This window comes from Mustela putorius, unplaced genomic scaffold (assembly GCF_011764305.1).
Source record: "Mustela putorius furo isolate JIRA1106 unplaced genomic scaffold, ASM1176430v1.1 tig00003937_pilon_pilon_pilon, whole genome shotgun sequence".
Classification (NCBI taxonomy): domain Eukaryota; kingdom Metazoa; phylum Chordata; class Mammalia; order Carnivora; family Mustelidae; genus Mustela; species Mustela putorius.
The window spans coordinates 2,646,261-2,706,019 of record NW_025422082.1 but is presented as its reverse complement, the minus strand read 5'-3'; the positions used below and the strand labels follow the sequence as shown (position 1 = coordinate 2,706,019).

Sequence of the window (59,759 nt, the reverse complement as noted above, 5' to 3'; positions counted from 1 at the left end):
AAAAGTGCCAAGGTAATTCAATAGGGATAGTCTTTTCTAAAAATGGTGCTATAGGAACTGGATAGATCTCTCTGGAACCTTGACTGGAGCTTCTACTGTGCAGGAATCAGCTCCCACCTGCCCCCAACACTTTTAACACATCAACTTTATTGAGAAATAATTTATGTACATGAATGCACTCGTTTAAAGTGTATAATTTGGAGTGCCTGGCTGGCTCAGTCAGTGGAGAAAGTGATTCTTGATCTCGGGGTTGTAGTTTCAAGTCCCACATTGGGTGTAGAGATTACTTATATTTATATAATAGAGATTACTTATATTTATAAAAGTAACATCTTTAAAAAGTGCATAATTAAAATTTGGCAAATGTATATAGCTGGGTAGCCACCACCACAGTCCAGTTATAATTTCCATCACTCTCCCAAATTTTCTTGTTTCTCTTTGCAGCCAATATCCTCACCCTAACGTCTAACTGGCATTAGGCAAACACCTATTCTGACACTGTGGATCAATACTGACTGTTCTAGAATTTCAGGTAAGTAGAATCCTACAGGGTCTTTTTGTCTGCCCTTTTTTGTTGAACAAAATGTGTCTGAGACTTATTTATCCATACCATTACTTCTATCAGTAGTCTGTCTCCGTTTATTGTTGAATAGTATTCCATAATTTGAGAAACAGACTTTTTTTTTTTTAAAGGTTTTATTCATTTATATGAGAGAGAGAGAGAGAGCACACGCGCTGTCAGAGGGAGAAGCAGACTCCCAGTGGAGCTGGGAGCCCGATGTGGAACTCTATCCTGAGACTCTGGGATCATGACCTGAGCCCAAGGCAATTGCCTAACCAACTGAGCCACCTAGGCGCCCGTATACCCCCAATTTATATACCCAGTCACCTGCTGGTCAGTTTTATGCATCAACTTGACTAAACTATCATACCCTCTTATTCAAACACTAATGAAGATGTGGCTGTGAAGGCATCTTGTAGAGTGATTAAAACCAATAATCAGTTGCCTTTATATAAAGATTACTCTCAGCTATGTGGGTGGGCTTGATCCCATCACTTGAAAGGCCTTAGGAGCAGAACCGGGGTTTCCCTGAAAACGTTCTGCCTATGGACCGCAGCTTCAGCTCCTGCCAGAGACCTTCCTATTTGCTTTTCTTGATGACCTGCTTTGTGGGTTTCAGACTTGGGGTTAGCCCCCATTACTACATGAGCCAATTCCTTGTGATATGTCCCTGATACACCCTTTGATGGATATTTGGGTAGTTTTCAGTTTTATATGTATGTTATGAATAAAAATGTCATGAACATTAGAGAGGAAGTCTTTGCATGGACATATATTTTAGTTTTCCTTTTCCTTTAAAAAAATTATTTATTTACCTGACAGAGAGAGTCACAGCAAAACAGGGAACACAAGCCTGGGGAATGCGAGAGGGAGAAGCAGGCTTTGCGCTTAGCGGGGAACCCGATGTGGGGCTTGATCTCAGGAACCCAGGATCATAATCTGAAGTCTGATGCTTAATGACTGAGCCACCGAGGCATCCCTGTTTCAGTTTTTCTTTGACAAATACTTAGTAGTAGAATTGCTGGATCATTTTGTAAGCCTATATTAAACTTCATGTGAAACTGTAAAATTATTTTCCAAATTCCTATGCCATTTTGCATTTCTATCAGCAATGTATGAAAATTCCAATTGCCATACATCTTCATCAGCACTTGGCATTATAAGTCTTCTTAATTTTGGCCATGCTGTGGATGTGAGTGTGTGTTTACACACACATACATATATAATATATATATATATATATATATATATATATATATATATATCAAGAGATGTCACACCATATGGTGTGACATCTCGTGTTTATTTTTATTTAACAACAAGTGATGTTGAGCATCTTTTGAAGTTTATTAGTCATTTGTGTATCCTCTTTTGCAAAATACCTTTTTAAATACTTGGTCCATTTTAAAATTGGGCTATTTTCGATTATTCTTTCTGAATTGTAGGGATTCTTTATACACTTTGAGTACCTATGTTGTGTTATGTATATGCATTACAGATCTTTTAATCCTGCCCATGGCTTATCTTTTCATTTTTTAAAATGGCATCTTTTGAAGAGCATTTTAAAATTTGATGCAGTCCAATAAACTTTTTTCCTTTTATGGTGCATGGGTTTGGTATTTGAAGAAATCCTTGTTTAACCCAAGGCCGTGAAAGTTTTCTCCTAAGTTGTCTCCTAGAAGTCTTATAGTTTGAACTTTTACATCTTTGATCCACTTAAAGTTTAGGTAAGTGTTGAGGTTCATTTCTTTTTTCTCTCAGGTGGATCCTCAGTTCTTCCAACGCCATTTTTGGAAAAGACTACCCTTTCTCTATTGAAATGCCTTGGCTCTCTTGTTGAGACTCAGTTAAGCATGTACATGTTAGTCTATTTCTGGACTTTTTTTCTGTCCCATAGACCTGTCTGACCTAGTGCCAACACTACAGTATGGATTCCTGTAGCATTATGGTATATCTTGAAATCAGATAGGTGAGCTCTCCAACTCTGCTCTTCTATTTCAAAAACGCTATCCTGGATTTTTTGCATTTTCAAATAAATTTTAGAATCCGCTTGCCAGTTTTGACAAAAAAAACTTTCTGGGATTTTTACTGGGATGTTGTTGAATGCATCGTTCAATTTAGGGAGAAATGACATCACAATTTTGAGTCCTCTAAACCATGAACATGTTATGATATTTGTTTGTTTAGATTTAAAGATTGTGCTTTGCAATGTTTTATAGATTTTAGTGTGCACATTTGATACATATCATGTTAAATTTATTCCTACATATTTCATGTTTTTTGGATGCTAGAACAAGTATTATATATTTTGAAATTTCATCTTCGAATAGCTCATTTTTAGCATATAGAAATAGGTGTTTTTTTTTATACTGACCTTGTATTTTGTGATTTGGTAAATTCAACTTATTAGTTCTAGTAGCTTTCTGAAATTGAGATATCTTTGAACAGTTTCACTTCTTTCTTTTTGATGGGTGCACCATTAATTAATTGCCTATGTGCTCTGATTAGGACCTCAAGTATAATGTTAAATTGAGGTAAAGGAGGTACCCTTTCTTTGTTCTTGACTTTAGGGGTAATATTCAGTCTTTACCATTAAATTCTGTTGGTGGCAGGCTTTTTGTAGATGCCTTTTAATAGGTAAAGAATGTTTCCTTCTATTCCTAATTTGCTGAGAATTTTCAGGTGTATTGAATCTTGTCATGTGCTTTTTCTTTATCTACTGAGATGATCAGCATTTTCTCTTTTTTTAAAAAAGATTTATTTATTTATTTGACAGACAGAGATCACAACTAGGCAGAGAGGCATACAGAGAGAGAGGAGGAAGCAGGCTCCCTGCTGAGCAGAGCGCCCAATGTGGGGCTCGATCCCAGGACCCGGGGATCATGAGCTGAGTCGAAAGCAGAGGCTTTAACCCACTGAGCCACCCAGGTGCCCCGTCTCTTTGATTTTGTTTATTCTGCTAATTACATTTATCCCTTGTATTCCTTGATCATGATGTATTACCCTTTTCATATATCCCTGGATTTAATTTGTTTGTATTTTAAGATGTTTTGCGTTTATGAGGTATATTAGTCTAAAGGCTTTTTTTTTTTTTTTCGTTTAATGTCTTTGTCTGGTTTTGCTCTCAGCGAGATGTCTGTTCTATAAAATGGAAAGTGTTCCCCCTTGTTTTCTGATGTTTTGTCCAAGAGCAGGTAAGTCTCCTTGGATCAGAGTTCCATTTAAGCTCACCGAGGACTCTGCACTCATCCCCATACTGTTTCATGCTTCCTCCGTCTTGACTCAGCCGCTGCCCCATTCTAGAACCTGGGAATCCTATCAGAATCCTCCAGCCTTTCCTCTTCACAGGCAACAAAGTCTGTTGATTCCAAGCTCCGCCCCCTAACTCCCCAATGTTTCTCAACTCTCAGCCAACAGTCCTTGTCTTGATTCAAATCCTTATTACCCACTAGCTGGCAGGTTCAACCGAGACTGGTCACTAGTCTGCTCTGCGATGTAGCCTCCGAAACTTGAGGCTTTCAGGATCAAACCCCAAACTCTTGTGCCCCACCCCTCAACCTGACGCGTACAGAGCTACACTTTTCCCTCCGGCCGTGCTATTTTTGCAGCTTCTAGAAAGGTCCAAGGTTTCGTGCTTCGCCTTTTGGCACTACCTGAGTGCTCCTCCCTGCCTTCTTCCGAAGGGCTAGACGTGGAGGACGGGGCGAGACCCTCCTTCCGCATTCCAAGAGTACACGGAGTCGCCAACGATCTTCTTTTCAGCCCGTTTGCCCACTCCACTGAGTCCTTCCCAGCCAAGGGCCAAGTCCTTGAACAGTGCCTGTGATTACGACCGCGGATACTGGCTGAGGCCACGGTACGCGTGAGTTCGATCCCCCACCAGGCACACAGCTGGGTGGGAATCCAGGGACCTCTTCAAGAACGATCCCTCCCGGGGCGCCTGGGTGGCTCGGTGGGTTAAAGCCTCTGCCTTCGGCTGGGGTCGTGATCCCAGGGTCCTGGGATCGAGCCCCACATCAGGCTCTCTGCTCCGTGGGGAGCCTGCTTCCTCCTGCCTACTTGTGATCTCTGTCTGTCAAATAAATAAATTAAATAATTAAAAAAAAAAAAAATCCCTCCCTCCCGGAAGCCAAGGGCTAGAGAACGCCGTTAGGACACGACTGCGCTTGCGCAGGGCGGCGGAGGCGGGACGAACGACGGCACTGAGGCGACGCGCCGGGCGAGAGAGCCTTTGTGCGCAGACGCAACGGGGATGGAAGGAACGCGCGGATCCCCTTCCGGGGTGCGGCGGTTTGTTGGGGCAGAAATGCGCGTGGGCGGGAACGCTTCACCTTTTCCGTTGCGAGGTCAGGGAGGTGTTGTCAGCAACTTCTGCTCTTTTCCTTTCAGTAGGGGCTTGTGCAAACAATTGAGTTTAGCTCCCTCACACCAGGCAGCCGGGGGCCCTGTCTGCTGGGGCTTCACCCAGATTAGTCCAACCTCTTAAGCCCCACGGTTTCCTTACCAGCTGGTCCCCGCACGCGAGGAGCACATTTTGGTTGCTGAGGCGGGGAGAGTGAGGATTAGGAATATTTCAAATAAACCTGAGCAGGCTAGAAGACTTGGGACAGGGACAATAGGGAGCGAATGGGGTTCTACTTCGGGTCATGGAAAGGGTAGGTGGGCAAAGGGCATGGAAATTCAGCCTGAGGTGACGGTTGTGCAGACGGGAAAAGGCACGAAGTAGGATGTGGAGGCAGAGATGGTAGTGGCAGTTTGTCTAGTTGCGCGGTAGGGCTCTGTTGCAGCGTTTGTAGCCTGGTTGGCAAAGCTGGTAACTTGATTTGGTTTGTGGCACCTGTCTCAGACTGCCTGGTGTTAAAAGGGTGGGGCATGGGCTTCCTGATAAATAGAAACGATAATGGTCTGCTATATTCGTCAAAAGCATTCTCATTGATTTTCCAGTTGAATTAGTTCAGCTTCTAGAGTTTGCTTAACTTTCATAGCACAGTATAATCGGTCTTTAAGAGGTGAAAGCTTGGATTTTCTGACTTCGAGAATATTGCTCTTAAATTCGCCCACCCTTTCCTATATCAGACTCTGTATAGTGGCCCCTATGAATATCACATAAGGACAATTAGTTTTCCCCCCTGAGTTTGGTTGTCCTCCAAACCTTGAATCCAGACATGCATGGACTTAATCCATTACCCAGTAGCAGAGGTAAGGAAATTGCCCTCTTGTCACTCTTCATTCCTTTGCAACTGGTAATAGGGTGGTTTGGCTCATTGGGTGATGCTGTATGTGTAAATCTATAATAGTCTGTCTTCATCATTATCAAACAGTTAAAAATATAATTGTGTACGGTGCTTCTGTAAATATGTTACCAGGTACTGTTCACTGTGTTTTGGAGTCAGTTTCTACTGTTGAGGGATCTTATGCCAAAGAGTGCTTTTGAGTTTCCTTCTCTGTTGCTGACCATCAAAAAAGTATTTGTCCTGAAGTAGATTCTAAGTATTTGCTGAATGGACAGACAACAGCAGTCAGGAGGCTGCCCTGAGAGCCATAAGGGTTTTCTGGGGAAGGAGGATAATGTTCTAAGTTTGATTCCATCCTCCATTTTGCTCATCTGATGTCCCACTGTCTGGCAGCTAATTTATTTAGTTGACCCACTGTTCTGAAATACACCAAAGTGGCTGACCAGTGAATGCCAGTGTATCTAAAAAACGCAAGACAGATGTAATGGACCCTGGAGACAAGTTAGAGAGGCAAGAATTCTAAGATATCACCTAGCACTTACTTGGCAGTTGTACTGACTATGGTTGGTATGTACATTTTTATTCTTTCAAGTTTATTTTTTGAAATATCTAAAGTAGGACTTTAAAAGTTATAACCATTTACATTTTTCAAGGCCTTTCTGTCAGATATATGGCTTTTGCAGGTTCCCTGTAATCATCTTTGCTTTCCTTTTTTTGCTCTGGCACTTTGGCAGCATTAGAAACAACTTAGGTGTGTTTGTAGATCTAGCTAAAAATCGTGGGTGAGGGAAGTGCTGGCTGGTGGCAAACAGGATACAGAGAGGTACTTTGGCTCTCTACACTCAATTCCTGTTACCTCATGACCATGAGTATTTTTGGAAAGTGGTCTGTGTCTGCAAGTGGTTGAAATTTCATAAGACGCTAGAACATTTTTCTGCTTGGAAGGAAAAAATCCCCACAAATTCTTAAGAATAAGTTCATGTTTGAAGAATATAAAACTCTTATTTCTTAGTAGGTTGTGACTAGTCATTAGAAAATTAACAACTGGGTGAAAGTCATTATGTCTTAAATCTAAAAATGTAAAAAATTGACTCAGGACCAAATTTTTGTTCCTCTGTCTGATTTATACTTTAGTGGGGATGAACCCTTATTTGGGCAGTCAACAAGAACAAAAAACCAGAACCAAAACAAAAACCAAAAACCAAAACCCAACCCCCAAAAGAACCCTGTACATGCATAATACAACTTAGTAATCTGCCACAAAGACTTTAGGTGTCTTGTCTACATAAGACAGTCTGTGTCAGGGAACACTGTCTAAAGACAACTTGATTTGATTAGCACAGTACCCAGGACAGCCTAGAAACTAATTGACTCTTGTTTTAACTGAATAAAACCTCCACATGACTTCTTGGGGGAAACGAATGTTTAAAGATAACTAGCTTTTTAAAGGATGGATCATGTTAAATTGCTGATAAATTGACCAGAAAATGTTTTCCTACTTGGCTGTTTTTTGGGTGCCCCCTCTTCTGTCAAAAAAAAAGAACAGCTACATTGTTTAAAAAGTCTGATGTAGTTATGATAGATTTTAACTATTGCGGTTTGTCATGACGGGACTGCACACACGGCTGCTCCAAGGAGGCCACCATCTATGGTGAATTTGTTGCCTCTGAAATTGCTTTTGTGGAAGGGAAAGGAGTGGTCTGGGGTTTTGCTGATCAAGCAGCATCTCACTTTAGTTGGGGGACAGGGGGGTTCTTCAAGTACCTGTGAGAAAGTTTTTTTTTTTTAAATCTTATTTACTACAGAATTACAATTTCAGGTCACTGGGGCATGTGACCGGAGTGCTTTGCATATTAATGAAGACTGACACTTTGTATTTTTCTTAGGCTCAGAGGCCGTTTTAGCCAAGATGACTCAATTCTATATGCCTTCTGGCCATGAGAAGACAAATTTTTGCCTTCAAAATAACTTAGGACCAAGACAGTCCCCACAATGAAACAGTGAACAAAGGTAGTAGGATATCTAGATAAGGTGAGCAAGACTGGCACCTAAGGGCTCCTTGGTAGCTCAGTCAGTTGAGTATTAATTCTTGGTTTTGGCTCAGGTTGTGATCTCATGTGCGTGCAAACAGGGAGTCAGCTGGAAGGTTCTCTCCCTCTGCCCCTCCCTCTACTTGCACACACACTCTAAGGTGAATAAATCTTTTTTTTTTTTTTTTTTTTTTTTTTTTAAGTAGCACTCTAGAGCCTGTGATTCATTGGATATAAATCCACATCAAGGTACAGTTACAATGTTCCTGGCAATTAAGTTCTCTTCTAACTAGATACTACACAGTATGGGGATGAGAAATAGTCTTCATTAGCTAGTTTTCTTCATTTGATAATTCTGGCCCATGAGGCCTGCAAAGTAGTATATGGAAAAAACTTATCCTTGAACTTGTCAGGGTCTAGTGAATGAGGCCAAGCCCACATAAGAGGAGCGGAGGTCAGAAAATTAACAAAGGGGTCCCTGGGTGACTCAGTCAGTTGAGCATCAGACTTGACTCTGGCTCATTTCATTATCTCTCGGTCCTGGGATCGAGCCCTATATTTACTCTCTACTGCTTCTCTCCCTGTCCTTCTGCGCCTCCCTCTGCTCGCCTGTGCACTCTCTTAAACAAATAAATCTTAAAAAAAAAAAAAAAATTAACACAAAACTGGGCTTTCTGCAATTATTACTTCTCTGCTGGCTGCCATGTTATTACCTAGAAGAGGTAGTGTGGCTTCACCTTTATAGCTGTGGACAGTAGCATTATACCTCTATCTGTCTCAATTAGAACAATCGTATTTTTAAAAGAAATGAAGTCAGACTTAATTGAATGAGAAGCTAATTTTGCAAGGGTGAGAGGCACCTGTCATCCACTGGCTCTTACAAATGCATGTTTCAAACATCTCTGTGTGTTTAGAGTGAGACATGTCCCTACAGACACACTAGACTTGATCGCTGAAGCCAGGTCAGTAGAAACCATTGAAGTTTATTGGCGGTCACAATGCTTACACTGTATGCAGCAAACACCCTTACAAGTCTATCCGCAACCTGATCACGCAAGAAAGGATTCACCACACAGTCGCCAGAGGAGAAGGAAAAAAAAATTAACAGGCTTGTTTTGGGGGGCAGAGGAGAGAAATAAAGATAAAACCTAATTGATGAGTGTCCCATGGGCAAGAGCTGAACTAGAGATGCGTACAACTAGCAGCAGCAATTGTGGAAAAAGTACAAGGCAAATAGCTTTCTCCATTAATTTTCTTCTGTAGGTTAATTTTTTTTTAATATTCAAAACATTTATTATGGTTTTCATTTTATAAAAATGTATATTTTTAAGGGGGTGGGAGATTGTTAAATACTTCATGCTAGGCAGACCTTGTTATTAAGAACCCCTCCACTGCAGGAACTCCCTCCAGTTCATACATTCACGAGTGCAGGGTATGTATATAAATATCCACACGCACACATCCACACACACTGCCTCAAGGGCTGGGGAAGACTCAAAGTTATCGGCCACGCAGCTAGGCCTCTGGTGGACTCCTCCAAATCGCTCACCAGGAGAGCAAAGGGCTCAATTCCTTCTCTCTGGTCTCTACCTTTACAGAGACTGAGAACCCTAAATCACAGAGTTACATCCGACTTGTAAAAGCAAGAGGCATCTGTCTGAGGATGAGAATAAGCAAAGTGGGAGAAAAGATGAAGCTAAGAACACCAAACACTTTTAGCTGTCACTGCAAGAGGCCATGGGACCTAGGGCAGCATCTATGGTTGAAGGGGAAGGATGGTGCTCCACATGGCTTAGAGTTCCTAATAACAAGGGTAATACAGTAACAGGAAGTGATAATTTGGGGGGCAAGGAAAGGGCAATAAGAAAAAATATACATTTGGAATTTTTACTTTTTTTTTTTTTTTGCCTCTCTACACTGTGTCACTAAATATATCTCTGCACGTTCACACATCCTCGTCCAGTAAAGCTTCAGGCCACCAGAATACACATTTTTTCCTCACTCGCATACACAACCCCTCACATCAGCATTGGTGCACTAGACTCTGTAAAAATTTTTCAGTCACACTTTTTGTTTTTAAACTTGAGTCAATATAAACCTTGTTCAAAATGTTATGAAAAAATGTACATGTTTATACAAGGCAGGTTGTGGCAGGACACTGGGGGATCCCCCCCCCACCCCCTGGGGTGGCCCCAGGAGGAGGGGCTGGAGTCTCACACATTTGTGTCTCTATCTCCTCCCACCACCCTTCCCACCCAACCCCCCAGGAACCAGCAGTGCCCTGCCCCCTAGTGAGTGCATTCACACCCCTATTCCCTGGGAAGTAGCCAGGTGACTTTGCCATTTTCCCCACACCCCTGGAGGAGGGAGCCAGGGTCAGCCAGGCCCTCTCCCTTGTAATTGTTTTGCCCCTCTGGGCCAGACCAAAGGGGCGCTGCTCTGTACAGGTAGAGTCCAAGAAGGTGTCAGCTCATCATATCATTGCTATTCACGCCATAAGTGGAATTCTTCATCGAGTCGTTGACTTCTCGACGGAATGCCGACAGGTTCTGGGTGAACCTGCAGAGGGGATGTATGTAGGTTGGGGGAGGAGTGTGGAGGGGAAAGGTCTTGGCCTAAAACATTTCTGGCAGAGAAGCAGCTACTGAGAGGCAGAATGTATGAATCTGTTTCTAAGGTCAGTTAACCTCAGTCTTCAGACCTTAAGGAAAGCTGGACTAGTTCTCCAACCCTTTCAACGTGATGACCCTGTGGCAGACCTTGAGATCTGGTCAAATCTGGGGCTTTGAGGGCCACCATGGGCTCATGGCAAAACAAAAGGCATCTGACAGAGGTGGGAAGTAACCCTTCCAAATTGAGGGCACGAAGAGAATGAGGCTGACTTAATGCTTTACGCCGGAGACCTGTGGTATAGTGCTGTGCTGTCTAATATGGTAGCCACTCGACCCACAGGGTCACTGAGCCCTTGAAATGTGCTCAGTGCAACCAAGGAACTGATGCATATTAGCTGTAAGTTCAAATTCAGTTCCCTGATGTACCTTAATTAATTTTAAATTAAAATGCCATTTTTCTAATTAATTAAAATTAAATAAGACTTAAACATTGATTCAAAAAAGCCTGATATTCAGTTGACAACCAGACAACTTCTAAGTATGTCTGGTATACCTGAATATAGGAATCTACTTTGTCAACTGTACATTTTATGAATTCTTAATACAAATCAAGTGTTTCAAATGAATATTTAGCATCTGAGCATCTGACTTGAGATGCCTTGTTAAGTATACAATACACAGGAACTTGCAGACTTAGTACAATAAAAAGAATGTTAAAATTCTCAATTTTAAAATATGGATTACATATTATCTGCATATGTTAAATACAGTATATTAAAATGAATTTTGTCCATTTTTTTTTTACCCTTTTTAATGTGGCTACTAAAAGGTTCAAAGGTAAGTACACGGCCTGCTTTTCTACTGACAGCACTGCTTTGAGATGGTCTCTAGATGAGTCTCAAGGAGTCTCCCCTGTTCGATGACTTGAGAAATTGCTTAGGACTTCTCGGAAGGGCCTCTACACTCACCTGTCTCTGTTTTTCGTAAGAAGATTTCGCTCGATCCCTTCCATCAGGTTTTCAAAACACAGATGCATAGCCTGCTGCTTCTCTGGTGGTTGGCTGTTCACGATACTATTCCTTAGGTCAGAAAAATACTATGGGGCAAAGAGTGAGAAAGGGTAAGGAGAGGAGACAGGGATTAGACCTCCCTCATCTGCAGGACTGAAGGGATGTTCTCCAAGACATGGAATTACCTACCCAAATGGGGTACCTTGGTTGTAACTACTTCCAAAACCATGTATGTTCATCTTACTTAAAAATCAGAGTTTTAAATTTGTAAACACTCTAAGGGTCATCTGATCCAGGGTCTATTTTTTTTTCTTTTAAAGGATTTTTAGTAATTTTACACCCAAAGTGCGGCTTGAATCCACAACCCTGAGATCAAGAGTCACATGCTCTATCAGCTGAGTCAGCCAGGTGCCACTGATCCAGGTTCTTCTACAGGAATCTCTAGACTTCCTTATGTTTGTGGTGGAGCAGGAACTAGAATTTAGGTCATTGGTGGTCTGCTCTCCAGGTATACTCTCTCCTGGTAACACTTCCTCATCCTTTGTCTGAATTGCTACACATGCTGACTTCTAACAGTTCAGTGATTATGTGCCATTCAAGGCATGAACAGTACATGCTCAGAAAATGGGCTGTTTTCTCCTCTGTTTCACCATCGTGGGGCGTTTATACCTATAATGTTTCTCACAGTGCCCTGGAAAATGATAGCCAAACATGTGTTTACCCATGCTTCTGGCTCTGGGCACCACGGAGCTGGCTCTCTTACCTTTTCATTAAGTAGTATCAAGCCAAGTAGGGGCCGTGACATTGACCACTGGTTCCTACAGTCTTCAAAGATGATGATGTTCAGCACCGTGGACAGCATCTGGAAATGCAGAATCTGAGGCAGTGATCTAGTGTGTAGCTACAGGAGACAGACTTATAGATTCTAAACAGAAGAGTTCATTGGGTTGAAGGCCTCTTCTGTCTAGGGTAAACCAGGCAAATAGTTTATGAAGTTTTATTTTAATAATCTATTACAACTTAAATTTTCTAAGGTATTTCCTGTCCTGTTCTTTAAATGGTTTGACAATTCCTTTAAAAACGGATCTTCCATGTTCACCCTGATTTTTGTGGAGAATGGGATGGGTTAAACAGTGATCAGAGTAGGCAAAATCCCTTTACACTACAGCTCCCAGGTACTTGTCTCAGAGGAGACAGCTTTGTAATATTCTGGGAATATGATGATCCCATTTCCTTATCTATTTTTATCTAGTATATTTTTGCAAATCTTACTTCTAGAAAGATGCCTCACACAAATAAAGCTATGGCAAATATATGGTTTGATCTCTGTGTGGTCAGTTATTTCCTTTTATCCTGTATTCTTGTTCCCATTCTGCAAATGGGAGTACAAGCTTTACAACTGGAAACTGCTAACTCACGTTCCATTTACAGCAACGGGTGAGCCTGGCCATTGTTGTAGAAGGAGGTCATGTCCAAGGCTCAAGGGTTGGTGTGACACTTGGAAAAGCAATTCAGAACTTGTTTTTTTCCAGATCTTTAAAACATCTGATGATTACAGCAAACTCAAAATCCACTGCAATTTTAAGGCATGAATAATTTTTCGGCATTGCAGTTTTTCGGCAGCATGAGGCTGGTGAGATAGGACTCCCCGTTTTGCTTGCCCTTTCCTCTCTCAGAGAGGTTCTTGCACTGCAGGACCCCCACACGGCCGCCTGATGCTCACGTTTCTTACCTGCTGGATCATCTCTGGATGCTGCTGCATGATATGCAGAAAGCGGTCACTCTCCTGGTTCAAGGGTGTCGTCCTCTTTTTGGTGCTCCGTGACAGTTGCTTAAAGAGGTATGTCACGATGTGGTCTAGACAAGAGCAGCAGCCTGTGCATACCATGGTGTCTGGAATAAATAGCGCAGAGGTGAATTCAGCAGGGGTATGGAGCTGCTGATGGTGATGTGGGCAGCTAAGGGACTGCAGTTAGCTGAGCTCCAGTAGAGGCACAGGTAGAAGAGGTAGAAGTACCCCGGCAGTCAGGGAACTGTCCCCAGCTCAGACAAGGCCTGTGCTTGGGTGCTTTCTGTTAACTTCTCACCCTCATCATATAACAAGGTCCAATTCTAAGTTTGAAAGTGAGCATGTGGTAATAGACAACATGCATTAATAATATTGACATTACTGACTCAATGTGGTGGAGATGTCTATCTTCTGCTTCATAAAAAATAGTGAATAATTTACATACAGCAAGTACTTCTATTGTGCCAGATACTATGCTAAGGATTTTATAGATATTATCTCTAATTTATCCTCTTGAGAACTCTGGGAGGTAGTTGTTCCATTTTAACAAATAAACGAAAGTTTAGAGAGGTTATATGACTTGCCTCCAGATCACACTGCTCAAAACTGGACAAGGTGTGATAAGAATCCAAAAGTCTGAGTTACTGGGGGAGGCCATTAAAGCCAGCTTCATACAGCCTCCTGAAATTTCGAGTTTGTTAGAGGTACCCTATCCTTTATCTATGAAGCATTCTGCAGGGAGCATGGCGGGCCTGGCGGGGGTGGGGGAGCTGCAGACTCATCTACACATTTTACAAAGGGGACACCGCAGCACAGCTTGCAGACAGAGCTCTGACGAGGTGAGGCACAAATGAGGCACAAGCCAGAGGACAAAGGGATGAGCCCTTAAAAGAGTCAACCCTTCTGTTTCTGTTTACACAGAGGTCCCTCAGTTTTCAAGAAGCTATAAAACAGAGCAGGGTTGGAGCCCTTGGCTGTACTGTCCCAGGTATGGGTCTGCACCGTGCTGGACGTCAATGCCAGTCAAAGCAGGGGCACGGAGGTGTAACTCACCACAGCAGTTAATCCAAAAGTCATTCTGTGTGCACTTGCAATATATTGTGATTTTTTACAGTTGACTTAATCTTCCTATTTGTTTTGCTCAGCTTAATATAAAAACATGTATTTTGTTCTCTGAATACGTGCATACCTACTGAGACTGGTCGAAGGTAGCCTAGGACAAAAGGGTTGGCAGGAGCCAGGTGGAGGAGGAAAAACCCATGCAGCTGCCTGTGGGAGTGCCTTCCACAGCCTCCCTCCACAGTATAAGGCCCCTGCCTGGTCTTCGGCTTTGTTCCGCCCACCTCCCTTGGGCTCCCCTGTAGCAGTGGGTCCTCTGTACCGGTGTATCAGTTATCTGGCCTTCCGGACTCTCTCTTGCCTGCAGGTGCTAGTACTTGCTGTTCCTCCTGCTAGGAAGCCTCCCCACTAACCTGCTAATGCCTGTGCAGCTTTCTGGCCCATGGTTTTTCATCAGTGCTTTTGGCTAGCCTTGTTTTACCCCACTTGCTCAAAACCAGGAACGTAGGTGTTCTTCCTCACAGCACTCCCTCCTCAGCCCCACTGTGGTGCAGAAGTAGATAAGTGCAGTAAACAGGCACTTATCGACCTGTTTAATCTACGAAATAAAAAGTTCCTAAAGGACAAGGGCTGTGGTTATTAATAATTACTGTATCCTTAGTGCCCAGCACAGTGCTTGGTCCTCAGGATAGGGTCAGTAAGTATTTCTGGATGAGAATATATCCATGAGTCATACAAACATATACTTTTGGATACAAGAGCAAAATCTTCTCTTTCTGTTAAGAGGTAAAAAGCAACCAATCCAGGTGCTCACCAAGTGCAGTAAGTCCTTCAGAAATGGAAGAGAGAATATACATGATGACGTGAGGTTCCAGGCTTGCAATAAAGTTCATGTGGTCCTGGGTCAGGACTTCCAGTAGTGAATAGTAAGACTGGCTGAGCTTGGGATAGTCCTGTAGGAGAAGAGGACAAAAATCTGCTTAGGCACTGTGCACCTCAATATGCAGGGAGCAAGACTTTCTTTTTCTTTTTTTTTAAGATTTATTTATTTGAGAGAGAAAGCACGAGAGGGATTTAGTACTTCTAAGAAATGGAAATAAGAGTGGGAGACAGAATCTCAAGCAGACTCCCCGGTGAGCGCAGAGCCTGCTATGGGGCTTGATCTCATGACCCTGAGATCAGGGCCTGAGCTGAAAACAAAGGTTGGATGCTCAACTGACTCTGCCATCTGGGCACCCCAAAAGGGAGCAAGATCTTAAATAAAACAGCTCAGTTCCCTTCAGATGGGAAGACAAAAGAGCTAGTTCGAGTTAGTTTATAGTTCTCCAGAGAAACATTCAACCACAGTGTCAGGCAAAACAACCAAAAAGCCAAACCCCAAAACAAAAACACCTGAATACGATGAGGGGCTCAGATCTTGTCAGCAAAGCTTAGTGCTTACCAAGAGGTCACTGTGGGGAATGGAGAGGAGCAGCTTGATGAAGGTCTGGAGGGCGTTGTCCAGGGCATCATCTCCATAGAGACGGAAGACTCCAAAATTGACATAGCTCCCACTAAGGGCTGCCTTCAGCATGGAGAAGCAGATGGAGATGCCCTTGAGCTTCAGTGCATAGACCTGATCCTTTGGGACCTCTCCTAGTGTCAGGATGCGATTGCCTGAGTAGACAGACATGTGACATATACATGTATAAAACCACATTATTACTGATAGTTTAGGTCATCAGCTCAACCCTCCTACTGGTAGGCCCTCAGTGCCAGCTGGCCTTATAATATCATCCTGGCTGGTGCCAGGGCTTGCCTACACTGCATATAGTGTGGTGACTGAGCTGGAATTCCCTCCCGGGGTTATCCTCCTCTAAAGCACGTACCATACATTGTTATCATCTTGCTGGTTTCTCTGAAGAGTAAGATGCCATTGGGGGAAGAGACATCAAATTGTAGTCGCTGGGATCTGAGCAGAGAACGCAGAGGCAGAGAAAGTCAGAGGTATGCTGCTGGAAAACTGTAGTACTCAGGCTCTCATCTGAGTACCCTGGGTGATTCTTTTTGCACTAAGATGTGCAGATTACCTATCCTAATGCAGAATAACCAAGTCAAAGGTATTAGTTAGTGACAGAGCTTCTATCTTGAAGACTGACATGCTAGACTCAAGTTCTGCTTCTCAAACTGAAAACATTTAGAAGAAATGGAAGTGAGGCAGAAGATGAAACTACTCTCTTAAAATTCTCCACTTTGGTTAAAATATGGCTTCTGCAATAGTCATTTCTTAGAAGTACTCAATCAGCCCTTTAGACATTAATCTGCCTTTACCTTTATAGCTTCAGTGGCAACCAAGGGAGGGTACAAGCACTGTTACCCCTTGATAAAAAGGAAAGAGGTGAAGGGACTGGTGCTGCTACTAGAGAAAATGGGTGAGACAAGTGTTTTAAACAACTTGGGCTCTGGGTTCCTGACTGTCCACTGAACCAGAGCCCCTCTTTGCTTTGTGCCACCTTTTAATGAGCTGCTAGTTGGGACTTTTACTGACTGTAGTTGGTTAAAGCCTCAAACTCAGGAATCCTCCTTGACCCTTCTTTCCTTTCCTCCCCACGTTGGATCCATCAAGGTCTAGCACTACATAACATGCCCCGAATCTATCCAATTCCTCTATGTTCTTCTGCTTCCACTACTGCCCCTCTAGAGTTTCCTTCCTCACGTGATAGAGGGGTATCTTTCAGTACTGTCAACAAGATCCCTGTGATCCCGTGCCTCAGACTCTTTGGCAGCTTCCCGCTGGCACAAGAACATGTGTGCCTTCCTCACTGCTGCTGTACTAAGTCACCACAGGGCTGGGCTTCCACCTGCCTTTGACTCCTCCCCTCCTATGGCCTCCCACATCCACTGTGCTCCAACCAGTGCATTTTCCTGTCTCCAGTCCCAGGGAGCTCATCCCGTCTAAGGGCTTTTGTAGCTGTTTTCAGCTGTAGGCTCTGCTAGAATGGACGGTGGTCTTTTGTAGTTATTTTCACAGTTTAGAATGCTCTTTCTCCTTATTTTTGCAGGGCTATCAGAGTCTCTTTTGTCGTTCAGATCCCAGCTTAAATATCACCTTCTCTGACAGGTTGCTTCTCTGACCCTCCTCACCTTCAATTCCTCTATTTTATTAACTTTTTTCTTCACAGCACTTATCACTATTTGAAATGATTTTCCATGCTTGTTTTACTATTTGTTCTCCCAGAACGTAACATCTAAGAGGGGAGGGGGTTTTGTCTGGCACAACAGCTAGGAAAGTGGCTGGCAGAGAGTAGAGGCTCTAGGCTCTTTGAGTATTACCTACTCCCTCACTAAAGTAGTTTTAAAAATTAATCCTCTCAGGGTGCCTGGGTGGCTCAGTGGGTTAAAGCCTCTGCCTTCAGCTCAGGTCATGATCTCAGGGTTACTAGGATCAAGCCCTGCATCAGGCTCTCTGCTCAACAGGGAACCTGCTTCCCTTCCTCTCTCTGCCTACTTGTGATCTCTATCAAATTAAAAAAAAAAAAAAATTCTCTCGGGGCGCCTGGGTGGCTCAGTGAGTTAAAGCCTCTGCCTTCAGATCAGGTCATGATCCCAGGGTCCTGGGATCAAGCCCCACATCGAGCCCCACATCGGGCTCTCTGCTCCACGGGGAGCCTGCTTCCTCCTCTCTCTGCCTGCCTCTCTGCCTACCTGTGATTTCTGTCTGTCAAACAAATAAATAAAATCTTAAAAAAAAAAATTTTTTTTTTTTTCCTCTCAGGAGTGCCATGAAGGGCAGATACACGGTCCCGCAATTCTAGTGAAGTCAAGGGGGTGGATTTTTCTCTTCTTCCATCCCTAAATTCTTGAGCAAATTTAAGATTTGGTATTTTGGAAGTCTGCCTTACTTTCTTCTTAAGTAAATCATTACCCATCCAGCTGCACTTTGCCAAACAGACACCTTTCTTAAAAATGGATTATTCATATACGTCTGGCCTCACTCTCAATTGTCTTTTTTGAAATTACTAAATGTCAACTTTTATATATGGGCGGGGAAATTGGAGTATAGGTTGCCAGATTCACCTCTCGTAAAAATGGGTTATCTTAACTCTTTCCAAAGTGACTTACTTCCTGAAGCAGCTATGACTTTGTGCGGCTGGAACAGCCTTCTTCCAAACAAACAAAAACATATACACATTAACTTTTAGAGACGTTTTTCAAATTCTGAAAGCAGTGAATCTTACTATCTTCTACAGTCTGCCCAAACACGAGATTGTTCCAGAATCTTCTCAAATCAAAGGGCAGTTGTATTTTTTGAAAATCTCCATCCAGCTTACCTGTTATGAACTAATTCAGCCATCAGCTTGAGAACAGGAGTGGTACAGGCTGGATCATGGTACCATAACTCAATTGCCCGCTGGAGAATTGGCATGTAGGATGGGTATCTGTAAGTGAAAAGCTAAGGAAGAATTCTAAATCCAGAAAGGTATCGAACTGAGAGTAATCTCTCTGCGCTGGTTAAGCACAAACTGTCCAATGAAAGTCTCCACCTGCCTGTCTCCTGCTTGCTAATCTTGTAGTCTTTTTCACCCAAAGGTGCTACAGTGACTGTATGCTCCTGAAATTGTAACAAGCATTTAATAATGCACTGCCATTTACATAATGACTTGGTCCCAAAGAGCATAATGTGTCTCACATTGTTAATTTATCTTCTTTTCCCTTCTGTGACATGATAGGAAATAAGCTATTTCTGTTATATAACTATTGGAGAAACAGAGGCACTCAGCTTTGAAAGGATTTGTTCAAGGTTATGAATTCAAGGTCAGACTTTCTCATTCCTAGGAAAGCTATCTTTTTTTGGCAGATTGAAATGTCTCTTTCTCCTGACTGTAGCAAACTTCATGTGCAGCAGTTCCACAGGCATTTATACCTGGGACCCAGAACAGAACGTGGGAAACAACCTCATTCGTTTGCCTGTCTGTCTGACTCAAGCAGGCAGCCCTCTGCCATTAAGCCACTGTGAAATAGCAGCTAACAAGACACAGGGCAGGTCTTTGGGGAAACCCTTCGCCTTCGTTGCCTCCTTCATCCTCCCCCTCCCTCTCCCTTTCCTGATGACTCCACCGCCCATCCGCACTCCAGTTAGGGCTTTCAGTGGCAGGCCTTCCTGGTCTGTATTAGGATACATCCACTCAAACAGCATCATGAAGCTGGTCTTGGCATTGAAGGCGAAAGCTATCCCTCTCAGGTCTCTTACGAGGCCAACCAGAGTTCGCTGTAGTAGAAGGCAAAAATATATTAAAATAGAAGAAAAACCAAACCTATAACCACTTGGTGGGGATTTCACCAATGTGTAATCAAATTCTTCCACCACTCAACAAATACTCCTTCCCAGATATTCTGAACTGATCTCTTCCACACTACGATGCAATCTTTTTCACTTGGAAAATTAGTTTTGGAAGCTTGTTATGTACAAAAAAAGCAGTGATTCCTGGTCCATCACAGCAAAAACAGGTTGATAAAGTTTTAAGACACTAATGTGATCATTCATTATGTAAAAAATGGAAAAGCAAAAAAGCTCGATTCAAGAAGAGTTAGAAAAAAAGAAGAAATGGCCAAAACGTTTACACAAGAAGGGGGAGAAGGAATATATATCCTAAAGGTTGGTCCCACAACTAATTACAAAGGCCCTAGTGCCACAGGAAATCAACTGCAGACCCTGCTGGGAGGAGGACAAAGAAGCCTACAGGTTACCCGCCCCTCTGGCTGGGGTGCCTGGAAATAAGACTGTCAACCCTGGAGCTGTAAAGGACACTTTTACAGAAGAGACTGCAGCCTAAGAGGTCAGATATCATGCCCAGCATTACGAGGCTAGGTGGCAAGAGGGCCAGGGTTAAGATTCATACCATCAAGACTCCAAATCCAATGCTTTTTCTCAGTAGAACTTTTACTTGTCTTATGGGCCCTGAACAGCAATTAAACTGCCTTGAAAAACTAAGTCATCACTAGGCTCAAGGACATGGCACATATGGATGCCCTGATTCATTGGTCAAAAATGACTGCACTTCTGCTAACATAACAGCCTGTTTTAAGCGAAGTTCTATTCCTAAACTAATACATAAACTATTTTCAAGTCTAAGACATGGTCACTCTAGAGACTTATTGCATGAAGTGTAACAAAGACATGGATCATGCTTATAGCTCATGGTCAAAATAGTTCTTTTCATAAATTTTACTTGCTTTGTATGGAACTAAAGTGATGAGGGAAAGGGTGGCTATTCACTGATCCCCCTCAGTTATCCCTGGAACCCGCTGGTACTCAAGCTCAAGTTACCGCTGCGCTCCACACTAACAGCTTTGAATGGCGCCTATCTCAAGACACTGGTATAAAGAGGAGAGAGAGCTGGACAAAGTAGTGTTGCTCTCTGACTTCCCTGATGATTTGGAGACAGAAAACTGAGAGCCTTTCTAAAGATGAAAACAGAATTTTAGAATATTAGGTATAGCCTGGCATTTTTGGGACCATAGTCCTGGCTATTAGGTGACTGTAATTCAGCCTCAGTGTCATTATGAACACTGCGAGAAAAGTCCTACAAATACTAATAGCCTAGTGTCTTCTGGTTTTGGTGCAGAGACCTACATAGATAAGAACAGGTGTGTGTGAAGATGGGGAGAACAAAATCAAGAAATAATCATTCTGAAAGCCAAAATCAACAACTAAAGATAACTTTAAAATTCCACATACATGGAAATTCACAAAGCCTTCTAAATGACTCCTCTCATTTAAGAAGAGATCTGAATGGAAATTAAATAATACAAAGAACTGAATGATAATGAAAATGTTACATATAAAAACCGGAGGCTTAGAGCATAACAACATTAACATACTTAATACTATTCAACCGTATAACTAAAAATGGTTAAGCTAGTAAATTTTACGTTACATGTTTTTTTTAACAATTAAAAAAAACCAACATCCAAAACCAACATGTGGAATGATATACCTAGAGGCCTAGAGAGACAGTTACAGTTTTAAACACTTACATTAGGAAAGGAGGACTGAAAAGAACAACAAAGGAGAAACCCCAAGAAAAAAATGAAATAGAAAATACAGATACAAGAGGTTAAACAAAGCAAAAAAAAAAAAAAAAAACAACAAACAAAAAAACCCCCCAAAAAACCCAACTATTATTTTTGCAAAGACTAATAAATACATCTCTGGCAGGACTGATCTAGAACAAAAGAAAGCACTAATAAGCAGTATTAAAAATGAAAGGGGAACACAATACGGAAGATACAACAGAGATTAAAAAGGTAATAGGAAAACATAAAATAACTTTACGTTAGAAATAACCACGTTATTACATTTGAAAATGTAGACCAAAAAATCCTAAGTGCGGCTTAGAGAACACATTTACAAATTTTAGCATAAAAATAAAAGACTTTAGATTTTCATCTACTGGTTCTTCCATCTCAAAACCCCAGGAGTCCAAGAGATTATATACAAAGTGAAATCCGTGGAAAATGTATGGATGAACATTATTTTCTTCAGTGCTAGCTAATCCAGTCTCTGTCAGGGGTTGCCGGAAAGCAGAAGCTGGTCAACCAGTGGGTGAAGGACTCACCTTTGCCTCTTGCTCGTTGAAACTGTTAGTGCTAAACATCTGGGCCACAGCCTCAAATGCTCCCGTGAGTGGGAGCATGAACTGCTCGTACTGATCTTCATCCTCTCCTGCCAGGGAAACAACTAGTCTGTGACTCCAGTATAAAAAATACAAAGCTGTGTATGCAAGGAAGATAAGATAGTATGACAGGCGAACAGACCCAAGGATAACTCAAGTAGGCCCCTTTACCACATACCCCATGGGTATTATTAGTAATTTCAAAATGAAATGTAAATAGATCATTTTTAATCTAGAAGAAGGCAGAAATCATCCATTGCATGGACGTCCACACTGTTTTTCGACACCAAGCCACAAACCCAGAGATTTAGATGTGTATAAGATACTACATTTTTATCTACTTCTCCTTAAGTGAGAGCTAACAGTCAGCTAAGAAAGGACTGAGTCTGGTGTATGAGAACCTGATGAGACTCATACTTGAATCGGGTGCTTGTGGAGGCTCTCTTCATGCTTCTCTTTTCACCCATCTTCCATAAAGCAAGAAGGTTTTGTAATGTTATGTGGTAGGATGAAACTTAAATAGCTCAAAATGAGGATGGCAGCACTAAGTCTCAGTCATTAGTTGACCCAAAACTGCTAGTATCACAGCAGAGCTAGCAAGTTTCTTCAGCCCTGTGGGTTCACAAGTGCTAGTGAAAGGAAGATTCTGTTGATGGTCTTAGGTGGATTGTGCCTTCATTTGGGGTGGAGGGTTTACCTGGCCAACAAGGTGCATTTAGGACTCTAAATTCTCCTAACTTTCAGAGAAGAAATATGAATAGGTTTTAAACCCACTGCACATCAGAGGAAACTTCTGGCACATACTGTTCTTCTCTTCCAGTTACAGGGACCATGATAGCATGATGTGTTCTTGGTGAAACCAGACTTATTTCAGAGAGTTCTGTTACTGTTGAAACAACAGGAAAGACCTCCCCCACATCTAGTTTTCTGTGCTCAAGTAAGAATTGACACCGCGCCAGACTGCTGCCGAGCCTCTAGGGTTTACTGCAGTACCTAAATCCACCATGAGGAGGCGCCCAAGTGCTGTGTAGAACGTAGTCCGACACCGCATGTCTGTCAGATTGGACTGATTGTTAATGCCCAGAAACGAAAAGTGCTCGCTCTATTCAAAGAAAAGAAGACAAGTTAAAAAGGTAAAGCATGGGCACAGGCAAGCCAGGAATTTCAGAGTTACTGAGCCTTTTCAAGCTAATGGCTATATGGCTATCTTGTCATTCTTTTTTTTTTTTTTTAATTTTATCTTTTTAATTTTTTATAAACATATAATGTATTTTTATCCCCAGGGGTACAGGTCTATGAATCGCCAGGTTTACACACTTCACTATCTTGTCATTCTTAAGAGTATGAGTTGTTGTCTACAACTAATTTATCTTTGCATGAATAGTTGTAGGCAGTGTCATCGTAACCCCGATCACCCCGCTCTCAGGGAGCCACTCAGATGTCCGTGGAGTGTGATCTGGCGGTGTGAAGGGAGTCAGGGAGCAGTCTCTGGCTGGGGAGGCACTGTGGGCCTCAACTGAGAACATCTCCTGTGTATGGCTGTGGAGGAAGCACGTGTGGCTGGCAGGAGAGGAGAGCTGGGAGGAGCGAAGCACTCACCGTGTGATTGTTCAGCATGAACTGTACCGCACTAAGCTTCACCAGTTTCCTTACACTGCTGTACGTGAAGACAAAGAGAGAAGGTCAAGGAAAGTGTGTGCAAATAAGGCATCTCTAATGCAGAATGCAGCTTTCTAGGATAAAGTAAGCAGTTTCTTTCCTGCCTTTGACTTCCATACCCAGATTTTCTTATTTTCCTTAAACACTTGAATATGACACCTGCCAAAAAAGATGTGTTCTCTTCTAAGTGGTATTTAACTGATCAATGACAGAATACCCATTCCAAACTCCCATCTGTAAGAAAAGAGATAAAACCCAGCAGTTTCCCCCAAGAATCATGAATATTCTAGGGTAGCTTCTCTCACTAGTGCTTCTAACAGGGAATTAAGCCTCAAATCCCTGCCTCAGGCACCCACTGTGTGTGGTGAATAAAGTTTTGTCCTCTGCATTTTAGAATGGTACTAGCTATGTACAATCTTTGGGATGACTGAGAAAAGAGTAACTCATTTTTTTTCTTTCTTTTTTTTTTTAAGCAGAGAGGCAGGCAGAGAGAGAGAGAGAGAGGGAAGCAGGCTCCTCACTGAGTAGAGAGCCCAATGCAGGGCTCGAACCCAGGACCCTGAGATCATGACCTGAGCCGAAGGCACTGAGCCACCCAGGCACCCCAAAGTAACTCATTTTTATAGGGTTTAGTCTCTTGCAGACCCCTGCTGGTGGAAGTCTGTCTCAGCAATTCAAACTTTATGGCAGACTTAGTCCAAGTCAAGAAGGAGTGCAGCCACTACTTTTACTGCAGAGCTTGTAATCAGGTGGCTTCTACCAAAAGGCTGACAAATAATCAAGATGGACTCTGCATCTGGGAGGATGCAAAAATATTGGCTATGGAGTGTATACTGATCTGCTGGATCTTAGAGATAACCAGGGAGAAATCTGTAGAAACTGTCATGGGGTGGCTCACATTTGGCATCTGGAATTATCCCTCGATTCTGTATGGGTGCTGCCTTTGGCTCCCAGGAGAATGCAGGATACCTGAGCACACATAAAAACTAAATGAAAGTGGAAAGAGCAGGAGGCCATGATTTCTAAGAATGTGGCAAGCCACAGTTCCTGCTGTGCAGAGAAGCCAGCTTGGAAAAAGGATATCCAATGGAGAGGTCATTGAGAAGCTGTAGTGTCTTAGAAGTGATCGGTTCACAGCGGCCCCAGTACTTCAGGTTGGTGATGCTGGAGGACAAAAAGAAGAAAAAAAGCAGGAGATACTTTTGATTTGCCTGGTTTCCTTGAGGGCTGGGAGAAGAAGAAAATCATCCATCAAGAGTCACCACACATCTGCATCACCAATTCACAGACATCACAACCACAAAAAATGGGTATAAAATCTCCGTACTTACATTTGGTTGACTAGAAAAATTATCCTTCAGATAATCTTCACTACTTGGTTCCAAAGCTACACTGGCCCATACCCAGGCCCTTGGAATTCTGGGGCACTCCAGGGCTGATTTCTGCAGCAAGGGTAAGAGATTTCTGCGGCAGTGATAACATGCAGACGTATGCAATTCTGCACCTGCACCATCCACTGTCAGCTGCAGAATTCTAGTAGCCCTTGCTTCCGGGTTCTTGGCTGGCAGAGTCCTTTAGACCCCCTTTGTTTTGTGCATCTTAAATTATTAACCAGCTCATGGATATGAGTGTTTAGGATTGGAATGGCTGGAAGGGGGCAAAATGTCACTTTGCACACAGCCCTGGGTAAAATATTTGGCTCCTAGTGTGTGCTTTGAGATACTGAGCTCCTAAAAAGGGGAAAATGTGAACAAAGGGGTATAACTTAAAAAAACAAAAACGAAAACAAAACAAACACAAAAGGGCCAATTAGGAGTTCCAACTTTGAAGACAATTCAAATAGCACTCCATTTTGCAGATTCAGGGCTCTCAAAGGGTGTGATGCTTAGTGATAGGAAAAGCCTGTTTTAAAAGTGAGGCTCTCCTCCTTGGGAGGGGGGCATCTAGTGGAAATCAGCACCAGAAAGTGAATGCCCACTCTGGGCATCCTTGGGTGATTGGGTGAGAGGCTGAGCACCAATCATGGGCGGGAGGGAGGTCCATTTTGCTAATGCCATGAAAGGGTTTCACCGGTGATTCCAGAAGCTAGAGATGAGATTCCACATGAACAAAATTAAATCCTTGCCTGTACAAGCCTGGAATGCTCTGGGGCCGGGCCATATCTCTAAGCACAGCTTGTCACACACTCAAATGCACAATTTTCTGACGCAAACGATCAATGCTAGAATACCAAGGCACTGGCAGCATAATGCCAAGATCACATTTTACAGTTGCAACAGGATTGCAAGGGACTCTTGCTGATGGCAAGCCAAACACTTACATTTTTCCTATGAAGACGCTCAGGACCATGGTCTCATCATTCAAGCACAGAACTTCTGAGAGTCGGCGGTACAGCTGGTGTTGTGTTAAGGGAAGAGAAAGTAATCAGAAAATATGGATTAGAAAAGTCACATTCCAACATTGTTTTTGTCCTTATTCAGGGGTAAGATGTGGGAAGAAAATGGACAAAAGTGTAGAGGAAGTCTCTGTTGAAGGGGTAAACTAGTTTCTAAGTATTACTTGATACTAGAGAGATGCTGAGCTATCTTACCAGTACCCTTCACCCCAAGATGACAAATACTGTCAAAACCTTCTGCTGTTCTGAACATCAATTCATGTACAGAGACTGAGAAATGCCAACACTGAGACCACCAGATGTTTTGACCAGCCATCTGTTAAGCACTTGGAACACTAGAGAAATGGACCCAATTCTTGGATGAACCTCTCAAAATTCTACAGATTAAGAAGAGATATCTGGACCATCCTGACACTATAATCTGTGTCTGAACTGCTATCACATGTTTCTCAGCAATTCTGCAAGCATAAGTGAGAACCAAGTGGAGCCAACTGAGTGCCTGTTACCTTAGAGGATTTTTGCACCTGGTCCCCAATGTAGATCTTACGAAACTGTTCAAAAAAGCTCAGCATGGCCAATTCTAGCTTCTCATTACCCGCTTGAGCCAGGCGAGAATCTGTTAGGTTCATCAGCTGGAGCACCCTAGAGGAAGAAGAGCAATGATTCTCTCAACAGCAGGATATCCTGATCACTCTAGAAAATCCAACCTATCCTCAAATAGGCCTCTGTGTCTCCTCTCCTTACCCATCCTATCTGAAAGGCATTCTCTGCAGGCTCAGTGCTCTGCTGAGAGAACAGAATTCCCCATTTCTGCCCCACAGGAACCACAGCAGAAGAATGAATATGAGCGACCTGTTGGCTGTTTAAAAGTTCCAGTCCACCAAGACTAAAGACTGAGGTGGAACTAATAGTTGGCTTAAACATAGTGGGAAAACAAAACAAAACACTGGCACTGGGGTTATGACCTTCCTTGAAACTTTGTGAGACCGTAAGTAAAGCAATTTATTTCTGAGTCCCAGTTCCTCATCTGTAAAATGACGGAGATTGGACTAAGCTCGTGGTTCTCAATCTTTTTTTCCCACAGAGCCATGAAGGGAATGGGCACATGAAGGGCAATGTCCACAGGCCGGTAAAAGTTCCAGAGACCAAGAGCAGATATGCTACCCGTGACGTCATCCCTTTACCCCCTCCCACACCTTTCCCCCCAAAAGAAAGAATACTGGAATGCAAGTGTGTGAATACTGCATGAATAAGAATGTTACTACAAGTTAAGTCACTTATCATTCTAATGATGTGAGAACAGGTAAACTATTCTTGACATATAATGAGTGAATAAGACTCAGGCATGATGCTATAACACTCAGTATGAGAACCAGTATACAAGACACTCTCTAAACTCAACTTATATTATGACACACATGCAGTATCACACCAGGCTGACGAATCAGATAGCTTATTAGCTTTTATCCTTATCAAATCTTTGCTGAACTCTTCAAAAAATGCCATCTGTGACATGCCATGGAGAATTTGTCAGGATTAAGGCACCTAAGGGCAGATGGGCATCATCTGATAAGAGAAAAATGGGGATTTTTTCAGAATAAGAATTATGGACTGAAATGTCTAGGAACCAATCTATTCTAAACCATCATGTTAAAATATGTTTATCTCTAAGGAGAGCATTGGACAATTCAGAACCCTTCAGGGTGGCAGTTCCTCAGGGCTGCAGTCTGTTCGCACACAATTCTGAAACACCATCTATCCTTCTACCTGCATTCTGACAGGAGGATGCAGCGTGCTGTCCAGGGGCTACTGGCCGTGTGACACCATGACAGACTGGATGCAGATACAGATAAGAGAATCCAGCTGACTTCTGAGCCGGACATTAAAACAAAGCCACTTTCCTCATTAATTTTTTTGAAAAAAAAAAAAAAAAAAAAAAAAAAAATTTTTTTTTTAAAAGATTTTATTTATTTGACAGAGAGAGAGAAATCACAAGTAGGCAGAGAGGCAGGCAGAAAGAGAGAGAGAGAGAGGAGGAAGCAGGCTCCCCGCAGAGCAGAGAGCCTGATGCGGGGCTCGATCCCAGAACCCTGGGATCATGACTTGAGCTGAAGGCAGAGGCTTTAACCCACTGAGCCACCCAGGCGCCCCTTGAAAAATATTTTAAAAAACATTACTTATGCTGACATGTAATGGAGATTATTTTTAAGGGAATAAATTTAAATTTTCTCCGTTTTACTTTTCATTTTTTTTTTTTTACAAAAAGATTTAAATCATCTCTCCACCCAACGTGGGGCTCAAACTCAACCCTGAGATCAAGAGTCGCATGATCCAGCCAGGTGCCCCAGTTTTACTTTTTAATACAAAAACTATCAATAGCTATATTTTATAAACAGAAACTCTGAGATTCTCAATACATTTTTAAAAAGTAATTTTTAAAATACTTTTAAATACCTTTTTAAGAAGGTGAATAGTCCTGATGAAAAGGTTAGAGAACCTCTGTGGCAGAGTATTAAAAAATTCTGCCTTTTTATTCTTTTAAAGATTCTATTTATTTGAGAGAAAGAGAGCACAAATTGGGGGGAAGGGCAGAGGGAAAGGGATAAGCCGACTCCCTACTGAGCAGGGAGCCCAACCCAGGGCTTGATCCCAGAACCCCAAGATTATGACTGAGCTGAAGGCATATGATACCCAACCAAGTGAACACCCAGGCACCCCCAAATCCTGCCTTTTTATTTCTATGTTAGGTGAATCCTTAGAAATCATTAAATGTTCATTTATAGGTTTTTAGGAAGATGGATGAGAATTACATAGACACAAAATAACTTGAAAACTTCTGGGTGGAACAGTGTATGTCAAGAGATTTGAAAGGCTGTAGAAACTCTATAATACCGTATTTGGGAATATCTGAACCATATTTTCCTCTTAGTCTTACCCTGCTATGGAAAAAGCAGTCCACATTTCATTAACTCTAAGATATTGTCCTTAAAACTAAAAGCTACTCCCTATTCTGGTTTTCCTAATTCTGTACCCATCATTTCCTTGCTGAATTACTGTAAATTCAGCTGTAGGTAGAATTTTTGCTGTATTTATAAAATGTCTGAAGCTGGGGCTATAACAGTCCTTCATTTTCTGGACACCAGCTTCCTGAGATTATATTCTATCAATATAGAAGGAGGAAAGCATTAATAGAAGCATGTCAAGTTCCTGTGATGTTAGGACCCAAAAGGAGGGGTCTCGGTCAAAGCTGTGAAATGGAGAGACTCTGTGAGAGCACCTACCGACAGACAAGCTCGCCATCCATAGCATCTTGCTCGTCAGTGCTGGCAAAGGAAACCCGGCCACCGATCACTGCGCCAATGATGTAAACCAGCCACGTCAGCCGTCCTGCAACAGGAAGAAGATCTGTTAGTGTCTAGACTCCAGCGGTCATTTCATTGACGAAATCTCCTCATAGTGAGGTGTGTTTCTTACTAGGAGCTTCTGTAATCTTAAGAACAGTATGGTAAAGCTATAGTGTCTAATTTTTCTTACTGAGCATAGCTACCACCCTGCTCTGGCAAGGGTGAGGCCAAGGGGAAATTCAGTAGATAACCAACAGTCCCCTATGAGACAAGGTCATTATTTTTAGAGTCCAGTACTTTTTTTTTCTTTTTAAAATTTTATTTATTTGAGAGAGAGAACACAAGCAGGGGAGTAGCAGACAGAGGGAGAGGGAGAAGCAGGCTTCCCGCTGAGCAGCAAGCCTGACACAGGGCTGGATCCCAGGACTCTGGAATCATGACCTGAGCTGAAGGCAGATGTTTAACCGACTGAGCCATCCAGGAGCTCCAGAGTCCAGTACTTTCTTGGAAGTTAAAAACACATCCACCTAGACACGATTTCAGTTACTCTCCCTTAGCCCTGTGGCATTTATTCATAGTATTCTTTTGTGTAGATGGAGAAGATGGATGATTGAAGAGTCCTTTTGGGGGGTAAGAAGGAAAGAGAGGTGGCAGTGAGTGAAGAAGGATAGCACCACTTTTCAGGCTGCAGCACTGTCCACTCACCTTCCTGCACCGCGATATCCATTGGGCTGGCACTAGCACTCTGCAGCAGCTCCTGATAGGACTGGGCGGACTGGTCAAACAACTGCACGAGGAGTGCACATGTCTTCTCATACTCACAACGACCGATGGTGGACAGCTGGTCCAGCTGCTGCTGCACCAGGCCGGTATCCTCCAGAGGGTCTTCCAGGCCATCCCTGCTCCCAAGGGAAAAGGAAGGCGGCTCTCTTAAAAGATACCATTGATTTCCCCACTATGACACCTCTCGTTCTTCTGCATTTAGCCACCGTTTAACAGCACTACATTTTACCAAGAAACATATAATATAAAAAGTGGGAAGATGGTCATACTAAAGTCATCTGCTTTAGATACACTCTGTGAGTTGGTGTCTAGCTTTTGATCTGAACTCCTGCTCCCTTAACGTCTGCCTCAATCCCTTCAGTCCTTTGCTTCATACCCTAGGAGCTCTTGGTTTTTACTTTCTTGCTTGTTCTTGGCTCTAAGTACCTTTGGGACTACACATATCCTGTCCCTGTGTGGGGCCATTGTGGCCAGATATGTTTTGGAATTCAGAGCTCTTCAGATTTTAAAGAGGCAATATGATGCTTCTAGCATGTGCTATGAACCCTCAATGGACTCTCCAGGGTAGCAACTACAGTTTTCCTATAGCAAAATGTTTAACCATCAGGAAGAGTCATACAAAGCAGAAGTTTTCAAAAAGGCTCTAAATGGTCTCATATTAGCACATGTCAAATTTTGCCACCAAATGAGTTCTGTTTCCAACCTATGAGGAAATTTAGTTTTCACTTCTTGGATTTTAGACTCACAGAGGATGCACTGTGAATCTATACCAGGTCCTACCTTATGTATCGGTTGCTAGACTTAAAAATCACATTGTACTCCAAGCTCCTCTTCTGTTGCTACATCACAGTATGACAACCCAGCAGCTGCACCAGAATGACCATCACAACTAGAGGTCACAGCTGTGTGTATACTATGGTCCACATACAGGGCCAAGACACAGTAATTTAATCCTTTTAATAACCTGCCCGAGAGCACACAGCTATTAACTGGCTATTCCAACCCAGAGCCCACACCTGTAACCACTCCTCAACAACGCCTCACTGAAACCAGCTGAATCCTCAGGAACAGAAAGTACATGGATGATAGAACAATGCTTTCCAGGGGACTTCACAAATACTTGAATTTTGAAAGGATTCAAGTCATTAACAATTGAGCCTATAACTCTTATGACAATTTAATGCACTTGACTCTGAGCCAATTAAGATCTGATTAAAAAAAACACAAAACAAAACCCAGAACTTCAGAGTCCAATTCCCCTGAAAAATAACAACAAAAAATACAGATATAAATACAGATATACACACATACAAGAAAGGTCCCTCAAGAATAACTTCACTTTTTATAAGTCATTTCTGAAAGGGTCTAACATTTCTTTAGCTATAGATTTCTGGTCAAGTCAAGGTAGACAGAAACCATGCATTCCTGTAACGCGATCGGCAATTAGCTGCGTAGGATTCTACCTCTTCTGGTAAGCTCTGGATTGTGTCGTCTTAGTTATCTACTTCTTTCTTCAGGAAACTAAAGCACCTATAACTTACACATAATTCTTATCATCTATAGCTTATAAATGTTCCTGTCATGTTAAAAAGGAATCATCGGCAAGGACAAAGAGAATACTGATGATATACCTTGTATTCAAAGAGATCGCCAAGGAGGGCAGAAAAATGAGGACATGAATGAGGATGTTGCAGAGAAAGCCTGTTCTCTCAGATTTTATGCTCCACCTGCTATTCGGCTGACATGAGGAAACGGCCGTTAACGGCATCAGCTCCAAGGAGGCCCATGTCAAGTGTGCTTTCGCCAACTGGGTGTCTGACCTCTGGCAAGTCTGACACCAGGCGGCTGTCCCAGTTTCCTTACCTCAGGATGATGTGCACAGATTCCAAACGGGATGTGATATAGGCTTTGGTGACCTCAGGAGTATAAGTTTCCAGCATGTGGGGCTCTGTGGCTTTCACGTATGGCACAGAGGCTGCCAGCCGCTGCCAAAGGCTCAGGAGATAGTGCACACTATTTGGGGCAAATTCCCAGTGCTAAGGAAAACCAAAAGAGCAGGAGGCATATTTCTCATTTTTTATACACATTAGTCCCATGCCATTTGACACAAAGGATAAAGGCTTAAAAAAAAAGAAAGGGATAAATGTTTATGGGCTTTGTTCTGTGCATGACAACTCATCTAATGTGCTTATTATTTTGGAGATTAAGCATCTAATAAAAAGAGCTGCTCTACACTGGTTGTGTAAGCCTTCCCACAAGGAAAGCCTTGTGTAAGTGGTTCTCAAACATTAGTATCCCTGAGAATCACCTGAAGAACCTGTTTGACACAGAGACACCAAGGCTCCACTCTGGATCTAGGGAAGCAGAAATTATGGGGGTAAAACACAAGCAACCTGTGTTTTTCATCACACTTTCCAGATGATTTTGATGCAAGCCATAAAATTTGAGAACCACTGTCCTATATTACATGACTAAGAGAGGTCACTAGCTCTCTCTCGACTCTTTTGTCTCACTATGTTCCAATCTTGTTTTTTCAGAGGGATAAGCTAAATATTATCCTTGCAATTCCCACATGTTCCTCTAACCAAACTCCTCGCACTTCTTTAAGGCAAACAATCAGGCTGCAATAACTACTCTGCAGGGTTGCCCTATATTATATTTAGGCGGGGGTGGGGGAGGGAATACAGGCATACCTTGGAGATACTACTAGAGGTCTGATTCCAGACCACTGCAATAAAGCGAGTGAAATGAGTGTTTTGGTTTCCCAGTGCACATAAGAAAGTTTTGTTTCATACTACACTATTGTCCAGTAAGTGTACAATAACATTATGTCTAAAACATAAAGTGCATATCTTAAGTAAAAAATATTTTGGTGCTAAAAATGCTAACCATCGCCTGAGCTGTAATCACTGACCACAGATCACCATATTAAATATGAGGCCTGAAATATCCTGTGAATTGCCAAAATGCAATGAGTTCGAACCCCACACTGGGTGTACAGCTTCCTTACACATGAAGCGAGCAAGTGCTATTGGAAAAATGGCACCGACATACTTGCTTAATGAAGGGTTGCCACAAACATTCAACTTGTAAAGAACACAGGATCCATGAAGTGCAATAAAATGAGGTATGCCCGTATTCTTTTAAGTTCAAAACCAATGAGCAAGAGAAGAGGTTTCACTGTGCAGGTGAGATACGAGAGAAGACAAACCTGTAGGCTGGTCACTGTGAAGTTAGCTATCAATCGGATGACCTCAGGGTAGTTTTCCACCTTTACTAATTCTCCCAGTTGATAGTTACTCTTCAATCGGGCCAGCAGTCTGCAAAACTCATGGTAATTGTTTGGGTCTGATAAGCTCTGGTGACAGCACAGGAGGAAAATAAAATGTAAATGTATACTTTCAGAATGACAATGGGGATGGCACAAGGGGAAGGGAGAATCTACTTGAACTTCTCAGCTACAGGTCCTCACTTCTAATGACACATCCGTAGAATGTTCAAAAGCAATTTTTTAGAAAATCACTTTTAAAAGAGATGGTCACATCTACTATCTCATTTGTTCAAAACAATTATCCTGTGGGATGAAATTATTAGCCTCAATTGAAAGTCTGAAATGGAGGCTCAGAAGGATCACATTACTTGCTTAAAGCTGTAAAGTTAATTAGCAGCAGAAAAGGGGGTACAATTGAAGATATTTCTGGTCTGTTTGCTTCCCACTGATCAAAGATCATGAATTTTTCATTTTTACCTCTGTCAAATTTATCATTAAATAAGGCTATACTCCTGTGACAGTCATAAAAATGTTTAATTTATTTACATTATATCATCACTGCTGTAACAATTTAATTCCTGGATTAGTATTTTTATATATTTTACTTTATACTTATATGAAAAACTTTGGATTATTTGCATATTACACTTATATAGGTATATTTATTGTTTTCTTATGTAGGTATTCCTCGATAAGCATACTTTATTTTGTTCACCACCACATCCCTGGTACATAGTAGGTGCTCTATGTATTTGTTGGATGAATAAATGCATTTTTAATAGTCTTTAATAAACGGTGCTAGGAAAACTGGACAGAAACATGCAAAAAAACCAAAACTGGACCACATTCTTACAAATACACAAAAATAAACTCAAAATGAATTAAAGATCTAAATGTGAGACTGAAACCATAAAACTCCTTGAAGAAATGTAGGCAGTCATCTCCTGGACATTGTCCCAGCAACACTTCTCTGAATATGTCTCCTCAGGCAAGGCAAACAAAGGCAAAAATAAACTACTGGGACTACACCAAAATAAAAAGCTTTTGCACAGTGAAGGAAACCATCAGCAAAATGAAAAGACAACCTACTGAATGGGAGAAGATACCTGTATATGATATATCTTATAAGGGGTTAGGATCCAAAATATATAAACAACTCAACACCAAAAAACAATCTGGTTAAAAAATGGGCAGAGGATCTGAAGAGACATTTTTCTGAAGAAGACCTACAGATAGCCAACAGACACATGAAAACATGCTCAACATCACTCATCATCAAACCACAGTGAGATATATCACCTTACACTTGTCAGAAAAAGACAAGAAGTCCTCGGGCACCTGGCTGGCTGAGTCATTAGAGCACGTTACTCTTTTTTTTTTTTTTTTAAGAGCATATACCCTTGATCCCAGGGTTGTGAGTTCGAACCCCACACTGGGTATACAGCTTCCTTAAAAGAACAGAACAAAACAAAAACAAAAGACCAACACCACCCCCCTCAAAACCCTACAAACTTGACTTCAAAAGACAAGAAAGAACAAGCGCTGGTAAGGATGTGGAGAAAAATGAACTCTCATGCACTGTTGGTGGGAATATGAACTGATAGAGCCTCTGTGGAAAACAGTATGAAGGTTCCTCAAAAAATTAAAAATAAAAATACTGTGTGATCCAGTAATTCCACTACTGGGTAACTACTCAAGGAAAACAAAAACACTAATCTGAAAAGATATATGCAACCCTATGTGTACGCGGCATTATTTACAATAACCAAGATATGGAAGCAACCTAAGTGTACAATGATAGATGAATGGATAAAGAAGTGGTCTATATATATGTACCATATATACACACACACACACATATGTATACACATACACATACATATACATACAATGTATTACATTGCTCAACCATAAAAAAGACTCACATCTGGCCATTTGCGACAATGTAGAAGGACCTAGAGGGTACTATGTGAGTCAAAGTGAACTAAATGAGTCAAATGAAAGACAAATACCAGAGGATTTCACTTATATATAGACTCTAAAAAAATAAAACAAATGAACAAATAAACAACAACAAAAAAAGCAGAGACAGACTCATAAATACAGAGAACAAAGGGTAGCCAGAGGGGAGGCAATGGGCAGGATGGCCAAAAATGGATGAAGGGGAGTGGGAGCCACAGGCTTTCAGTTATGCAGTGAAGAAGTCATGAGGAGAAAAGGTACAGCACAGGGAATATAGTCAATGGTACTATAATAGCCTTGTGTGGTGACAAATGGTAGCCACACTTGCGGTGGGCATAACACAATGTACAGAGTTGTTTCACTATGTTGTACATCTGAAACTGATGTACATTCTCAGTCAACTATACTTCGGTTAAAAAAAAGAATTATTAAAAAGAGGGACAGAACTGAGTATATTTAAAAACAAAATGCTTGTATGGTATTTTCTAGTGTAGAGGAGTGGCACTTTAAAAAAAAGTAGGTGTTGGCTGAATCTCTGGAAATGAAAAACACAAAAAGGCCAATTGAGTTACGCAATGAATACCAGATGGGCAGTATCTCCCTTCCCATCTAAAAGCAGACCTACACACTTGGGTAAATAATGTATATTTAAAAAAAAAAAAAAGGAAACAGAAACAAAAACCAAACTCTGAATTCTTAATTTCTTGGGGGAAAAATGACCAGCTGTCTTATTTTCCTGTGTCCAAGTGGTCCTTTCCCCTAACTCCTGCATTCTTGAAGCTAGAGGATACAAATTCCTCATTTGGGCAAACATTTTCAAGAATCTGCCTACAGGACACCTGGGATCAAGTCCTGCATCAGGCTCTGTGCTCAGCAGGGAGCCTGCTTCTCCCTCTGCTTGCCGCTCCCCCTACTTGTACTCTCTCTCTGATAAATAAAATCTTAAAGGAAAAAAATCTGCCGACAGATACAGACTCAGTTAAACCTTCTGAGAATGACACACTGAAGTGTTCTCTAGGTTTCTGCTAAGTGTGGCTTCTAGATGGTAGTTCCTTCGGATTCAATAGAGAGGCATATACTAATTACACACATCCACACACAACATGTATTTAAATATGTATTCAAATAGTAAATTCTCAAAAATCTTACTTGTGGGTTTTCCAGTATTCGCTTAACACCATCAACAAGATGTGAGAGAAACTTGGCCCTCTCTGCATTGTTAAACAGGGATCTTCTGACTGAGGCAATCTGTACTAAGCAGGATAGTACCTAAGAACAGGCACAACCAAACACAACTGATTAAAAAGATGATACAGCTACTCCATATTATCTTTTCCCTCTTTCCCCTCCTAGAATATTCTTCCTTGCATATGCTATTAACTGTTCTTTCAACCTCCCTACTATTACCATGATACAGAAAGATCAAGAAGAGTACAGCTGAGGATACTGGAAACAGCTTTATTAAAAGAAAAAAAAAAGATCATTAGATCCAAGTTACCATAACAATTAGTTAAATTCAGTCTGGAAATTCACTTGGGTATTATTCTTTGACCACCCAATGGCTTCTTTGATTCTTTTAAGATATGTATTTAAGGCTTGGAAATACCATACAATTTGTAGGTTAAGAAAGCTTTAGGTGTCGTTTTCTCTGCTTCACTAAGACTTTTGGCTAATCAGGCTTTGCCATAATGAAATAACCAAGCTAGATCTGTGTTCTGAAAAGAACAGGCTTTACCCTGAAAACCTTTCCCCTTTCCCCACTGTGCTAGGTATTTATACTGTCTGCCCCTCCAGATCTGTCTTCTATCCTTCTCCACACTGCTCTGTTCCCTGGGAGGCTGACTTCTTCTGTCCATTTAGAGCCACAGCTCCCCCTCCCTCCTGCCTCCAGTAGGCTTCAACCACTAGAAAGTACTAGCAAGAGATTAAGGGCAGGAAGAAAGAGGTAACCCCTGTGGACCCCTGGCTAGGCCATGAATGGCAGTGTCCCTCCCTCTGCGCCCAGCCCTAGCCTAGGCCACAGCTTCAGTTCTTTCCAGGGTTTCCTACCCCTTGCCACCTGGGGCTCCCTACTACTGTACACCCTAGAGGGTATACCTCACCTCACCACCCCTGGCTAGATTCCCTTAGTGTTGCCCACATCTTTACTAATAGTCTTTTCATGAACTACCTCTCCAGTGAGCTACCTTTTCCTGAAGTAAACTTAAAGACACAAACAACACTGAATTCACATTTCTACTAAAGCTAAGGTCTACATGTGGAAAAGTATCGTAATAACCAGGAAAACAGCCTACTGTAGAAACACTGTGTAAAACACCCATTACTTTACTGTATTCTTATCTGTGTGCTTTGTACGTTAGCAATTTACATGAAATAATCTGAAATACTAGGCCAATGTCTTTCAGGGCCTGGGTGAATTTTGAAATTTGACGAGGTTAATTACTGCCTTTTTTTTTTTTTTTAAAGATTTTATTTATTTATTTGACAGAGAGATCACAAGTAGGCAGAGAGGCAGGCAGAGAGAGAGAGGAGGAAGCAGGCTCCTTGCTGAGCATAGAGCCCTATGCGGGGCTTGATCCCAGGACCCTGAGATCACGACCTGAGCCGAAGGCAGCGGCTTAACCCACTGAGCCACCCAGGCGCCCTAATTACTGCTTTAAAGGAGAAAAATGCATCATTTCCAAGAGCTCTGTAATGTTATCCAGGACGGTATTCAAATTTACCTTCTCCTCACAGCTTCCATTTATCACTTATGTAACATGTGCCTGAAGGACTTTCAAAAATTTTCTTGGGGGGCACCTGGGTGGCTCAGTGGGTTAAAGCTTCTGCCTTCGGCTCAGGTCATGATCCCAGGGTCCTGGGATCGAGCCCCACATCTGCCCCTGCTGAGCAGAGAGCCCGCTTCTCCCTCTCTCTGTCTGCCTTCCTCTCTGCCTACTTGTTATCTCTGTCTGTCAAATAAATAAATAAAATCGTAAAAAAAAAAATTTTCTTGGGCAGGATAATCTTCAGTTAGACAACACAAGCTGAATCCCCCCCCCAACCCCTCCCACACACACACTCTAGCTTGTGGCTGTTTGAGGTACAGTATAAAGTCAGATTCAAGATGAGACAGAAGAGCTTGGCATTTGCAGCAATTTGTCACTAGACAGGAATAATTTAAAGAGAATTAAATTAATTCTCTTCACTACGAGAACCTTTAGGCTACAAGCTTTACCACAAAAGGCTAAATAACTAACCCTAGCATTTGTATGCTTCACTTGGATGATTTTGTACGACAGAATGAATGAGCGTAAGGCTCATTCACCACTGCTACTTTTTGGATGTAGGTGGGGCTTTAGAAACTGTGGTCCTGACTCACCAGAGGTGAAAATGAAGGAGGGATGGAATGATACAGGTCAAAAAACAGCTGCAGAGTTGAAGAATCTAAGAACGCTGAAAAAAGACAAAGGAACCATTACTGAGTACGTCGCTTGTTGCTAGTGACACACTTACAGCACTATGTACTGGGGGGCACCTCCTCTCACAGGGTTCCTTTCAAGGGATAAGCTAAGAAGGGCTTTGGGGTTTTTCCTGTTTTTTTTTTGTTTGTTTTTTTTTTGTTTTGTTTTATTTTTTAAAGCACTAGGTTTTACCTCCTCTAAAGAACAGATTCATTCCTATGACCCCCAGAGAACTTAAGACAATCAGGGCTATGTTCAAAGCAAGAAGTTTGATTCTGAAAAACGTAAAAACAAGCATAAGCACACGTTCTTTTCTTTGGTTTCATGTTTAAACCTAGAAATGACCTCAAATGAGTAAGGAATCCCTAGGTGATGAATGTGAGAAGGTCAAACTCACATCTGTTAGTAACCCAGTAATTAAAAAAGTCCTCCCCAAGCTAGGAAACCCAAGTAAGGTTCCTTCAACACCCTCTTCCTCACTGTATCAAGATAGATGCTGACTTTCTAAGTTTTCTCTAAAAGCAAGCAAGGGATCTCCAGGGGTTCCTCAGACCATCCGGCAGACATGATGTGGGGCTGAGCAGCAGTCTGTTCCCAGGGGTGCAGTACTCCTACCTGATCTCCAGCTGGTGGGAATCTGTACTGTGCACAGGTCATCTGAGGACTCATCAGTAGAAGTGCCGATGAAATCAAAGTTTAGGCAGTTATGAGTGAGTTTGAGCAGTTGCATGAGTAAGCCATGCTGACTTTCATCATTCAAGTTTAGATTCTTTCCTGAAGCCTGTAAAAATTACCATATAATGAGCCCCAAACAATCACTCCTCTCTTCCAAGTTTGCTGCCAGACTCCTTAGAAGGCTGTTAAGCCAGAAAAGGAAGGCAGTATTTCAACTCAATGAAATGATGTTTCCCCTGCAAAAGGGGCTGCACTTCTGTCACCTTAATGTCATTGTGAAAACCCTAGCTGCTTATTTACTATAAAAACACGAAACTGGTATTTAATGAAATCCCCCTTTTGACACGTAAGGTTTACATGTTGTAGACATAGTGGCCACAGGGGATTCTGAAGCCATACGGGATGGGTGGTTACTCCATTTGCTGTGAGATCCTGGTTATATCTAGATGGGGCTGGAGACCTCAGTGACTAGGTGGCTAATTGGTTTGATGGTATCAGCCAGAAAGAGTCAATCCTCAGTTTTCTCAAAAGCTTTCCCCCTTCAGGGTGTATAATAGCTGTTGCCAGGTAGCTTGCCCAACCCAAGGATTGTTTGGGAATTCTGAGGTAGAACTAGGTAATTGAGGGAAAAGATGAACATCATTAACGCGGACAACACAAAGAGTCTAAACTTGCTTCTAAAACTCACGACATAAGGGAAAATGAGACTAAGAACAAAAAAAACACACAAAACACCAAACCAAACCACCCAAAATGAACAAACAGCCAGACGCTAACCCCATCTAGTTTTCTACAGGGAGGTCCATATAGACTGTTATAAACGTGTAAGACTCACAGGTGAGCATTTCTTTCCTAGTTCAACTCATTCATAAATGAACTTGAACATCCATTTTCCATTTTAAAACAGGTAATTTCCTTATGTGGTAACTGTCTACCCCTTCAGGTTATGAAATCTAAATGGATGTTAGAAATTCAAAATCTACTTTTCCTTACAGATGCTGTTTGTTTATGTGCCGCCTGAAACTCAGCAGGGGGCAGGGGAGCCAGCCTGTTTCAGTATGCTAACAATGCAGTCAGAACCTGCTTTTAGAGCTCTAAGAATCCAAACACCATAAAGCTAACATGCTTTTATTCCATGCAGGAAGATTTTATGTGGGTATAAAAAAGCAAACAACAAAATCCCAAACATTGTGTTAAAACAGATTCCCTGGGATACGTGTTCACTTACTGTGCTTTGCTTAAGGGAAGAGCTCTGAAATAAGGCAAGCGCAATCCCCTCTCTAGAGTCAGTGGTCAGTATGGTACTTTCTTCCACATCTTGGAGACCGGTGTCGTGTGAGAGATGGTAATGGTTAGAGCTGCACCAACTCTCAAGGGGTGAGCTTAGAGCTGACCTTTAACAGGTCCCAACTCATTCTCATCCTTTCAAAGGGGACTGGGAAGCAGGATCCAACCTACAATCTCACCTGTTTTAGTAAATTGCAGGAAAGTGTGAAGATATCAAATAACGATGAATCTCGGAAAGAAGAGGCTATTTTTCTGTGCTTGGTTAAAGGATGCGTGGTGTCGGCCTGCGCAAAAAGATAAACCAATTCAAGTTTTAGAATTAATTGCAAAGAAAAAATTTTCATATAGACATCAAGTAAACTAGGATTTCCAATAAAACCAACTTACACACAAAATACCTTTTTAATGTTTAAATCACTGTTAACTCGCGAATAATGAGAGGATGCAAAGGACAATAAGCTGCTAACAGCTAGTCAGGATGGGTCTATAGCTTACAGACGGAAGACAGAAAGATGGATGAGCATCTCCACTGCAGTTTTAATTTCCTCCACATTTAGGGAGGTAAAATTTAACCAACTGCTGGCAGATACTGTTAATAATTTCTAGCATATTGTATTGTGGCTTAGTCTCAGAAACAGATAGTGGTAAAGCTTGGTAAACAATCCACCTGAGGCTAAAGTCACCACAGAATTTCCAAAGCAGTCTTTAACTGACAGCCATGAACTTAGGATGACTGACAATAGCCCATGATACTCCCCGCTTCTCTAACCTATTTTAACACATAGTCTCTATTCTAGAAGTGAGCACTTAATTGAAGGGGAGCATCAGTCTCTCACTGTTTCCTCTGTTCCTCTCTCTTCAGCCAAATGTTAAAGGTTTTTATGGTTAAGAACTCTGTTTTTACTTCTTTAGTATGCCCTCTATTCTTGACACACAGGCACTTCAGTAAGCAGAACAAAGGGATTTCAAGGTTACCAAGGGAATTTTTAGTCCAACCACCTCCTGTAAGCTTAAATCTCTTCTATTCTATATACCAATCAGTTCATTCAGGAGAGGGCTCATCTGCTGTTGGCATGTTAAAGAATAATGCAGCAAGATTTCTGACAATCAAGTTATGGACTCCCCTTGATTTTTCTTTTTTTTAAAGCTTCATTTACTTATGTAGTCTACACCCAATGTGGGGCTCGAACTCATGACCCCGAGATCAAGAGTCACATGCTCCTCTGAGCCAGCCAGGTACCCCTCCTCTTGATTTTATTTCTAAGTTCAGACAGGGCTGGTAAAAGAAATATGCTTTCTGATTTAAATCTGACAACCAAAAAAAGAAGAGAAAACTAAGTTTTGCAGAGGTTCAAAATATCCCCCAATTCTAGCTTCAGTGTCACTGTGTTATCATAAATATCTTGGATAGTATGACATTGCCAGTTTATAGACCATTTTCCATATGTAATCAGGTATGCTGATGATAACACAGAGAATAACTGCATACATTAAGTACATTACACACATTTCTACTGTTCCATTAAGAAAGACAAAATTTTGAAGTTTTAAAATATATCAATATTGGTGTACTATGCGGGGCCAAGCTTCCACAAGGAGAACATTAACCCCACAATCTCTGTCCTCAGTTAATGAGTGCTCTCATATTACAAAGGTAACAGTGGCTCAATAAGAAGTTACTTGTTAAGAGCAAAGGCTCTGGAATAAGATGATGTGGGTTCAAATTCAGATATTGTTGCCTGCTAACTGTGATACTTTAGGCGAATTATTGACCCTTATGTGCTTCAGCTTCCTCATCTAGAAAATGGGACAGCCACGGAACCTATGTCCCAGGACTAAGGTGAGAATAAAAATTAGCTGCTACCAGTGCTCAGAACAGCGCCTGCTGCATAGTAGTCACTCCATTATTATTCTGATAATTACTGACCATAGTGGGGATCGCATGTGACAGAGAACAAAGTATGGACTCCAGAGTTTAAGTAACTAGAAGCCGATGCATTTAGAACAGTACTACCTCACAGTTAAAATTTCTCAAGGTTAATAAAAAGGTCTATATAAATATGCGCAGTAGCAACAGTGATGCCGAGGTAATTCACAGCTGGCGACTGAAGGGTGAGATGTCACAACTAATATTAATACTGGCCTATTCAATAATTACAAAATTTTAGCTGGATACAAAAGTAAATGACTAAAATAAAAAATAATAGCCACAGCAAAAGAAAGCCACTGGTGTTTCCTCTGTAGTAACCTGTGACAAGGACTATTCAAAAAGTTATTGTATTTAGCAGAATGTCTTAAGCATTCTAAAAAGATGACCAGAAAAGTCTTTAATAGTAGCACTTGCGAATTGAGTTTTAAATGGTAATAAATACATGGTAATTATTTAGCAGATATTCTATTCCACTTTTGTGATCCCCTTTTTGGATGCATTCTCTTTCATTAGCAAAGCAGTAATTTACTAAGGTTTTAACTTAGGAATGTTGCTCTCATCTCTCACAATGAACATTAATACCAGTAAGGAGAGCTGATGGGCGGATAAAATGTTCTGGAGGCAGACCGGGACCAGGATATTAAGAACGAGGTAGGCTGCATGTACAGAGGAAAATCCACTGGAACTATTGTTTCAAAGGGCATTAATCACTTACCGCAAAAGCACACAACTGCCAAAAAAGATCATCCCACACAAAGCAGAAAACACCAATACTAAGAAAAAATATGGCACTTACTTCAATGAGGAAGGCTGTAGCACTTACTTGATTAATTTCATTGGTTAGCTGAGATAAAATTGTGACGCCAATGATGCAGTACTCAACACTATCCTGGTAAAAACAAGGCAAGGCAGACGTTGGTGTGTGCAGCATGACTCTGGCCATGGCCCTGCAGCCATGCTTTCGAAATGGCAGAACCCTGTGTAGCTAGGGAACTACCGAGATAAGGCAGCAAGGAATTGTAGTTTAAAACTGTTGCTTTGCAGGACATGAAACGTAACCGCCACAGAGAAAGAGTGCTAAATCTAATTTCATCAAGACTGAAACCTTTTGAATTTAATAAATAGTCATGTGCATTATACCATATCCATTATACAAAGAAAAACTAGCAAAATACACTTACGTGACAAATGGGTGCATAACGTAATTCACATAAAAAGACTACATGTAACAATAAGAAAAAAAACAAAGAGCCAGATTTTTAAAATTTTAAGTAAGATATAAATGGGAAGTTCACAGAAAAAAGACTAGTAGTATATTAACGTATGAAAATTTGTTCTGTCTCATTCCTAACTCAAATGCTGAGATACTAATTCTTTTTTTTATTAAATTGGAAAAATAAAAAAGCTGAGCTCCCAGGGTGGAGGTACAGAAGAATAGGCAGGCACTCTTTTAGCTGTTGTAGGGAAACAACTTTTTTTTGAGGATAATTTGGAAATATCTCTGAAAGCCAAGAATACACACATCCCTTTGATTGTATAATTCTAAGGGTAGGAATTCACCCTACAAACACACTCGTTATAATCCAAGTTTGACAGGCGTATATTATGTTTGGATATTCACTGAAGTGTTTACTTAACAGTCAAAGTACAGAACCAAACTAAATGTCTACCTACAAGACATTATTTAATTAAGCGATGGTATTTTCAGATTGGAATAGTATACAGGCATTAGAAAAAATGGTGTTGGTCTGTGCTGACATGTAAGCATGTAAAGCCAAGCAATATTAAAGGCAAAAAAGACACAGAAGATAACGTACAAAATAATTTCATTTTGTGTAATTTCTAAAAAGTAGATCACTATGTAAGCATATACATGTTGCTTCTCACATTCCTACTACATCACATATATACAATCATACCTGTAAGAACCTTGTGACGTCTGTGATTGCATTTCTGAAGACGTAGTCATCCTTCTGACAGTCAAACCAGCCCAGTTTTGTGATTCTGGCATATAACTGAATAAGTGCTTGTGTCACAAAAGTAGCCAACTTTGGCCGAGTGGCAAGGTAGTTGAGCACATAGTTCCCTACAAAACAAAAAAATCCACGTAATAGAAAGCTCTGCCAGGGAAGGGAACACATCTTTATATCAAACATCCAAGACCCTTAAACCTTAAACTCTCTTAATTCTTGTTTCTGTTGTATTTCCTTAATTCTTAATGCGATTGAGAAATGGGACTCTGAATTTAAGATTAGTAGGCTTTCTAATTCAGGATGTTATACTTGTCACAATGAAGACTCAAGAGTATGGCAGCCTTTAATCCACTCCCAGATAGTTAAGTAACACGCCTGCACAGAATTCAAAATCTTTAACATTTTTCTTTGTTATTAATGGCCATAAAGACTGAGTGAAAGAAACCTCCTGACAACAAAAGGGATGCTTTAAAACTTTATCTAGAAATAATTATAAAAGGTCCTCTTCACTTTCAAAAGCCCTAAATTTGGGGGGAGGGACTGGATTCTACATATTTTATATGCTTACCAATTTCAGAACATTATCAAACAAGCAATGTGAATTTAACTATTACTAGCTCATCACTAAACAAACTAATTTCTTGAAAACAGATTAATTCTCTACTTACGAATATCTATGCGTTGCTCCAATGGTAGAGGGTTGTTTGTGCGTGATACAAGCTTTGTAAGGCATGTAGCTGCCAGTAACTGGGAGTAAGAGGACTGTGGAAAGACGGGGAAAAGGACTCAGAATTCAGTTTTATTGAGTTAGTCAGTCATGAGGTTTTTTATTTGGAGTTCTATGCTGAGATTCAAGAAATATTAATCAGTTCCGCCATATTTGATCCTCCACATTTTAGAGGGTCTAGGAAAAATGAGTCCCACACAAAGTATATGTTCTTTGAACTGATTTCGGTTATGAACAAGGTAAGTATGACATGAATGGCCTGATCGAACTGAATCCAGGGCAGATTTTGTATCACTTAGAGGGGGCCCATACTGGAGAGGATTGCTTCAGAAAGATATTAAGAAAACAGATCTTTAGAAGATGGATCTCTTCTTTCATTTACCAAGAAATCTTCTGTCAAAATCCTCATTATAGTGATGCTTCAAAAAGTTTCAACTTAAAATAATGCTAAAGTGTACCATTACAAAGTAAAAAAAAAAAAAAAGCAGCATTAGAGAGAGCCATTACATTATGCTGTAGAGTTAATCCCTGAACTGTATGTTTACATCAGCACAGCTATCAATCAGATACAGCTTCCCCGGCAATGCATATGCTAGTTTTAAAGTAAATTTGTAACAATTATTTGTGAGAAAGAAAATCTATGTACTGTGCAAGGGAATAGCATTATCATATTCTCACATGTGGATTTTATGCATTTTAACCTTATGGAGAATAGAATATTCTGGTATACTAATTGATCATAATGTATAAAAAAGAGCCGTGAGCAAATTCTTCCATGTGGCTCTATTATGATAATGTCCTATAACAGGGACAGACTCCGGACTATTAAAACAATTTAATTAAGGGTTAAGGATAATTTCCTGTAACACTAAAAATTCTTAAGACAGGATCCACAGGCACTGCATAATGGCATCAGTTATAAAAAAGTTTATGCTTAAGAAAAAAATCTATAAAGTGATTTTGATATGTGATTTTTATTCAACACTCCTGAACATGGTTTCAATTCATTAGAGTAGTGATAACGCAAGAGAGGCTACTCTAAATATAGAACCCAGCATACAATCGTAACTATACATTACACAACATCTAAATGGTTTCTAGACATAATTCCAATAAACCTGCTTAGTTACTAAGATGTCAGCAGAGATTAAAAGGAAGATTGCACTGTAATTGTTCTTAGTACTGCACCAGTCCTGTTTTACTGCAGCTTGATTTATTTACTGACTGTCAACCTGAGGCTCCAGAGTTAACAGGGTCAGAGATGATACCGTGGGGCTCCAGTGGGAGTCACCTGGAAGAGCTGGTCATGCATCTCCCGTAGCATAAAATATACGAGTGTAAGTGGGTCAATCTTAAGACTAAGGGACTGGGAAGAAATATACAACATACTACATGCAAAAACAGAGCAGAGCACTGTACCATCTCTGACCAGGGCTCTGTAACTTTCCTATGCTTGGAAAGAGTTCACTCTCTCAGCCACTAGAGGATAATTTTTAGCCAACTGAACAAATACTGTAACATTGTCAGTGAAAATGAAAATATGAAGTCATCTAGAATTTTACCCTCAAAACAAATTAACTGCTTTTGTTCTTTCCACATGTCCTTCCAGTCTGAGGTAAGAGTGCTAGCTGCTGGTCTAGCTGGGGCTGACTCTCTCAGGCCCTTTCAGGATACCCTTGTTGGATTCTTAGCCTTCCTAAGACCTCCATCTTGCCCCCAGTACTAATTTAATCAAACTATGTCTCGTATTATACTGATCACTGCACTGCCATTTTCAAGCCCTGAGAGGCTCTGATTCCATTTTAAAACTCTTGACCTCTTGTGGTTTTCCTTGTGGAACGTTCCCCCCAGGGCTCGAGGGCAATATGCAGCAGCTGTGGCACAGGAGGCAGCACAGCGACCACTACGGCGCTTGCACGGTGACATGGGCTATGTTGAGTAAGAAGGGTCATGTGTATATAGCCCTGTCTTCTTTGTAAAGGGTACGAGGTGGTACTTAAGTGTGAAAAACAGAAAGAAAGTCCCAGAAATGTGATTCAAGGTGAAAAATGACAGAACACAATATATGTTCAATGAGATTTTCCTGATGAGGCTGTGTGTCCTTTTACTATCAACCTGGCAGTTAGCGATGATGCTTTTTAAAGGTGAAATTAAGAAGGCAGAGAGGCACCTAGAAGAACTAAGGAACACAAGCTATCCCAATCCATCCTTAAACTTTGAATGTATTTTCCTAAACCTCTATTACCCTTCCGGATTTTTCAAATCTTACGTACACTTCCTCTTTCGAGGAGTAGCTGGCACTTGCTCAGGCAATCAGGGCTGTTGGTGAATTCAACCAAGGCTTTCTCTGCCTGGAGTCGAGTAGTTGTGTCTGTTGTCTCATAAAGCTGTTTGCACAGATTCTCTAGTTGGGCCAGGCTCTGGAAAAGATCAGTCAAGAAAGAAATCAGTCCAGCCTACTATTTATACACAAGGTACTGTGCACAAAATCTCTAGATGAAGATAAGTAATAATCAATGGAGAGAGACCTGCTTCTCAACTCTGAGGAGAATCTGGGTGACCTTTATCTAATTATTTATAGCTTTTAAAATTTTATATTTTAGAAGACAAAATGGTAAAATACCTATACTTTTTAAGTCATTCTGTTAGAGATCAATTGCAAATGATATATTCATTTTTCCTTGCAACTACCCATCCTCCTAAGCTTTTCCTAAAGGCCTTCAAATAAAAATTCAGAATTTACTTCTTGTCAACAACTTCAAAACAATACTGGAGGCACTGCTATAAAATTAAACACATAAACATACAACATAAGTGTCACATATATCTTTATATAATTTTAAGTATTTTGCCTTTTCCTAGTAGTTATTAGCTCACAATTATGTGTGCCAATAAAGATGGCCAACCTCTATGAGAAAGCTTCAGAATGCAAGTACGCACCTTCCTCCCTGGATCTCTCATGTTTCAAGTTCAGCGGACTCTCTCCTCCTGTCGTACTTTAAACTCTTGCTTCGGTTCCAAATTTAAAGTGGAAGGGTCAAAATAAATTCAACCCTCACATATGCTCAGACGGAGATAAGACCAGGGAAACGCCCCCAAACAAACCCTTCTCTCCAAATCTTGAACCAGTTCCAAGGAGGCAGGAAGGGGATGGGTGTGTGCTTTAGTCAAAAACCCAAAGGGATGCAAATCTACCTCCACTGAATGTGGTGTTGAAAAGCAAAGAGGAAAGAAACCAGTAAGAGTTCACTAACTGTCACCTTTCACTGACTGGAGAGGGCAAACATCTATTAGTCTTTAAAGGAATGGTTTGGACTTTAAGAAGAAATCAGCCTATTATCTACAGTAGCAAGCAAGATTAGGTTTAAACAGTCTGAGGGATCCTACTATTAGAAATGACAATTCTGACAGAAACAGAAATAACAACAACAACAATAATAATGATAATAATTAAACAAACTGACCTGGGTAAATAGCCTACAATTTCTTACACAGCTTGTCTGCCCAAGGCTTTTCATGATCACTTTATTATGGTGTTCTTTTATAAATCACAGCTTTTGCACTAAGCAGGAAAACCCTTAGGGCAGGATACCTATTTTACTCAACCTGATTAATAAATTTCAAACATTAACCTAAAGGAAACAAGAAAGACAAATACTGATACTCTAAGACCAGCAGTCTCACTTCAGAGAGCTCCCCAACAACAGACCCAACATCCCCTACTCCAAAACAAAATCAACCAACCACCCTTCAAAGTATCTTGGGACTCTGGCCGTATGTTTAATTTGTTCCTCTCTGACTTCCAGGAGTCTTACTTCATACCTTCTTGAATTTAAAAGCACAGAGGAAACTGCACTTGTAAAAAAGTCAGATCTCAGTGAAGTTCCATAAGTAGCACCTGATTCTTCAGAAGCTTATGAACACAAGGAATAGAGGATAAGGCGAATTAATTACATATATTTCATAAACACAAGTGAAAGTGATACACTTACAATACTGGCCCAAGATCTTACCGATAAATGAATCAGTTTAATTTTAAATCCCCACACTCCTAAGCAAGGGATTAAATCTCCTTCACAAGGTTTAGTTTCAACCTAGCAGGCTGTGTCTCCCCATCCCGCACAAAATATTCATTAAAAAAAAAAAAAAAAAAAAAAAGAAGAAGAAGAAGAAGAAGAAAGACGGGGTGCCTGGGTGGCTCACTGGGTTGAAGCCTCTGCCTTCAGCTCAGGTCATGATGCCAGGGTCCTGGGATCGAGCATCGGGATCTCTGCTCAGCAGGGAGCCGGCTTCCTACTCTCTCTCTGCCTGCCTTTCTGCCTACTTGTAGTTTCTGCTATCAAATAAATAAATAAAATCTTAAAAAAAAAAAAAAAGAAGAAAGAAAAAAATTATTTTAAAAATAGTTTAACAGTGGCACCCGGCTGGCTCCATCGTTAGGACATGAGACTCTTGATCTCAGGGTTATAAGTTTGAGCTCCACGCTGGGTGCAGAGATTACTTAAAAAAAAAAAAAAAAAAAATAACACAGAAGCCATCAGCTGAAAGTCACCCTAACTAAAACTGAAAATAGCTATAAAATCTGGTATGAGGTATTGGGGAGCAGCAGCCACCTCATAACTCCACAGCCATTACACTCTGGGAGCTTTCCAATAACCTGAACAGACACTCTCCAAAAGTCACGCTGCTTAAGGTATAATGACTCTCCTTCAAGTCTGATCAATCAGTTCTGGCAGCACCCCCCCTTCATCTCCTATTTATGTTTATTACAACAAAGTTCACATGACGATGGCTGGGCATCTGTCACCAGTACTCCCTTACTCCTAAAACCTACACGCAGGTTATGGTGGGCTTTCTTGGTGGTTGTTCTGTTTTGATCTGCTTTAATTTGGCAGACAAAAACATACTGCAGGGTAAAGTCTGTTAATGAGTTCTCAGCTCAGGAAACAGGTCTGTTTAAAAAACAAAAAAGTAATTTGACCATTTACATAAACAGTTTGAGCAACTACAGCCCTGTTTCTGTGTTTCCAGAACGTTTTGTTTTCCCAAACAATTAGTGAGAACATCTAAAAACCACAGGGTTAACAGTCATTTTATTTGGGAATGTTACCCACACTACGCACAGAAGGAGAGAGAGCGATACATTCATCTTTATGCCCTTCTGGATCCTAACGCTTCTAAAACAAATCTAACAGATTATTCTGAACCACCTTTTTTGGGACCCCAATAAAATAATTTACCCTACAATTATTTGATTAGCTATTAAAAGTAGTATTTCACATTTAGGATGGCAACAACAAGTCACGGCATTTCCCCTTTTTGCACAGTAACACCTGTATTAAACCTTCTCCCACCCACCCGTCTTATTGAGGACAACTACTATGTGATGACAGTTCAGTCACAGAAAAGCCTCCAGAGAAGAATGCCTATTTTCTATTCCTGAGACTGCCAAATGTACAATCCACAAAGAAACTTCCATCTGGTCCCACTGGAACAGAAAAAGCACACTTGGGTGAAATACTTCACAAAGCTGGAATGCGATCTGCCACTAGCGAAGCACTGCTTTAGTACAAGAAATGCAAGACAAACCCCCAAAACTAGACCATACAGATTTCAGCGTGATAGCTAAGATGAACGTACTGAAAGAAAAGTGTCTTCACTAATATTTAGCAACAATATTATTTTACAGTCTTTTAAACTTGAATAGCGAAAATGCAGCTCATTTAGTCTCATTTCAATAAAAGGTGCAACCAGTTGAGACTACAGACCTCACAATACAATGAAGAATAATTACCTAAGAATTTCCTTTAGATTAGAGGAAAATGGAGATTATTTCTGGATGAGATGTTATACTACACAAAGCAGAATACTTAGGAACTTATTTAATACAAATTAAATACTGCTTTTTAAAAAACCAACCAGTATGTATTTGTAAATTAGCCTCACTGCTTTAAAAAAAAAAAAAATTCACTTGGAGATTTCCGATCAAGGACTAGGATACTCAATTTTAGGAAAGATTTGATAATAGTCCCATAATGCTGAGTACTGAATAGAAAACAAACAGAACCCTTGGATGACTGGTCAGAGCTGCAGATTCTCTGCAGAGTCCATCTTTAATCTGACAGCCACCAGCACCACATATCTGAAACCACCATCCTATCACAAAGTGTGAAGTGCAGGCTCCATCCAGAGACTTTCTCATGAAAAATGTGGAGTAGATTTACCAATTCAGTATCTGAATTTTCATGATCAGGATGCCTTAAAATATACAAAAAAGAACTGCTGAAAAAAATCAACCTGCTTTCAACCTGCTCATAAACTACATTAATTTACATCTTCTTTAGTTGGAACTTTTCTGTGTACTAGGAAAACACTGTGTTAATTAAAGGTGCATACTGAAACTGCCAGGTAAATCATTCTGAAGATCCTTAAGTAAGGTTAATAAAATTAATATACTAATTACATTTTATTATTTACCTACTTGATAAGGCATTCTTATTGTCAATAACGAGTACCCAATTATCATAGTAATATCTTTTAAAACTCCTAACGATCCAGTAACAACAGTCAATTATTAGGTTAAAAAGCGAGAGGCAAAGGTGTATGTAGTGTGTATCATCTGTGACATATGTTACCAAATTCAAAGAAGAAAATCTGGAGGAATACAAACCAATCATCTCTGGGGGGTGAGATTATGGGAAACTGTCAACTTCTATGTTATGTATTTCTGTAACTTGAATTTTTGACAGTCATGTATTACCTGTAAGCAGGAAAACCCCCAACAACTATACAGATAAGTATCTTTTTAAAGAACAGATTTGAGCTACATTCTTTTCTTTTTTTTTTTTTTTAAAGATTTTATTTATTTGACAAAGAGAGACACAACAAGAAAAACAAAAAACAAGCAGCAGGAGTGGCAGAGGGAGAAGCAGGCTTCCCATTGAGCAGGGAGCCTGATGCAGGGCTTGATCCCAGGACCCTGACCTGAACCGAAGGCAGATGCTTAACAAATGAGCCACCTAGGCACCCCTGAGCTACATTCTCTTTCTAAATTAACTTTTTAAATTAGTAACATATTACTAGTTAACAGCTGATTCTGTTTGTAGTCAGAATTCATAAAACCAATTCAAAAAACCAAAAAGGCAAAAGGCTATTTTTAAAATGAGTTTTTTTAAAAAATATATTTTATTTATTTGACAGAGAGACAGCACAAGTAGGCAGAGTGGCAGGCAGAGGGAGAGGGCGAAGCTGACTCTCCACTGAGCAGGGAGCCCAATGGGGGGCTCAATTCCAGGACACTGGGATCATGACCTGAGCGGGAAGGCAGCTAGCTGTTTAACTGACTGAGCCACCCAAGTTCCCCTAAAAATGAAATTTTTAAAAGCTATGTCTCTACTTATTACTTTTATTTTGTTCTCACCAACTGTAAATGCTGGTAATTTAAATGGCCTAAAAAGAACATTCCACGAAAGATTTCTCTTGTTTACGTTATCTAGAAGGCAATCCTATGGGCCAAAGCCATTATGGTTTTATACATGTATCAGCAGATACTGAAGATATTATTTGTTACAGTAGAGTCAATGGGGGAAAATAGCTAGCTCTCCCAGGAGAATGGTTATAAAAGCAAACTACTTATTTTTAAAAGTTAAAGAAAAGTTTACAAAGCCAGTGCACTTCACAAGATATCCATATGGTCAATAAGCAAATGACAAGGTGGTCAATCACAATAATTGTCAGGAAATTAAATTCAAACCACATGTGATATCTATTAGAATGATTAAAATGAAAAAGCCAAGATCTAGTTAGAGATCTGCTATTAGAGCCTGAACTGGTTCAAACACACTGGAAAATTGGCCCTATCTTTTAAAGTTCAAAATATGGGTACTCTATGACTTAGCTATTTCACTCCTGTGTAAGTAACCAACAGAAATTTGTGCTAAATCCACAAAAATCCCCCCCCCCTGCAAAAAAACAAAACACACATACACACAAAAACATACAAGAATGTTCAAGGCAGCACCAAATATAATTGTTCCTAAATGGAAAGTCAACAGTAGTATGGATAAGTGTCTCATTTTCTGCTCTGGGTGCTGGTTATACAGGCACACTCATTTTGAGACAATCCACTGAACTGTTTAATTTGTATATGTTTTTGTATGTTACGCCTCAATGAGAAGCTTTAAAAAAAGATTGAATGTCACAGTTTTCCCATAATTCTCCAGGTATTCAGTGTCATATATTTCTTTCTGATATTCATAAAAAAAGAAGTTCATCATCATAACCGGCAGGTACACTCTAGAGTTAGAATGCTGTACTTTAATATCAATTCATGATTTTAGAACCCTAACTCAATAAATAAATACAGTTTCTGGTTGCTTCTGGGGGACATTCTATGTCTGAGGGTGCTAAAAGGCTGAGTAAAACTTTGGTTGCAGATGCTGTGTAATGTCTACTGCCATAAAACAAGATAAAACACATATTTCCAGCAAGTGATAATACTACGCCAGAGCTTTGCATGCATTAGATAAGGACAGCAAGTCTGCTAACATATGAGACTGCAGAATTCTACACTTAGCCTCAAAATACTAATCAATTCGAACTTGCAATAAACACATAAGATCCTTGTACTGTGGGTAACTGGCAGCCAAAACACATGTAAACAACATTTCAAGAAGTAAACAGACAGATTAACTGTGCCTGGCCACTTAATGGCTTATTGACTTATAAACTTCACTCAAGTGTTTTCATTTAGCATGTCACTAAGCCCTGGTTTTGGTTCCTTCTCATCATCACTCACAGAGCAAGGAATGAAAGTTGCAGTATCAGTGGAATCCTCTAAAGTAAAGGTTATAAAAAGTACTATTGACAGCCTCAAACCAGCCCATTGACAGTGTTGTTTTTTGTCTTACAGTGTGGTTTTAAAGTTAGATATATATACAGTTGCCAGTATTTCATAATATCTGGTTTTCAAAAAAAAAAATCTGGTTTTCAAGCTTCCCAAGAAAAATTCAAGGATCTGGTTAATACTGGACTGGCATTTTCAAGTGTCACTAATCAGATGACACTTGCCTTGGGCAGGTTCTTGTAATTCACCACAGTTCCTGCATGCCTTTGAGTGCTTTCTCCCTGGGCTTTAATAGTAGTTTCGTCTGTGATATATCAGTGGCTCATTCTACGATCTCAAGGGTAAAAAGTAGTGAGCATACCACAGATTTTGGCTTCATTTTGGGTACTCTTTACTGAATCTGTTTAAAACAACAAGAACTACATAAAACTTCGACAGGAGAGAGAGATTGAGAGTTAAAGCAATTTGGACACTGGTCTCAGTAATTAACTGTATTACCTGGGACAAGTTAATTTCCTGAAGTTTCTGTTTGCTCATGTGCAAAAGAAGTGGATTTTATTATTTTAAAAAGACACTCCCAGCTCTAAAATTCTGATTGTAATATACTATTCTTTCTCTTTCAGTTAAATAAGGAAATCAGATTTAAAAGTAAGCAAATATTTAAAGATAATATTAAATTTAATATTTAATTAGTTAAATTTAAATATTAAAATTAAGATAATCATGAAAAACCACAGTCAGGACAAATTTTCTTAAAGAGAGAATTACAGTTAAAAAATAAACTTGGGGTGGGGGGCGTGCCTGGGTGGCTCAGTGGGTTAAAGCCTCTGCCTTCAGCTTCAGTCATGATCCCAGTGTCCTGGACCGAGCCCTGCACCCAGCTCTCTGCTCAGCAGGAAGCCTGCTTCCTCCTCTCTCTCTGCCTTTCTCTCTGCCTACTTGTGATCTCTGTCAAACAAATAAATAAAATCTTTAAATAAGTAAATAAATAAATTTGGTAACCCTCCCACTCATACCCCTTACATGGGAGCTTTACTCACAACAACTTCAGTGACCTAGCAGAACAAGGATCATTTTGGAAGGCAGGTTGAGTACAGTGTAATGACTAAGACCTTAGATGTCAGACAAATCCCCACTCCTCTATTTACTAGCAGTGGGAGTATAAGTCCTTCAAATCTTTCAAACTAGTTTTTATTTCCTTTTTTAAATTTTTATTTATTTATTTTTTTAAGATTTTATTTATTTATTTGACAGAGATCACAAGTAGGCAGAGAGGCAGGCAGAGAGAGAGAGAGAAGCAGGCTCCCTGCTCCGCAGGGAGCCCGATGCGGGGCTCGATCCCAGGACCCTGAGATCATGACCCGAGCCGAAGGCAGCAGCCCTACCCACTGAGCCACCCAGGCGCCCCAGTTTTTATTTCTTTTAAGTAGAAATATTTACCTCACGAGAATGTAAAGTCAGTAAGGTACTGTATGTCAATTGTTAATGATTGAGTTTATTACTGGCTATGATCAATTATGCTGGCTATTAAAAACGCTGGGGGTGCCTGGCTGGCTCTTGATCTCTGGGCAAGAAGTTCAAGACCCATGTTGGGTAGTAGAGAGTACTTAAAAATAAAATATTAAAAAAAATAAAACAAGGGCGCCTGGGTGGCTCAGTGGGTTAAGCTGCTGCCTTCAGCTCAGGTTATGATCTCAGGGTCCTGGGATCGAGTCCCGCATCGGGCTCTCTGCTCGGCAGGGAGCCTGCTTCCTCCTCTCTCTCTCTCTCTCTGCCTGCCTCTCTGCCTACTTGTAATCTCTCTCTGTCAAATAAATAAAATCTTTAAAAAAAAATTAAAAAAAAATTAAACAACATTTTAGAAACACATAGATAAATGCATATAAAAACTTCACTGTCAGGGCACCTGGGTGGCTCAGGACCTGGTCCCAGGATCCTGGCTGGGATGGAGCCCTGTGTCAGGCTCTCTCCTCAGTGGAGAGCCTACTTCTGTCTCTCCCCCTGTTCCTTCCCCGCTTGTGCTCTCTCTCTCTAATAAATAACATAATCTTAACAACAACAACAACAACAACAACAATACAACAACACAAACTGCACTGTTTCTTTTAGAGGGGTTATAAATGCCTTTCCCTATAAGGGTGGGTAGCTAGGCGGATTGGGGATAAGATATACAAGTGATGTTCATTATTTGTGGATTCCATATTAGTGAATTCATCTACTTGCCAAAATTTATTTGTGACCCCCAAATCAATACCTGTAGCAATCTGGTGGTCAGTTGCAGACATACTCAGAACGGTGAAAAATCTGAGTCACTCAAAATATATTCCAGCATGGGTGCAACATTCAGCTCTCTGACACTGAACAAATGTGAGCATCCTTTTTGTGCTTTATTTAGTGCCATGCTTTTCAGTTTTGTGCTTTCTGTTGTTTATGTTCTAAGTATTTTATTATTTCAAAATTTCTAATTAAAGTATAGCTGACATATTTGAGCTTATTACTTAAAATGGTTCAAGCATAGTGCTGAAGTGCTGTCTAATGTTCCAAAGCCAAGAAGGCTGTCCGAAAATACATGTTAAAGCTTCACTCAGACATGTTAAATATGGTGCCTTTAAAGAGAAATAGAAAAAGACCAAGGTTACAGGTTAATTGGCTGATGAAAATATTGTGACCAGAGGTTTGTAGGAACCTAACCCTATCCATCCTCTACGAGCAACGTTCTATCTGGTATCTCTTAGTTCAGTGTTCTTGGTGACTCACACAACAGAACCACCATGAATAATGAGGTCCGACTGTATTTGTGGGATCATTACACAGTATTCAGTACAAGTTTCCCCAGAGAAAGTGAACTACACTGCCACTGTTTAAGGCATTTGTCTCAAAACAGACGTTATTTATTAACTTTTGTAACTTCCATATTAGTATCTATCATACTTGAATTCTTGCACAATTGACTCAAATGTTTGCTTAAACTGCATTCATATTATTTATGTATTGTGATTTTAGTTAATGAGCAGTAATGCTCATTTAGACACACTAGATGGAAAAGACAAAATGTTACAAATGTCTGGCACATAATAGGAACTTCATAAAAATGTCTTGTATAAATGGTTAACTCTAACTTTTAAAAGCTTCTAAAGGGATTTGGGGTTAAAATGGCAGATTGACTACACATCTAATTTTGTTCCCTCCCAAAGCCCAACTAAAACATTACTGGTATTTTTAAAAGTCATTAATTCCTCATGGATGGGGAAGACAGGAGAGGAGACAAATAGCAACAAAGTTTTGGAATCCAGAAAAATCAGTGGTAACTGACTTAACTGACTCAAGAAAGCCAAATTCCTTGCCAGATCTGAAAACCAACGTGATTTGTACTCCATGCTCAGATATTAAGGTGAAGTGGGGTGGCCAAAGCAAGGAAGAACAGGGTGAAAAGTATTTCTGAAAAGTTAGATTCCAGATATTTTCCCTCACTCCATGCCTCTGGATGACTGCCCCCCTTTCTCTGGAATGGAAGATACCAAGACATTCAAAAGCACATCTGAGGATATGGGCACCACACAGCTAAGAGGTAAATTACAAGGACACTGAATGGTATGCAGTCTTCCCCTACTTAGTTCCTTCTACCCAGAAATGCCAGTGTCCAGACAGTATTCTCTAGGCAGGAATTTGGAAGATATTCCCCTGAGAAAGGCGATACTTAAAAGACCACTGATATAGGCGTCACCCAACAAATGGTACAGTCAGATCATCCTACTGTGATGCTGAAGCAACTTTCCAGTCAACTTTGTAGTCTCTTAATTTTGATTATGAGCAAATAATCAAAGATTACCAGAAATCTAAAGAAGCCCTTTAACAAGGAAGACAGCATTTAAAACAAGACAACAGGCCCCAAATGGAGTTATGCTAAGCCCCATGTCACCAAACTGAGACTTAATTACAGCTTTATGAGAATCTTAAACCATGTGAATCAGGAACCACTTGATCAGCACCAGTTAGGTAATCTGCCTGACAGACCACTGGCATCCCTAAAGGAAAGTAACTTTGCAATAACCACCGCCCCCCTTTTTTGCCTAGTAGGACTTCCGTGTTCCCACTTCCTTCTTGCCTGTATGTGTTTCATTTTGTGCTGCAATTTGAGCACCTTTATGTCTGCTAGACTGGATGCTGCTTGCTAATTTTTGCCCAAATAAACTTTTAAAGTGTTAATATACCTCAGTTTATCTTTTAGTAATTGCAATCTAAGTAAGCACACAAAAAGCAACCTGGAACAAATGAAAGTTGTTCAGGAAGAAGGAATCATGAAGAGAAAGATAAAAAAAGATAAAGGCGGGGGTAGGGGGAGAAAAAACTATTAAGCTCACCAAAGAGATTGGAAAATATACTGCAACTGTGGAATAAGAACAGGATGCTCTAAAAAGAAGACATTCAAAGAACGTAAAAAAAGATGTTAGAAATTAAAAATATGATAGCAGAGATAAAATATTTTATCAGAAGGTTGGAAAATTAAGTTAAAGTCTCTCAGAAAAGTAGAGTAAAAGGAGAGATGGAAAATGAGAGAGCACATATAAAATCAGAGACCAGGTTCTGGAGGTCCAACATCCAAGTAACAGGAGTTCCAGAAAGAGAAAACAGAGAATAGTAAAGGAGAGGAAATTACCAATAAAATAATTCAAGTTAACTTCTTAGAACTGAAGAACATCAGCTGCCAGAAGGAAAGAATCTACTGAATGCCCAGCATCATAGGTGAAAATCAAGCCAAGGCACATCGCAGTAAAACTTCTGAGACCTGAGGACAAAAAGATTCTGCAAGTTGCCCAGGGGGTGGGAGGATGGGCGTTGGGGTCAAAAAATAAAAACGAAACCTAAGCCAGGTCAAATACAAATGATCAGGAATCAGATGGCTCTGGACATCACAAAAGCAACACTGGAAACAAGCCAAGAGAATAGTGTCTGCAAGATTCTGAAGGGAAATGACAACCCAGAATACTATACCTACCCCAGACAAACAAGTAATCAAGTGTGAGGGGAGAACAAAGCTATTTCTCACCTTTAAAGCCACAGCAATCGATCACCCATGCTCCTATGGAAAGAAAGCGTTTCACATCAAAATTAAGAGTAATCCCATATATAAAGGTAAGTGTGGAATACAGAAAATGGGAACTGCCAACTCTGGAGAGACATCAAAGAAATCCCTAGGGGGCGGGTAGAGGGAGATCCTAGGATGATAACTACACTATCCATCCTCACAACCAGTTTTATTCGGGCAAAGTGGCTCAAGGGCCAAGTCTTGTTCAAGAAGTCATCACTAAGATCCTTCCTGCCATGGAGAACACTGGGTGAGGATTCTTATGTGAAAAGATTTCACCTTAATCCATATCAAAGAAGAAAAGCCCTCAAATGACAAAAGTAACCACTCTCTATTAAACATCTCAGAAAGCTTGCCTACAGAACTGTGTAATCATTCTTTTTTTTTTAAAAAAGATTTTATTTATTTATTTGACAGAGAGAAATCAC

General features: G+C 40.7%; 1 protein-coding gene and 1 long non-coding RNA gene across 3 annotated transcripts; one reads left to right on the top strand and one right to left on the bottom strand.

The window, feature by feature from the left end:
• Window positions 1-3,485: 3,485 nt before the first annotated feature.
• Window positions 3,486-27,915, top strand: LOC123389002. The gene is made up of 3 exons (XR_006603521.1): window positions 3,486-4,418; window positions 26,827-26,993; window positions 27,090-27,915. It is a non-coding gene; the product is annotated as an uncharacterized LOC123389002 (long non-coding RNA).
• On the bottom strand, window positions 8,790-48,450 carry XPO7 (exportin 7). 2 transcript variants are annotated; one of them, XM_045069515.1, is made up of 28 exons: window positions 48,341-48,450; window positions 47,674-47,820; window positions 45,342-45,435; window positions 44,620-44,786; window positions 43,497-43,589; window positions 40,950-41,054; window positions 39,424-39,589; window positions 38,727-38,800; window positions 36,515-36,634; window positions 33,344-33,490; window positions 31,996-32,168; window positions 30,055-30,248; window positions 29,287-29,392; window positions 26,512-26,647; window positions 25,931-26,004; window positions 24,694-24,774; window positions 23,551-23,614; window positions 22,945-23,053; window positions 21,895-22,001; window positions 19,456-19,544; window positions 18,607-18,714; window positions 16,165-16,247; window positions 15,738-15,952; window positions 15,111-15,249; window positions 13,181-13,341; window positions 12,212-12,310; window positions 11,407-11,534; window positions 8,790-10,385 (listed from the first exon to the last, which is right to left on the bottom strand). In XM_045069515.1, the coding sequence occupies exons 1-28, from the start codon at window positions 48,359-48,361 to the stop codon at window positions 10,292-10,294; spliced, it is 3,294 nt and encodes a 1,097-aa protein (XP_044925450.1). In that variant the 5' UTR covers window positions 48,362-48,450; the 3' UTR covers window positions 8,790-10,291. The 2 variants fall into 2 exon arrangements, with proteins under 2 accessions (XP_044925450.1, XP_044925451.1); XM_045069516.1 differs by having other exon boundaries at window positions 43,524-43,589.
• Between the last annotated feature and the right edge of the window lie 11,309 nt (window positions 48,451-59,759).

What these genes read in the sequence shown, in the direction of transcription:
- XPO7 (XM_045069515.1), bottom strand. Translation starts at nt 48,361, where the DNA reads ATGAGAGATCCAGGGAGGAAG. An exon ending in ACGTCACAAGGTTCTTACAG is followed by an intron (nt 43,590 to 44,619) that starts GTATGATTGTAT and finishes TGTTTTTACCAG; the next exon opens with GATAGTGTTGAGTACTGCAT. An exon ending in CCTCCTCATGGTGGATTTAG is followed by an intron (nt 22,002 to 22,944) that starts GTACTGCAGTAA and finishes TTTCCCTGGCAG; the next exon opens with GAGAGGATGAAGATCAGTAC.